This window comes from Cervus canadensis, chromosome 2 (assembly GCF_019320065.1).
Source record: "Cervus canadensis isolate Bull #8, Minnesota chromosome 2, ASM1932006v1, whole genome shotgun sequence".
Classification (NCBI taxonomy): domain Eukaryota; kingdom Metazoa; phylum Chordata; class Mammalia; order Artiodactyla; family Cervidae; genus Cervus; species Cervus canadensis.
This window is the reverse complement of record NC_057387.1, coordinates 108762022-108834110: the sequence shown is the minus strand read 5'-3', so window position 1 is coordinate 108834110 and position 72089 is coordinate 108762022. Positions and strand designations below refer to the sequence as shown.

The 72089-nt window shown below is 44.9% G+C and overlaps 1 long non-coding RNA gene across 1 annotated transcript; it reads left to right on the top strand.

The window, feature by feature from the left end:
* The first annotated feature begins 50130 nt into the window (after nt 1-50130).
* Nucleotides 50131-53447, top strand: LOC122436646. The gene is made up of 3 exons (XR_006268065.1): nt 50131-50264; nt 52651-52784; nt 53245-53447. It is a non-coding gene; the product is annotated as an uncharacterized LOC122436646 (long non-coding RNA).
* The last annotated feature ends 18642 nt before the right edge of the window (nt 53448-72089 follow it).

Below are 72089 nucleotides of genomic sequence, written 5' to 3'. Positions count from 1 at the left end.
TTTCTAATTTGGTCAAACATTCACCTTTGATAAAGCAAATGGATAACACTCAAAACAGCAGCAAAATTTTTAGATCTCTCTGAATCCCACATATAAACAGACATATGGAAAGCAGAACTGAAGTGGATAGACAACATTTACAGCAAAGCTATTTGGCAAGGTGTTCCAATGATCTCCCATACTGATGGGGACACATTGCCAACAGTTACAAGTATCCTCAGTGTCTATGGGAGTGAAGCAGAGTGAAGGAACAGGGTGTCTCATGGACCTTAGCAAAGAAGAGCCCCCTGAATAGCCACTGATGTTCGCTGGAAAGCATGGCGGGGCAGTTTGAGAAGAGGAAGTTGAACTAGAATCTTTCCCCTCCCCAGTGGCTCAATGCGTAAAGAATCTACCTGCAATGCAGCAGACACAGGAGATGCAGGTTCAATCTCTGGGTCAGGAAGATCCCCCGGAGGAGGAAATGGCAACCCACCCCGGTATTCTTGCCTGGAGAGTCACATGGACAGAGGAGCCTGGTGGGCTGCAGCCCATGGGGTCACAAAGAGTCAGACACGACTGAGCACACACCCCCTGCTGTAATAGTGGATAAATGCCTGCGCCCTTGAGGGGGGTCTGATGCGACGATCAGCCTAGTTTCTGTGAGTGCTGGAAATGCAGCAGCCAGAGCCCCCTTTCAGTATAGGAACCCCACTGAGGAGAAACTGACAGTGCAGAATCGAAACCGAGCAAGATAAGGACATACAGATGGAGGGGAAAGATCATTAAGATAAAAATAGGAGAGGGGAACAAAAGCAGACAAATCTCAAAAACCACTCTCTCTCTCTCTCTCTCTCTATATATATATATATATATATACACACACACACAATATGATAAAAATCCTTAAAATTCAAGATAGCCAAAATTCACATAAAGTTGAGGAGTAGAAAAGTATAAGGTCAAATTCCATACAAAATTACTGTAAGAAAAAGAAGAATTTAAGAAACAGAATAACATCCCTGTATATGAAAAAAATGCTCAACATAAACAGGTCAAAATTGTAACACATCTTTTCTAAATGAACTCAGAGATACTAAGAAAATGACACAAGATACAAATGAGAAAATGCAGAAAGAAGCATATGTTAAGTCACTTCAGTCGTGGCCAACTCTGCGACCCCATGGGCTGTAGCCTGCCAGGCTCCTTTGTCCATGGGCTTCTCCAGGCAAGAATGCTAGTGTGGGTTGCCATGCCCTCCTGCAGGGGATCTTCCTGACCCAGGGATCCAACCCGTGTCTCCTGCATTGGCAGCCTGGTTCTTTACCACTAGTGCCATCTGGGAAGCCACAGAATGAGGTGACATAACTTAAAAAACTTAGAAATAAGAAGAAGAATCATTTTATTTTGAAGAAGAAACTGGAAAGAAACCTAGAGCAAATAAATACAACCAGCAGTGCCTTCAGAGAAATGGGAAATGGAAAATATTTTCAATCACAATGAAATGAAGAGAGAGATAGAAAATTTTGGGGAGAAAATGACCAATACTGAAGACAGGGAAAGAGGATCTAAACTAGAGGTCCTACAGAGAAGATGGCAAGCACTTATTAATAGTATCAACAATTCCACTTCAAGAAAGATTTCTTGAAATTAAAAATATATATACTTGAAGTAATGTGTTAGAAAAACTCTCTGTGGGCTGAAACTACCAATACAGAACAATCAACACCAAGACCTGTTACTAAATGACTGGATTTTAAAAAAGGAAAGAAGAAACTCTCCAGGTAATGAGGCAAAGGGAGGAGTTCATATAGAGGGAAAGAAAATTCCATGTTTATTAGAATTTTCTACTTAATTGTGTTGCACTCAGAGAAAAGGGAGTGATGTATTTAATATACTCGAGGAAAGCAACTAGGCTGTCAAGTATAAAGGCCATAGTAAAGTGTTATGAAAAAGGATGATGACTCTCATGAGCCCTTTCCAAAAAGGCCACTAAGTAATGACTTTCAAAGGACCAGAGTCCTGTCCTAAGACTGGTGGTGAGCATGGTTTATCTCCATGCTTCTGGGACTAAGGTTGAGTGAAGCTTAAAAGGGAGAGGATACGGGCTTCCCTGTGGCTCAGTGGGTAAAGAATCTGCCTGCAGTGCAGGAGACCCAGGTTCAACTCCTGGGTCAGGAAGATCCCTCCGAGAAGGAAATGGCAACCCACTGCAGTATTCTTGCCTGGGAAATCCCACGGACAGAGGAGCCTGCTGGGCTAGAGTTCATGGGGTCGCAAGAGTCAGACATTACTTAGCGACTAAACCACCACCACGGTGGGTAGGTCCGTGTGGTCTGGTAACTAAGACCCAGCACGACCATTGAAAAGTGCCGGGAGGTGGGGAGGTATATTTTGTTGTCTCACCCTTTCTTGCTGGTGATGCTCGTGGTAGAGTTCTGAGAAGTATGTATAAAGATAGAGCCTGGGGGTAATTATGGGATATTCTATGATCCCCTGTGCTTTGGAGACTGGATTCTTAATTTTAAAATTTTTATTTATTTTCTTTTTGGCTGCGTTGGGCCTTCATTGCTTTGCATGGGCTTTCTCTGGCTGTGGTGCGTGGGCTGCTCCTTGCGGAGGCTTCTCTCGTCGCGGACCACGGGCTCTAGGTGCTGGAGCTCAGTGGTTGTGGCACATGGGCTTAGCTGCTCCTCGGTATGTGGGATCTTCCGGGACCTGGTATCAAACCCACGCTTCGTGCATTGGCAGGTGTATTCCTACCTACTGAGGCACTAGGGAAGTCCCCAGACTATGGATTCTCCATACAGGAAACAGGATATAAGGGTGTAATATAAAAGTGATTAAGTTAAACCCGTTAGTTCTGATTTTGAATTTAAAATATTAGTATGGCAACTTCTCTGGTGGTCCAGGGGTTAGAACTCCATGCTGCCTCTGCAGGGGGCATAGGTTCGATCCCCGGTTGGGGAATTAAGATCCTGCATGCCATAGAATGTGGCAAAAAAAAATAAATAAAAATTGACGCAAAAAATTCATGATAAACAGCAAAAAAAATAAAGTAAAATATCAGCATGGAAAGAGGCATGTGTGTGTGTGCACACACACACACATACATGTGCACACACACAGGCACACGCACACACGTGCACACACACACACTCTCCAGACTAAAAAACTATAGGTCTAAAAGCCTGAATTATTCTTCAGATATATTGTAAGCAAGAGAAAGATTGGCAGGGAAAACTGTTCCTAAAAGAATTACCAAGTTTTAAAAAATAGGTAAAGCTAAAACTGTAGTGGAAAAGCTGGCTTAAAACTCAACATTCAAAAAACGAACATCCAGTCCCATCACTTCCTGGCAAATAGTTGGGAAAACAATGGAAACAGTGACACACTTCATTTTCTTGGACTCCAAAATCACTGTGGATGGTGACTGTAGCCATGAAATTAAAAGATGCTTGCTCCTTGGAAGATAAGCTATGACAAACCTAGACAGCATATTAAAAAAGTAGAGCCATCACTTTGCCTACAAAGGTCTGTATGGTTGAAGCTATGGTTTTTCCAATAGTCATGTATGGATGTGAGAGCTAGACAATAAAAAAGGCTGAGCCAAAAAAGGCCCAAGAACTGATGCCTTTGAACTGTGGTGTTGGAGAAGACTTTCCAGAGTCCCTTGGACTGCAAGGAGATCAAACCAGTCCATCCTAAAGGAAATCAGTCTTGAATATTTATGGGAAGGACTGATGCTGAAGCTGAAGGTCCAATACTTTGGCCACCTGATGCAAAGAACTGACTCATTGGAAAAGACCCTGATACTGGGAAAGATTGAGGACAGGAGGAGAAAGGGACGACAGAGGATGAGATGGTTGGATGGCATCATGGACCAAATGCACATGAGTTTGAGCAAACTTTGGGAGATAGTGAAGGACAGGGAGGCCTGGCATGCTGCAGTCCATGGGGTTGCAAAGAGTTGGAAATGACTTAGTGACCGAACAACAGCAAAACTGTGGTGACTGAGGCATACACATCTGGATGGTAAAATTATAAAGAAATGCAGAGAAGTTTTTACAACCGAAGCTGGGGTAGCCATCATTTTGGCAGGAGCACTGGGACGTGGGAGGATGCTGTGTGATCCAGGGGTGACTTGAGTGGGGGACGCGGTGGCTACAAAGTTCTATGTCTTGTCCTGCTGGCAATTACAAGGTTCATCATAAAATAATTCACTACATCACACACTGGTTTTGTGGGAGTTCCTGCGTCCTGTGTTTTATTCTACAGTGAAGGTAAAAGGGTGAGTACAAACAATGAATGTTCCTTGAATGGCTAATCCTATTAACACTCATGCATGGGTGAAGTGGTAAATAATCCACCTGCCCATGTTCAATCCCTGGGGTCAGGAAGATCCCCTAGAGAAGGAAATGACAACCCGCTCCATTATTCTTGTCAACAAATCCCATGGACAGAGGCGCCTGGTGGGCTACAGCCCATGGGGTCACAAAGAGTCAGACACAACTGAGTGACTCAGCACAAGTGTGAAGTATTGGCCAAAGAGTTCGTTTGGGTTTTTGATACGATGTTCTGGAAAAATCCAAATGAACTTTTTGGCCCATGTTTCAAGGTAGGAGCACAGCATGGTACAAACAGTTCTGTTAAGATTAGCTTTGACACCTTATCTCCCTTCTGCCAGAGTCTTTGCTCTTTGGGTGACCTTGGGCCTCTCGAAACAGCAGTTCTACCGCAAGTGAAGTGCGTCCAGCCACACTAATCATAATTTACCAGAACCCAGAGAGGCTCCGGTGAGAAAATGAATGCGCAGGTTCTCTATAAACTGCAAACCACACTGCAAACGCTTGTTCTCATTACTGCCCTAAGATCCAGAACAGCGCGTTCCACTCAGCAATTATGTTTCTGGCATTGTGCTCTGGCTGGTACCGTCCTCTCCCCCAGCCCTCTCACGAATATCTGATATATGGGACATGTATATTACCACTCTCAGAAAAGGCCAGCTGGACAGATATTTAATCATGAGGCTCTCTGCCTTCATATAAGCTTTAAGGGAGTGGAAGTTCATGAAAACTAACATTTCCTGGCCTGCTGCCACTCCTATCTATAAATCACCAAATATTTATCAACTTTCCTCTTGGCCCCAGGCCCCGATCAAGTTCTTGAGTCCATCAGTGGGGGAAAAAAATCTTTCCTTGGTCTCGAAGAGCCTATATTTTAGCAATAGCAGAAAGACAACCCATTAAATAGAATATGTGAAGACGGTAAGGACTATTTGTTGTTGTTGAGCTGCTAAGTCGTGTCCGACTCTTTGCGACTCCATAAACTGCAGCCTGTCAGGCTTCCCTATCTTTCACTATCTCCTAGAGTCTGTGCAAATTCATGTTCACTGAGTGGGTGATGCTGTCTAACCATCTCATCCTCTGCCGCCCCCTTTTCTATTTGCCTTCAATCTTTCCTAGTCTTTTCCAATGAGTGAGCTCTTTGCATCAGGTGGCCAAAATATTGGAGCTTCCAGAAGAGAGGAAAAATAGATTAGAGCTAAGTGAAGTGAAGTGAAGTTGCTCAGTTGTGTCTGACTCTGCGACCCCATGGACTGCAGCCCACCAGGCTCCTCTGTCCATGGAATTTTTCAGGCCAGAGTACTGGAGTGGGTTGCCATTTCCTTCTCCAGGGGATCTTCCTAACCCAGGGATCCAACCTGGGTCTCCTGCATTGCAGGCAGAGGCTTTACCATCTGAGCCACCAAAAGGATTAGGAAAGCAGCGGGAGGTGGGGGGGGGGCAGCTGCAGTTTTGTTCTGGGTGGGCAGGTTGGCCTGATTGAGCGGTGACATTTGAGAAGAGACATGAAGAAGGTGAGGGCCTGAGCCATGTGGATATCTTGTCTTGGGGGAGGTGCATTCCAGGCAGAGAAAACAACCAGTGCAAAGGTCCTGTGGCCAGCACCTGTCTGGCTTGTCCAAGAGACAGCAGGGAGGCCAGTGTGGATGGAGTGAAGTGAGTGTGGGTGAGCAGGAGAAGGGGCCAGGGAGAAGGGAGTCAGGGTGGCAAGGGCTTGCGAGAGTGCTGAAAAGCCTTAAGGGCTTGACTTTTCTCTAAGGAAGATGGGGAGTCACGCAGGGTGATGGGCAGAGGAGAGATTTAGATTTTTAAAGGATCTGTCTGGATGCTGTGATGAGAGTACTCTAGGGGGCCAGGGAAGAAGCGGGGGCACAGGTTGTGGGCAAGAGATGAAGATGAGTGGATTAGGATGGGTATCACTGAGGGGGGTGGTAGGGTTGTCTGGGGCTCCCCCTCAAGCCCTAAATACAAGTAAAGGCACCTCAGGGCCACTAGGAGCAGGGATCCAGAAACGGGTGAGCAAAACTGGGGTCTACAAATACACACACACACTTTTGAATGAAGCTCTAGGAAAGCAGAGATGATTTTATTTTATTCTAGAACACACAGCAGAGTACATAGTACATGCTCAAGACATGTTTGTGGAATGATGGGTGTAGTAAATGAAAATCTTGCCCAGTTTTCAAAACAACAAGAGCAAGTAAAGACATCTGGTGACCCTGGGTCTTGCCTCTCTGACGAGGCTGTGGTTTTCTCTCCCATGGGCTGGGGTCTTCTTGGCCCATCACTCAGAAGCAGCAGTCATGGTTTCCCCTCCGGTTCTGATGTGCATAGGAGATTCATTTCTCAATTGGGCATTTCTGGGTGCGTCTGGCTCCCTGAATCATCCCCTCGAAGCAACAGAAGCTCCTTTTCTTTGGGCAGCTTTGTCTTCCCATTCAGCATCTCCCTTCTTTCTTGCTTTCCGGATTTCCCTTTTGTAATCAGAAGGATGGAGCCGGTGGGCTTGGTCAGTTTGCTGATTCTGAATTTCACGTGCACACATGTGTACACACCCATGATAAATTCCTGTGCTATCCTGCACCTCTAATTGTTACAAGCCCCAGCAAGATGGTTAGCTAATTAGAGAAGATCTTAATTATAGCTGCAGACAGTATGATTGTACTGTAATCTCTCCCCAGCCGTAAACCCTTCCAATGGTAAAGGCTAATATTAGTGGATTTACTTGTGTTTTTACATCAAGCTCATGATAAATCCTGCTGTTGTTTTTCAGTCGCTAACTTGTGTCTGACTCTTTGCAACCCCATGGACTGCAGCACACCAGGCTACTTTGTCCTCCATTGTCTCCCAGAGTTTGCTCAAATTCATGTCCACTGAGTTGGTGATGTTACCTAACCATCTCATCCTCTGTTGTCCCCTTCTCCTCCTGTCCTGAATCTTTCCCAGCATCAGGGTCTTTTCCAATAAGTCAGCTCTTCGCATCAGGTGGCCAAAGTATTGGCACTTCAGCTTCAGCATCAGTCCTTCCAGTGAATATTCAGGACTGATTTCCTTTAGGATTGACTGGTTTGATCTCCTTGCAGCCCAAGGGACTCTCAAGAGTCTTAAACACCACAGCTCGAAAGCACCAACTGTTTGGTGCTCAGCCTTCTTTATGGCCCAACTCTCACATCCATACACGACTACTGGAAAAGCCATAGCTTTGACTATATGGACCTTTGTTGGCAAAGTAAGGTCTCTGCTTTTTAATATGCTGTACTGAGCCAATATCTACATGGGCCACAATGAGACTTCTATGAAACATTTTACATTTGCCTGTCTTTCGTTACACATTTTTCGACATGCTCGTTAAGTCTCAGAAGAATACATCATCTTCTTTTTGAGATGCACATTACAATTTGGTACTTTTGCTTCACTTTTTTACTTTCATTGCCTGCCAATTTAGTCATGTAAAATTTTAAAAATTATACATTTACTCAAGTTTGGATAAAGATGAATTATGACGTCTATACTCATGCCTCAAATTAGGGGGTGGCAAAAATTTCTCAAAGTTGTCAGGATTAAGGTTTTTAAATGAAAATATTGTCTTTAGAAACTCTAAGTTTACTGACTTTTAAACAAGCTACGAGATTTTTATGATATAAAATTTCAAAGACAATAAAGGTGTTGTGTAAAGAGGATGTTTCCTTAACAACCCAGCATCTTTTCCCAGGTTTCTGTACGATTTCCAGAGACAGATTAAATATATAAAGGCAAGTGTGTAAGGTAGCTGACACTTCGTGGTGGGTCTGCCCAAGGTGAGAGCAACACTGTTACTAGGTACTCTGTTGTTATTGTGATTGTTTAATGTATAAGTCGTGTGGGACTCTTGTGACCCCATGGACTGTAGCCCACCAGGTTCCTCTGTCCGTGGAATTTTTCAGGCAAGAATACTGGAGCAGGTTGCCATTTCCTCCCCCAGGAGGTCTTCCCATTTCAGGGATCGAACCAATGTCTCCTGCATTGGCAGGCAGATCCTTTACCATTGAGCCACCTGGGAAGCCCTGCTGGGCACTTATTTGATGTCAAATGAAGGCATGAATCATAATTCGTAAAATAAAGAGAGGAAAACCCAAGATGACACAAGGCCAGTTGTATAAGCAGCATCATGAAGGTACATTGATATTCATTTGATTCAGATGCTATTTTAAAAAATGTTTGTCTTAATAATCATTCATAAAACAGCACAATAGTCTGGATGAAAACATTAGTACCACAGATATCTTTTCTTCCCCAAGTGATTTGGGAAAAATAATATGTGTTCCAAGAGAAAAAATATATATGTATGTTATCTATACATATATTACATATGTATACATATTATATACATATGTATGTATATATAAACGTGTTAGCTACTCATTCTGGACCAGGAATTGAACTCGGGTTTTCTGCATTGCAGGCAGATTCTTTACCACTGAGCCACCAGGAAAGCCCCATATGTATGTATGTATATATATATGACTGAATCACTTTGCTATATACCTGAAACTAATCCAATATTGCAGATCAACACTGCATCAATAAAAAGTATCCAAATAACTAAATAAGAATAAAAACAAGTATAGTTTACTGAGTGCTTAATAGTTATCAACACTCTATCTGTACTGCTGTATTTGAGCCCACAGCTAACCTTCTGAGGCCAACTGTGTATAACTAACCCTATTTTCTAAATGAGGAACTGACCTCAGTCAGAGAGGGACCCTGATCATAGGTTTCTCAGCTGAGAATCAGGTGACCAGCCTGGAAGCTCTGGGCTACTTCTCCACCACGCCAGGCTGTCCAGGAAGTGGTAGAAATTCTCTTCTGATGGAGCATATCCAAGGTTTTGGAGTTCATACTGCCCGAGGCTACTTTCCTTTAAAACAAGAAGACTCATTTAGTTTCAGACCTATGACTAAGGAAAGAATAGTAGAGGCACTTTGCAAAGTGAGAGGCCAGGGTGCTTTCATTGTGAAAGATTATTTCCGTCACTCCCAAGTTCTTCACTTTCTCTTCTCACTTATTTCCATATTAGCATGTGCCAAAATCAGTCTTGGGTTGTTTGGAAAGTAAAATTGAATTCTTAACTCTCCAATGAGCATATTCATTGACCTTGGGGAGGGTGCTCATTGTAAGAATGAAATGGAGGTGGAAGAGAACTTCAAGGTGATGGAGTTCTAGAATGGCCAGGAGAGTGTGTCCCTCACTTGGCAGCGGCTGCAGACAAGATGGGTGAGCATCCCTTAAAACCTCAGGATGCTACCTCTGTGCAAGGACACTCCTGCATAAACGATTCAGTGATCCAAGTCAGAAAATTTACATTGGTACATTTATACCAGCACACTGTCCAGATCCTGACTAATGGCCCCAACAAAGTCCTCCATGGGTCAGAAACCACTCCAGGGTCACACATCGCGTTGGGTCGTCATGCCTCTTCAGTTTCTCCATTCCAGTCCATCTTTTCCTGATCTTGACATTCTTAAAGCCCAGGCTTCTTACTTGTACCATTCTCTCAATTTATGTTTGCTTTATGTTACCTTGTGATTTGATTCAGGTGATGCGTTTGGGGCAGAAATCTCGCAGAAGTGATGCTGTGTCCTTCTCAGTGCCTCCAATCAGGAGGCACACGTTGGCAGTTTGTACCATTACTGGGGATGCTAACATTCCTTATAGCCTGATTAAGCTGATGTCTGTCAGGCTTCTCTGAAGAGGCTTCTCTTCTTCTTCTGAAGAGTTAATAAACTGTTGCTGTCATGTCCATCTCTTTTTTGACCCCGTGGACTGTAGCTTGCCATGTTCCTCTGTCCATGGGATTTCCCAGGCAAGAATACTAGAGTGGGTCACCATTTCCTACTCCCGGGGATCTACCTGATCCAAGGATTGAACCACTGTCTCCCGCATTGGTAGGTGAATTCTTTACCACTGAGCCACTGAGGAAGCTACTAGTTCATAAATATGCATGAAGAATGTGTTGATTAATAAATAACCAATAAATATTCTGTGGAAAATATTTTGAGACAATATAAATATCTTATTCCTCGTCAGACTATATTTCTCCAGATTTAGCATCTCTTGATGCTTTTTGCCTGAATCAATTATTATTATCTTGGTTACCAGCGATTTTCTAATTCTATGATTTCTTTTGGATTTGTTAGTTGGCATTCTACTGTAAAAGCTTCTCTTTCTCTTTTACTAATGAAGTGATTAATCACTAAATAACATAATAGATTTCTCTTTTACTCAAAGAGTCTGAATTTATTACTTTTTTTTTTCACTTTTGCTCACACTGTCCCCCAATTGGCCAATGGATGTCCCCTCAAAGTGGCTCTTTTTTTTTTTTTTTTTTGACATGAACCCATCACTCTTTAAGCACTTCCATGTTTTTTGGCACAGTAAGATATTTCATACTTACATTTCCCCAGCCATGGTCCTGGAATTAACACTTTTCAATTGTTTTTCAGTTAATTACTGGGTGTGCTGTGCTTAGTCATTCACTTGTGTCCGACTCTTTTCAAACCCATGGACTGTAGCATGCCAGGCTTCCCTGTCCTTCACTATCTCCTGGAGTTTGCTCAAATCATTGAGTTGATGATGCCATCCAACCGTCTCATCCTCTGTCACCCCTTTCTCCTCCTGCCCTCAATCCGTCTGTTGTCAACTACATTTTCTAGTTAATTTTTCTTTAATATTTTCTTGGAATATCTTTTTTTTTTACATTTTACTTTCAGTCTTTTGGTAGCCATATAATTTAATGTGTCTCTTCCCTGGTGGCTCAGTGGTAAAGAATCGCCTGCCAATGCAGGAGCTGTAGGTTCGATCCCTGGTTTGGGAGGAAGGAATTGGCAACCCACTCTGGTATTCTTGCCTGGGAATTCCCATGTACAGAGGAGCCTGGTGGGCTACAGTCCATGGGTTCACAAGAGTCAGACATGACTTTGTGATGAAACAACAACTTAGAAAAAGAGGTAGCTGGCTTTGAAGAATCTGATCTAAAAATATAATTAGGCATTTTCTTTATATCTGATGTATCCAACCCTCTTCTCAGATTTTAGCAATTGCTGTAACTGGGTTTACTTCTGACATCTTCATTTGTACTTATTTTTGTTCATACATTTCTGTTTTCCCCTTCCTTTCTTGTTTTGAATTTTCACTGAATGGTTTTTCTTATTTCATTTCTACCCCTTTGGGAGTTTGTTAGTTTTACACTTTACGTCTCTTCTATTTGTGTTTACTCTAGAGATTAATTTTAATGTGAATATCTACTATTTCAAAACCTTGACCACTGTAAGGGCATTGTGTGTGCATGCGTGCTGAGTTGCTTCCGTCGTGCCCAGCTCTGCGCAGCCCCATAGACTGCAGCCTTCCAGGCTCCTCGGCCAATGGGATTCTCCAAGCCAGAACACTGGGGTGGGCTGCTGTGCCCTCCTCGAGGGGACCTTCCTGACCCAGGGGTCGCACCAGCATCTCTTATGCCTGCCTGCATTGCCAGCTGGGTTCTTTATCACTGGTGCCACCCGGGAAGCCCTTAACGGCATTAGAACAGTTCAACTCTAGTTATTCCCCTCACAAATGACAAACTATGCATTTCAGTTCTACCTTTGAAAAATTTTTAATACACTAAGAAATTGTTACTCTTTTATCCATCAGTTTTGTTTAGATTCATCCACATATTTATCAGTAACTTTACTTATAAATTTTTTCATTTCACACCATCAGTATGCAATTACTTTCTCTCCGGTTGACGTACATTTGTTATTTTTTTCACCTAGTAAAGTTTTGTTGATAGTAAACTTTCCCAGTTTTTCATTACCTGAAAGTGACCTTTACTGTCCTCCCTCTTGAAAGCTGTCTTTTCCTTTTCACAGGATATAACATTTTATTTACTGTTACTTTTCTCAGTTTATTGAAGATATCATTCTACTGCCTTCTAGCTATTTTTTATTATTATTTCTGTGGGGAAATCAATGGTCACCCCAATTTGTCATCCTTTTGAAGGCACTTGGCTTTTATTTCTTTGTCTTTGGTGAACTGAAAGTACACTATGATTTGTTACGTGTGGATTTCTTATGCATCCTGGTTTGGAACTCACTTCGTTATTATCTTTTCAAATGTGGTAAACCTCTCTTTTTTCTTCTTTATAGAACTGGGATTACCTGCATGTGTAATTTTTTCACTGCATCTTCTTTGTTTCTTAACTTCTCTTTCCCAATTCTTAGTGTTGCTACTCTGGGGATCTCTTCCAGTCCATCTTTTACCTCACTAATTCTCTCTTTAGCTGCATCTAATTGATGTTTCAATTTGAATTATTGTCATTTTATTTACATAAGTTTAACTTTGCTTTCTTAATATCCTTGTTCATATTTTAGCCTCTTGCACCTAATTCATATCTTTAATTTTCTTTCATTTCCTTAAATTTGTTAAACTATTGATTTGTTTGCACTTGTATACCTATAGTTTAATTAAACTCTGCAAAGTCATGGTAGGAAAATTTCTTGTTATGCTCAAGATTTACAAGACTAGAGAAAAGTGCCATGAGCAGTATCAGCTTTTTGCCTGAAGGAAAGAAAAATGTGATGCTCATTTCTTAGTCATATAAATGTAAATCAAATTTGTGAATTTATTCATCTCTTTTCTATTCACATTCATAAACTATTGATTTTATCCACTATGTCAGATGATTCAGTGGCTGAAGTCTTTGCAGGTCTGACTCAGCTGGTTGAGAATTCTGCTTTCTCTGGGTCATGTTTCTTTGTTTCCTTTTGTGTTTTGTGATATTTGAAAGTGAGCTCCTTGGAACTTTATTTTTAGGAGTCCCTTGAGACCTGGCAGATGGTGAATGAACCAGAAGAGACTTGCACATGCTTCTGCAGATGCTGAAGAGGGCTACCAACTTTAAGACACTTTAATCTTACTTCTCAGCTTGAGAGTTTTCAGACTATCCAGGTGGTGCAGTTTAGACTGATCTGCCCGTTTCCTTCTGTAATGGCCATACATCACACAAAACTCCAAAATTTCCCCTGCTCCTCTTTTTCCAGGCGGTAGCAGCCATGCTTTTGTGTGCCCAAACTATACTAAGTGTTTTACATATCTTGTCTCATGTAATCTTCACCAATAGTTCTACAAAATAGGTACTATCGTATACTATGACCTTGATCATGATCTACTACCATCATTATTGCTACTATTTTATTGATAAGGAAACTGAGCCTCAAAGGAGGACAAGTAAATTGCTTATGGCTAGGCATTTAAACCAGGAGTAGAACCCTGCAACCTAACTCCAAGAGAAGGCCTGCATTCTTAATTTATATGTGGTTTCTATTTGGTCAGCCTTCCGCCTCCCTAAGCCTCCACTCCTTCCTGTCCATGCTCTGTTTCCTGAATGAGCTCCCCACCCACCCTGCTAAATCTCTGTTTTCCTCAGTGAGCCATTTATCAACCACCTTTTAGGTGAAAGCCAGTTCTGGTCACCCTTGATTGTAGAACTAGGAAGGGGCATGGTGGTCTACCTCTCCTGACAATTCTTTTTCTTTTTTTTCTTTATTTTTGGCTTTGCTGGGTGTTTGCTGCTGCACAGGTTTTTCTCTAGTTGCAGCAAGTCGGGGTTAACCTCTAGTTGTGGTACACAGGCTTCTCATTGCTGTGGTTTTGATGTTGTGGAGCACAGGCCCCAGGGCATGCAGACTTCAGTAGCTGTGGCTCCCAGGTTCTAAAGCACAGGCTCAATAGATGTGGCACACAGGCTTAGTTGCTATGTGGGGTCCTTCTGGATCAGGTGCCAAACCCGTGTCTCCTGCATGGGCAGGTGGATTCTTAACCACTAGACCACCGGGGAAGCCCTCTCCTGACCATTCTTGTCCACACCCTCTTACATTACTCAGCACCTCCTTCTCCAGTCCACACATACCCGGTTCTCTTACCTCTTCCCACTCCTTGGTGTAATCTCTAAAACCTCAGTGTGCCCCTTACTCTGCTCAAATAATTTAACATCAGCTTTACAGTGCATGAGTGCTCACTTGCTCAGTCGTGTCCAACCCTTTGCAACCTTATGGACTATAGGGTCCTCTGTGGGGTCTGCCAGGCTCCTCTGTCCATGGAATTTTCCAGGCAAAAATGCTGGAGTGGGTTGCCATTTCCTCCTCCAGGGAATCTTCTCAACCCAGGGATCGAACCTGCACCTCTTATGTCTCCTGCATTGGCAGGCGGAGTCCTTACCACTAGCACCATGCAGTATCTCTACACAGTTGAAATTCCTATTATTAAACTGGGTGCATTTTTCATTTTTACAGTGCTTCCATATCTCAGCTGTCTTCTTCATCTTCCTCTTTCTTTTAATTCTTCTCTTCCTTCTCCTGTCTCTTCCTCTCCTCTTTCCCCTCCTCCTCCTCCTCCTTCTTCTTCCTCCTCTTCCGTACCTCTGAGGACCTTGTTTTCAATATTCACAATATCAAATTAAAACTTTTTGTCCTGAATTTAAGTCCATCACATTCTAGACCTCCATTTTTCTGTATCTCTCTGTTTCAGGACAAACTCCAGTTGTACCCTCTGTTGGCCAATCCATGAATATGCTTATATACTTTGCTTCCTTCTTATGATCAGATTGTATGATTGAGCTAATTCACCAGCTTCCATTATAGGTGAAGTCAGGTGTTAAACTCCCACCTATAGCTTAAGATCCTCTGACAAGAGGAGAGTCCTTGGGAAACCTCTTAGAACTCAGTTACAGGGACAGCTTCCTGACTAATAAATACGCTAGAAAACCCCACTGACCATTCTTTAGATTCTATGTTTTCTGCCACGACATATACTCTATGAGCCTCCATCTTCACCAACCTTGTTGTTGACACTCACACATCATTTCTCTCAGGATATACAATATACAAAGAATAAATAACAGGACGGAACAAGAAAGAGAGTGAGGAAACTCAACACTAAGAGTGAGAGGCAAAGAGCAAAGCAGAGTGGCAAAGAAATGAGATAATAATCCTAATTATCAGTTAGCAATGGCTAAGGATTTCATCTGCACTGTTCTCCTAAACAGAGACAGATTCAAAAGCAAGGGCTTATTTGTATAAAACTATTAAATAGCCTTGGAATAAATTGGAAATATGATGCAGTTAACTCAGGTTTGCAGATGTAACTCAACATAGGTATCAGAGGAAAATAGATGTTGCTTTTACAAGAAGCAAATGTCACCTACCTGGAGTAAATAAAACAGAACACGGTGAACATTTTCTCCTTGGCCTTTCCCTATGTTAGTTGAAATCTTCATGCAGTAAGAGGTCTTAGTCTAACTTGAGCCCAATAATCAGAGATTTGCTTGAAGTGAGCTACAGTAGTCTCCAGAAAGCCTGGAACCAAATAACAAGTGGTGTAGTCCTGTTTAGTAAGAATGATCATTTGTGTTATTTTTACATTGAGAACATAATATTTCTATTAAAAGATGAGGTCTGTTTAGGAACATTATAAAATAAATACAGAAGAGAACAAGAACTATTAAAAATTGGGAAGCAATCTGCCAACATAAAATACAGAAAGAATAAAAGGATTTCTGAGCCTACTTTGAACAAATTTTGTTACTGTAGGGCTTCCCGTGTGGCTCAGCTGGTAAAGAATCTGCCTGCAATGCAGGAGACCTGGGTTTGATCCCTGGGGTGGGAAGGTCCCCTGGAGGAGGGAATAGCTACCCACTCCAGTATTCTGGCCTGGAGAATTCCATGAACTGTATAGTCCATGGGATTGCAAAGAGTCGGACATGACTGAGCAACTTTTATTTTCCCTTGTTACTGTAGAGAATCATTTTTAGTCTCAGTAAGTATTACTAATACAATCCAGTTATGAATGATGGGAAAACTGTCAGACACAAAATAATCTCAAATAGTTGAAATGCTATGCCATAACCAGTGTGAACAAATACCTAATTTATAACATAAAGAGGTATAAAATTTTTCATTATCAAAACTCAGCTTTGGTTTATTTCACTAGCAGAGCTGCTATTTTTTTTTCACACAACTTTTGAATCAGCCACACACATTCTCCCTAAAACCTGTTGCTCTCCTGGTTAAGGGTTTATAATGGTATTAGATGGATCTGAGACTGTTGTCAGTCATGACGCCATTATTCCCTCTGTGAGTGTCTTCCAGCAGGGGAACATGGAGATCACAGCAATGGTCAGAGGAGCTGGACCACCCCAAAGCCTTCTGTGTGTGTGCCCAGTTGCTCAGTCATGTCAGACTCTTTGCAACCCCGTGGACTATAGCCTGCCAGGCTCCTCTGTCCATGGAATTTTCTAGGCAAGAGTATTGGAGTGGGTTGTCATTCCCCTCTCCAGGGGATCTTCCTGACCCAGGGATCAAACCCGGGTCTCCTGTATTGGCAGGCAGGTTCTTTACCACTGAGCCACCTGAGAAGCTCCCCAAGCCTTCTGGCCTACACCCACACAGAGCAATGGATGGAATGATCGGTCAGGCACAACGAATCAAACGTCAGTAAAGCCCACCAGAACCATTTCATCACAAAGATCTGTTTGGATATTTTGGGATTCTTCCGTGGAGGAGGTGGTGGTGGTAGTGATGAAAATGGTGGTGATGACACCACTGGTGATGGTGGTGGTGATGGTGGTGGTGATGGTGGTTATGGTGATGGTGGTGATGGTGGTTATGGTGATGGTGGTGGTGATGGCAGTGGTGGTGATGGTGGTTATGGTTATGGTGGTGATGGTGGTGGTGATGGCATCACTGGTGATGGTGGTGATGGTGGTAGTGATGATGGTGGTGATGATGGTTATGGTTATGGTGGTGATGGTGGTGGTGATGGCATCACTGGTGATGGTGGTGATGGTGGTGGTGATGGCCGTGGTGGTGGTGATGGTGGTGATGGTCATGGTGGTGATGATGGTTATGGTTATGGTGGTGGTGGTATGCCAGTGGTACATGTTACTGACACAGGAAGTCAGTGGCTCCAGGTGGAGTACAAAGGAGAGAGCAAGAGCTTCCATCTGGAGGGTCTCTATGTTTATGGAGAAGAAGAAGGATATTGTGAGAGCTACCTCCAAGAGGGTTGTTACCCTCTTGTCATCAGAGTTCTAGCTTACTTTAATAGATCTTTTATGGAACCAACATAACCTCACTGTGCTCAGGGTCATCGATCCAGATTACCCTGCCTCTGCTTATGGCTTAGACAAGAAGGTTGGTATTAAAAGAGTTATCTTGATCTTGGATCCTGGAAGTGCAGTTTTGATGTGCCTGTCCTCCCTTTGATGATGGAATCTTTCCTATCAAATCTTCATCTGGAGAAATCCGTTTGGGTGAAGGAGATTTCCACAACCCAATAATAAATTGTCTCATTGCCAAGACAACATGACTGTCAGTGACTTCCACACTTTCATCACAGGCACTTCAATCATGATGAGATTGAGCCCCTCACGAAGAGACTGATTCTACATAGCCATCTTCAACTTAAGAATTAAATGTTCTTTTGTCCACCAGCCTCAGTTGACCAGACCCTTTGAAATGGCAAGCAAGGCACTCTGTTCCTATATCCAAGAATAAGAAACCTAGGCAGGACTTGTTAATGGAAAGATCATGCTATCACTTAGGTGAAGCTCTTTAGACAGCCCTATTACCTGGGATATATCTGGAAATGTTTAGGGTTGTTTTTCATCTTGAGGATCTACCCCTTGGAAGCGAACTCTCTGGTGGAATCACAACTGTCCTGAACTGATGTGCCACCATGCTCTGAGGATTTTCACCACTTGTCAGAGAAACAGCCCTGTGTGCTCACTCAGGTTTATAATAGTGAGGGCAATGACAAGGAAGCCTGCTTGGCAGTTCATAACACTCCTCACAATGACAGTGATGAGTCCAATGGCAAGCCCAGTGGGTCTGCAGAATTGAGCACAAGCCAAGAGAACAAGCTTATGGTCGCTCAAGATGAAGGGTGTTGTTTGAGAAAGGAGGGTATTGAGTTCATGGTGCAGGAGACTGAGAGCTACAGGTTGAAGTTGAGAAGTCCAGAGACACATCTTTCCAACAACTCATTCAGATCCTTTCAATAAGAAGCCACAATGGAAGATGAGAAACTTCAAGGCAAGTGCAATGGTATCATTAAGATGGGTCAGTCTACTTGAGAACAGGAATTTCCAGAAAGAAAGATACAAAGTGAGGGGCCATGTTCCTTGTGATGGGTCTGAAACCATCATTAAGACCTGTAAACACACATCCCACCCAGCTAATCAAACACATGAATCGAAAACAATATATTGCCAAGTCCGCACAATGGCAGGATTTTCAGTTCAGTTGCTCAGCCGTGTCCGACTCTTTGCAACCCCATGAACCACAGCATGCCAGGCCTCCCTGTCCATCACCAACTCTTGGAGTTTACCCAAACTCATGTCCATTGAGTTGGTGATGCCATCCAACCATCTCACCCTCTGTTGTCCCCTTCTCCTCCTGCCCTCAATCCCTCCCAGCATCAGGGTCTTTTCAAATAAGTCAGCTCTTCACATCAGGTGGCCAGAGTATTAGAGTTTCAGCTTCAACATCAGTTCTTCCAATGAACATCCAGGACTGATCTCCTTTGGGATGGACTGGTTGGATCTCCTTGCAGTCCAAGGGACTCTCAAGAGTCTGACAGAATGTGGTCCACTAGGGAAGGGAATGGCAAACCACTTCAGTATTGTTGCCTTGAGAACCCCATGAACAGTATGAAAATGCAAAAAGATAGGACACTGAAAGATGAACTTCCCAGGCAGGATTTTAGTTGTTACATAAATTCCTGGGCATTCTGATATATGAATGTCCATTCAGGAAAAGAAGTAAAAGCTTTTCCAATATCAGGTCTGTAAAAAAGTGGAAAACAGAATTTGTATGCTTGGGAATAAATATCTATTTAAAATCACCACCTTAGAAAAGGAAGAAAATCCCCTGAATGAGCATTAACAAAGAGTCTCTATTGGCTTGAAGGTGCCCCGAGTTATTAACTATCTGGGGAAGACACAAGACTCACAGCCCTAGGAGCTATGGCAAAAGTATGGTTATATAATTCTCATTGCTAGGTATGGTTTCGTCAGAGGACTGACTGTTTTGAGGGTTTTAAATTCAGAGACGAATTTATCTTGTGAATCCTTCTGAAAGGAACATTAAGCAAGTTAATGACTAATGTCTTTGTGAAGTTTTACAGAAAATTTAGAAATGTTTTTCATGGAGAGGTTTCTTAAAGAAACCCTTGAAAAAAACAATCTAAGGAAACTCAGCTTCAAATAAGATCAGGTCACTTTAATACAAAAGTCACCAACCCTTCCTTGAGAAGTTACTAGATCCCAGGCACTAGGTCAGGCACTAAGACAGAGCAGTGAGTACTATAGATATTTGATTTATGTAAAGACTTCCAACTTGTATTATGATGTCTCAAGATTTCCATAAAAGGAGCAAAACAAATCAATGAAACCTATTCACCAAGATACGTTAGATCAGGGTAGAAACTTCTGTTGTGCTCATTTCCTTGCTCTTGTTGCCCTTAGCTTTGTACTTGGTTTTGTCTTTGAAATTGAGATTTTTTCCCCCCATTTTGGACATGTGCATGGTGATTTCCACTGTGACTTTATATTGCAATTTTAAAATTTTATCCAAGTAATACGTGTGCATGGTTTAAAGGGTCCCATGGTGTCACCAGGCTAAGGGTGAAACCATGGTCCTCTGCTCCTTTCTCTCTCATCCTCGTGTCCACACCCAAGAGGTAATCAGTTTCAGCAATTGCAGCTGTCTTCACTTTTCCAGTTCTTCCATTCCTCTAGATAACAAGAATATGCTGCCCTTGGTTGATTTAAAAATGGTGACATTATAATGGCTTCCCTCCACGAAAGAAGAGGACCTTTGGCTTTCTTACACCGGTTCCTCTGTGCCTCCCCACCCCACACTCTCCCAACATGTAACACTACGATTTTTCAGATTGGCAGTCTTCATTCCTATCTTGGTATATTTTGACAATATTTGTGTTACTCACAGCTGAAACACATTGCATCCTATGATATCATTTCCTTTCTTGTACAGCTTTTTATTTTTCCTGGAGCTTGTGACTACCTGGTCTCTTCTGATTTCTGTGTATCTGTCAGCAGTTTACTCTCAAACTGTTGGAATTCCATGTAGAGAAACATCAATCATCACCGAGGATCATGTTTTTCTTGGAGGGTTCTCTCAACTTCAGTCCTCTTACTGTTAGTCTGCACTGGTTATTTTTCAGTCCCACTGCACAATTGCTGTCCTGTTTTTGTTTTTTTTTTTTTTTTTTACCATAAACTGGGAATACATTCTCCTCTCTTCTCTGTTGGGCCCTTCCTATCTAGAACCCTTCTCTCTCTCTCTCTCTCCGTGTGTGTGTGTGTGTGTGTGTGTGTGATTTACTCCTTTGTTTTGGTGCAGCACATCCTGCAGTATTTTCCTAACAAAGTGCCCTTGGCAATAAAAACTGTTAGGGAAACTTGCGTGTCTGAAAAGGTTTTTTTCTCTCCCCCAACTTGATTGACTTGGTATAGAATTCTAGGTTAGAAATCATTTCTCCTTAAAAGTCTGAAGGCATCACTCTACTTTCTCTTCAATTCTAAAACCGCTCTTTTGAAATTAAATGCTATTTCAGTTCCTGACTTCCTGTTGGCAACCTCTATTTTTCTCTCTGAAAAGTGTTAGAATCCTTTCTTCATTCATAGGCTCTAAATTTCCCAGGGTTGAACTTTAGTGTGGGTATATTTTCATTCATTCCTGCTGAGTACTTGTGAAAAACCTTTCCATCTAGAAACTCAGATGTACCAGTCCTTGGAATATTTAACATCAGTTTTTCAAAAAGTGACATTAATTCTCCTTCATTTCCTGCCTGCTTCCCCCATGGAGCACCTGTTAGACCTCTTAGGCTGTTCGACCTCATAGATTGAGCCTCTGATTTTCTTATTCATTGTCTCCTATATTTATCTTTGTTGCGATCTACTTTTCAGAACTTTACTTCAAGTTTGTATCAACTGCCCATCAAATGGGGCACCTGATGAGAGAGAAAGAGGGGTCATGATGGCTTTGAACATTAGGGAGAAGGGTGCCCTCCCTTTTCTTGACACGGGGGAGAAGCAGCTGGAAGGGCAAGTCCCACCTCCGTCTAGGATCTGTCACACCTGAAATGCTGGTAGACGTGTGCATGGAGATGCAATGAGTCTGGAGTTTCAGGGAAACGGAAGATACTCTGAAAATGGATACATTTAGAAAGTGGGACTGTAGCATATGCTGTTTTGTAACCTGTTTTCTTTTTAAAAAACTTAACAACATATTGTGAGCCTTTTCTCCTCATTATCAGTACTTTTGATTCAGTTGGCTATTATATATTGCCACCTGGGGAAATCTTATAATGTCCCCCCTGCCCCACCCCCAGCCTCTAACCAGGGACTGGTTCACGTGTTCTGTCTGTGGGTTCAGGAAGCTTAGGTGATACTCAGGCCTGAAAAAAGAGCACAAGGTACCAGGGTCTAGACAGGCTGAGGAGTACAGGGTGGGAGCTCGGTAATCGTTCTGGATGGGGACAATTATCCCTGGGGTTCCCAAGGGGCTTGAAGGCATCTGCTATTGATAGAACAGATCGGCTGGCCTCTGATTAGCATTGCAGGGTGTCTAATTGCAGGAAAACCTGTGTGTGTGTGTGTGTGTGTGTGTGTTTGCGTGTGCACATGGGCGTGTGTGCAGCAGGCGTCTCCACTCCCAACCTCTCCACTCTCTCCATCTGAGACTGTGTCACTATTCATTCGGGCTGGGAGAGCTCCTTGGCCAAGCCCAGTGGAACCTTAAGGGCAGCCGGACCCTCACCCTCATCTGCACTCAAGGATGCCTTTCTGGGAAGGCATCAAGGTTCTGGGAAGTTTGACTCAACCTGCCCTCTGTCTGTCTTTCTCTCTCCCTTCAACTCCTACTACCTCCTTTTGGCTCCAGAGAACCATCGTGGGCTGAGGAGAGAGGCTGGAGTCCAGTCCTTGGTGGAGAATAAAAGGAAGAAATACAGACTCTGGGCTGTGGGGAAACATGCGTGGATTGGGGTCTCTGGCTTCAGAACAAAGCAAAGGTCTGCTTGCCCAGATGTTGGCCAGAGAGCAGAGTATCTCACCACCTAAAACGAGTGTTCATCAGGGGAAGGTTGAGTCTGGAAGGAAGGCTGGACCACAGTCTTCACCTCTGTCCCTGTGTGCCGTGACTACAGCGAGATGGCTCAGCTGGGAGTGAACATGCTAGAAAAACAGAAAGTTGTTTTCAGAAATCAAGCCAAAGATGAGCAGATGCCCTGTTTTGCTGTTGCCATTACTATATCTTCTCTGCATAACATATTCCCGAAAGATGTTTAAAATGCTTTAGGAGTCATGTTTCATCAACATCTCTTGATGGTTGGTGGGCGGTAAGGAGGCGGCAAGGCAGCTTGTCCTGTGGACATGCTTTATTTCAAGCGAAGAGTGAAATCTGAACAGCAAGGGGCTTTGTTACCAGGATTTGTTCACGTGGGCTTGGTAGGCATGGAAAAACCAAGGTGAACACAGCAAGCATTTATCAGGGTGTCCCCATGCCAGCGCTGAGTCCTGGGAGAACAATGATGGGGAAAGTCAAGTATTCTTTTGAAAACGGCAATTTGAGAGCAAAAGGAGACATGTCGAAGTAAAGACACAGGTCACATGAGTGGTTCTGATACTGAAAAGAGCCAAGGTGAAAGGTACCATGAACATAAACAGTAACTGTAAAATATCAAGGATACAAATCTGAAAGAAACAACCTTTTATAGCTTAATTGGAAAGCAGGAGAGTTAAAATTTAACTTTTTGGATAGATCATATGTTTAGGTGATTTAAATAACCAAACCATACAAAAAGGTATGGCCTGGAAAGTCCTGCTTCCTGCCCTGGACACTCGCATTTCTTCTTCATTCTGTGGGCAATTATTTTTATAAATTTCCTGTTTATCCTTCTGATGTTTCTTTATAAAAATTTAAACATACATGCATATATATCATTTCTTCCTTTCTTACATAAGCAATTGCAGATTCTGTATAATAGGCATGATAGTTTTTTAGGCTTACAAGAAATTAGCACAAATTTAATGAAGACAATGCATGATTTATTGCCTCATAGCATCTGTGGGTCAGGAGTCTGGGGGGCTTGGCTGGGCTCTTGGCCCAGGGGCTCACAGGGTGACTGTTGACCATTATCTGGGCTGCATTGTTGTCAGAGGGGCTTCTCAGGTGGTGCAGTGGTAAAGAATCCACCTGCCAACGCAGGAGACTCAAGAGACATGGGTTCAATCCTTGGGCCAGGAAGATTCCCCCTGGAGCAGGAAATGGCAACTCACTCCAGTATTCTTGCCTGAAAAGTCCCAAGGACAGAGGGGCCTAGTGAGCAGCCATCCATGTGGTCACAATGAGTCAGACACAACTGAGTGACTGAGCATGCACACTTTGTCATCGGAGACTCAACTGGGGACGGGTCTGCTCCAACCTCCCTCAAGCTGTTGGCTGACCTCATCTCTTTGTAGCCGTGACCTCATGGTGGTTTTCTCTTTCAAAGCCAATGAAGAAACAATGTCTAACTAAGAAGGGCCTCTTTTGAGGGATTTTACTTAATTAGGTTAGGACCTCCTAGGATACTCTCCCCATTTGATTAATTTAGAAACACTGATTTGGAATCTTAATTACATTTGCAAAATCCCTTCACCTTTGTCATATTTCATTGCCTAAGAAGCAAGTCAGACTATGTGCATTCAAGAAAAGTAGGTTATATGGAGGTGTGTCTCACTGAGAGTTCACCTCAGGGAATGTCTTCCTGTGTACTATTGCTCAGTCAGGTCCAGTCTTTTTCAACCCTATGGACCACGGCCCGCCAGCCTCCTCTGTCCATGGGATTCTCCAGGCAGGAGTACAGAGTGGGTTGCCATTTCCTCGTCTAGGTGATCTTCCCAACCCAGGGTTCTGCATTGGCAGGTGGCTTCTTTACCACTGAGCCACCTGAGAATCCCTAGGGAACCTCTGTTACACCAGAAATTGGCAAATAATACCCCATAGGCCAAATCCAGCCTGCTACCTGTGTTTGCAAATAAGGTTTTATTGGAACACGGTCACGGCCGTTGGTTTAGATATTGTCCATGACTGCTTTGTTGCTAACATAGCGGAGTTGAGGGGTTGTAGCAGAAAGTGTGTATGGCCTTGTAGGGCTAAAGTACTTACTACTGGCTCTTTCCAGAAATGCACTAGACCCAGTTCTGCACCCTGTTGCTCTGGCCGCTGAAGCTCGGTGACCCCTCTGTCCGCGCGCGCCAGCCTTACCCCCCTCACAGCTCTGTGGGCGCAGCATCCCCTGTGCACGCAGTTCGTCCAGCTGGGCCCTGACCGCCAGACACAGGGTTTCCAGGCTTTTGCTAGACATGATCTTGGAAGTAAGAATTTTAAAAATCCTGATTAAATGAAGTCAAATATACTTGTTTCTCGCTTTATTATGCTTTAGCCAAAGCTTCTTTTGGTATTAAAATTTTTTCTGATTAAACATGTAATACAGTTTTACACAAACTTTGGGATAAAAACTTCGAGACATTTCTGGCAAGATGGTGGTGAAAAAACTTGCCCCTGATACCTTTTTCGCACAGTCTATTCAACCATCAACTACCTTCGCTGAACTTACAGAGGCAAGGGCCACCGGATGTAAGGGAGCCTTAAAGGCTGTGGGAGCCTTAAAGGCTGTGGGAGCCTGGAGTCTGGTCCTCTCGGGCCACTGAGAGCCTGGCACCTGAGAGCCCAGGAGTGAGCCTTGGGCTCGACAGCGCCAGCTCAAGGAGATCCCTGGGCCGCCCGGAAGGATGGAGCTAGCCAGGAGCCCCCATGATGGAAGACCCGCTCATCTGGCTAGTCCCAGGGAGCCTCAGACAAGCTGATCAGGTGAGCCCAGTGGCCCACCTCTGAGAACAAGAGAGCATCAGCTTTGCAGAGGAGGAAGAAGGTGCTACTTCCCAGCTGCAGGCAGGGACCCAAGCACCTCCAGCTCTCTCATGGGCCCTCGGGAGCAAAGTCTGCTGTGTCCCCGCCACCTATGGGTAACCACCGCTGTGGTCCCTCAGCAGCTAGGTATGGCTCCAAGGGTGAAGGGAGCTGCTGCAAGAAGGCAAGAGGAAAAAGCAAGGTATCTTAGCGATCCCTGGGGGAGGAAGAATGAGGAGTCAACTTGCTCAGAAATGGTCCTCCTGCAGAAGGCATCTTGACTAGAAACCAGAAAGGCACCTAAGAGATTCAATTACAGCACATACCAAAGAATTATTTTTGAATTAAAAAAAAAGTAAGTACATATCTTTAAAGGGATAGCATCCTCCATTTAGATACAAATTAGTGATCTGAAAGGTGAAGTGGAAGATATAGCTCAAAACCCAGGGCAACATATCCAGAGATAAAAATCATAAAGGGGAAAATAACAAATAAAAATCATAAGGGGAAACAAAATAAGAAACTTGCCTGCTAGAGCCATGAAAGCTAATATACAAATGACAGAGTAACAGCATAGAGGAGGCATCAACTATAAACATGCTGGATTCCCCCAGCTAGAGCAGACTCAAGTACAAATGAAAACAGTCGACTGAGTTCCAGTGAAGACTCATGAAATGAGATCTCCATAGGCTTGGGTTGGAAATATCACTGCCCTTCAGGGGCTAGAGAAAATTTTAGAAGCTTCCAAAGAGAAAGTCCTGCGTGCTGTGCGTGCTAAGTCGCCTCAGTTGTTTCCGACTCTGTGCGACCCTATGAACTGTATGTAGCCCACCAGGCTCCTCTATCCATGGGATTCTTCAGGCAGGAATACTGGAGTGGGTTACCATTTCCTCCTTCAGGGGCTCTTCCTGACTCAGGGACTGAACCTGGGTCTCCTGTGGCTCCTGCATTGCAGGCGGATTCTTCACCGCTGAGCCTCCGGGGAAGAAAGCTTTGCTATTTACAAGAATAGAAGAAAATGGGATGCTGTAAGATTTTCCTTTTTTTGATTTTAATTTGGATAATTGCTTTACAATTTGTGATGGTTTCTGCCATACATCAACATGAATCAGCCATAGGTGTACATACATCACCTTCCTCTTGAGCCTCCTTCCCACCTCCCTCCCCAACCCATCCCTCTAGGTTGTCCCAAAGCACGGACTTTGGGTTCTCTGTGTCACAGCAAATTCCCACTGGCTGTCTATTTTACATGTGGTAATGTGTATGTTTCAGTGCCACTCCCTCAAATCACCCCACCCTCTCCTTCCGCACTGTGTCCAAAAGTCCGTTCTCTATGTCTGCATCTCCTTTGCTGCCCTGCAAATAGGACCATCAATATCATCTTTCTAGATTCCATATATATGTGTTAATGTTGCCAGATTTCTCACTCACACCACTGGCAGGAAGAAGGTGCTGGAACAATATTTATGTAGTATTGAAAGGGAGAAAGGTCTATTTAGGTCTTCTACCCATTTTTTGATCCGAAAGAGATGAACGCATGTACGTGGAATCTAGAAAAATGGTACAGATGATTCTATTTGCAAAGCAGAGACACAGACACAGATGTAGAGAGCAAATATATGGATACCAGGAGGGAAAGTGAGGAGAGGGAGGAACTGGGAGGTTGGGATGGACACATATACGCTAATGATACTATAAACTACTTAACTGAGAAGACCCTCCTTTATAGCACAGAGAACTCTCCTTAACGCTCTGTGGTGACCTGAGCAGGAAGGAAGTCCAGAGGAGAGGGGATATATGTTTTTGTGTAACTGATTCACTTTGCTTTGCAGTAACACTAGCACAATATTATAAAGCAACTATACTCCAATAGAAATTAATTTTAAAAAAAGAAAGGGGTAGCAGTCAAGGCTGATGGACCTGCAGAGTCATTTGTCTGTCAGTTTGAAAATATAAACTAGGATGGCATGTGGCTAGGAGTGAGAGGAATCCCTCTTGACCTCAGAAGTGTAAGCAAATTGGGGTTTCAGTCACACACAGGAAGTCTGTGCACAGATGCCCCTGGGCTGATGTGTGGCTCAGTGATAGAGTCTGGAATAGTTTGGGAGATGCTTACACTAACAAGTGATCTTTTTTTTCCTCTTTCCCACTCCCCCTGCCTCCAGCCCACCCTTCTAGGTCATCACAGAGCACTAGGTTGAGTTTTTTGTGTTACACGGCAGTTTCCCAGGAGCTGTCTGTTTCACATGTGGTTGTGTGTGTGGGGGGGGACTTCCCAGGTGGTACTAGTGGTAAAGAACCCACCTGCCAATGCAGGAAGCATGAGAGATGCTGGTTCAGTCCCTGGGTCAGGAAGATCCCTTGGAGGAGGGCATGGCAACCCACTCCAGTATTCTCGCCTGGAGAATCCCATGGACAGAGGAGTCTGGCGGGCTACAGTCTGTGGGGTCATAAAGAATCTGAAACGACTGAAGTGACTTAGCACGCATGCATGGATATGTGTCACTGGTACTTTCTCAATTCATCCCACCCTCTCCTTCCCCTGCTGTGTCCAGTCTCTGTGCCTGCATCTCCATTCCTCCCCCGTAGATAGGTTCATCAGTACCGTTTTTCTAGATTCCATATATATGCTTTAACATACAATGTTTGTTTTTCTCTTTCTAATATACTTTACTCTGTATGACAGGCTCTGGGTTCATCCACACCACTTCAACTGACTCAATTTTGTTCCTTTTTATGGCTAAGTAGTATTCCACTATATATACCACATCTTCTTTATCCATTCCTCTGTTGATGGACGTTTACGTTGCTCCCATATTCTTGACTATTGTAAACAGTTCTGCAGTGAACATTTGGGTACAGGTGTGTTTTTGAGTTATGGTTTCTCAGGATATATTCTCAGTAGTGGGATTACTGGGTCATATGATAGTTCTTTGTTTAGTTTTTAAAGGACCCTCCAATGATTCTTTCTTTACCTGAATTTCAAATTCACCTGGGCATCTTGTATTTATTTTAGAGAACCAATAATTATTATCATTTTCTTTTTGCTAAATCTGGCAAACTCTATCCTTTGATGCCCTAATGGACTTGTTCTACTTCAGAAATGATGTGACTGCCCTAGGCATCACCCACACAGTAGGAAGAGAGAGGAAGAGACGAGTTAGTAGCATATTCCAGCTTATATCTAACTGGCTGAATCGTGTTACGTGGCCACATGTAGCTGCAAAGGACATTGACACACCAGCTGCAGCATTTATGGCGTCAACAGAAAAGGCAAACAAGGGAGAAGAGGCTGGAAATGGGGTCAGACCGGCTAACGCGCCTGCCTTCTCTGCAGGGACCCTTATGTTGTGCAGGTCATGCAGTAAATCATAGGGGACACCATTTTATTGTAGTCTATATGAAACCCTTCCCTGGGGGTTAATCAGTTAACTATTTCAAGTATCAAATTGTTCCACTTAGTATCTTAAAACGACAATTTATTATTGTTCACGAGTCTATGGGCCAGCTGGGTGGTTTTGGTCTGGGTTGAATGTCTGCGTTTGACTCTTCACTTTTGTTCATTAAAGTAGTTATTACTACTTTGACTTCACTGGTGGCTCAGATGGTAAAGCATCTACCTACAATGCGGGAGACCCAGGTTCAATCCCTGGGTCGGGAAGATCTCTTGGAGAAGGAAATGGAAACCCACTCCTGTATTCTTGTCTGGAAAATCCCACGGACAGAGGAGCATGGCAGGCTACAGTCCATAGGGTCTCAAAGAGTCAGACACGACTGAGCACACAGTGTGTATAGGTATAGATATAGGTATGTAGATATAGGTATCAGTTCCGTGAAGTTCAGTTCAGTCACGCAGTCGTGTCCGACTCTTTGTGACCCCATGGGCTGCAGCATGCCAGGCTTCCGTATCCATCACCAACTCCCGGAGCTTGCTCAAACTCATGTCCATTGAGCTGGTGAGATAATAGTTATCAAGTCGGTTAGATATAAGTATAGATATAGATATAGATATATTCCTATGCTCTCCTCCAGATGTGTGTGCACATGTGCATTAAATCTCATTCATTCCCTATTGTGCAAGGCTGGGACACTGGTAACACAGGAGGAAACAGTCTCCAACAGGGTCACTGCCCTCAAGGGGCTTGCATTTTATCAGGTTAAGGCAGACAGTCAACTGCTAAGCACATGGAAGATGATTCAGCTAGAAATCTGTGTCCCAAAGAAAATATGACAAGCAAATGCATTAGAGTCCAGCTGGAGGTGGGATGGGGTTGTACTGTTTCAGAAGAGTTGATCCAGGAAGTCTGCGGTGAGGAGGTGAGGAGGAGAGGTCAGAGGGCACCGCCCAGGCCAAGGCCCTGCAGGGGGACCAGCTCCATCTCTTCCAGAAACAGCAAAGTTTGTGTGGCCAGCGTGCAGAGCCACAGGAGATGAGCTGGAGGGCCAGATCATGGGCAGGGTCCGTGGGGTCTTAGAGGCCGTGGCAAGCTTTGCCTTTTATTTTCAAGGTGTGGGCAGCCTTTGGAGGGCATGCTGTAGTTTGCATTTGGAAATATTTTCTGAAGTGTCCTTGAATGCCTTATTATGTAACTGAGACAAAAGCCAGCAGGCAGAAGGTTGGAGGGCTTCTTTTAGGTCACAAGCTTTTAGGGGCAGGCTTTGACTAAAATAGACATCTCTAAATCCTCCTCCTGTCAAGCAGAAGGCAGAGACCTGCCTTCCTCCTCTCCTGGGATGCTGAGAGGGGAGCTTGGCAATGCATGCAAAGTCTTGTGTGCATTCTGTATACGGCGGGAGGCAAGGTTGTATCATCTAGATTTGTAAAGCTGAAGCTTTCTCAGTGCAAGACAATGAGTTTTCCAATCCAGACTTTCGTTCCCCTCAGCATCCTACGTGGGCTTCCTAGGAAAAAAAAACAAAACAAAACAGGTCACACATAGGAAACAGGCTGGCATCCAACAGAAAATCTGTTTGGTTTCATCAGATGGCCCATGCATCACTTCTGCAGTAGCTGCATCCACAATCTGAAATCTTTGTGACACCATGATATTGGAAAAGAGCACATTTTACCCCAAATCACCCTTCAGCCTGCTCAGCCTGGGTTGTGGGATGGGCGCGCAGGCTTGCTGGCGTCCGGATTTATATGTGGATTTGGAAAACCCGAAGGTTCACAGCCATGTGTCAGTCGGCACTTGCTGCTTCCCCCACCCTGAAAACAGATGCTGATCTTTGATACAATTCTCTCTCTTGTTTTAAGATCTATTTATGTATATTTTAGATGCCGTGGGCCTTCGTTGCTGCCAGCGGGGCCTACTCTCTGTTGCAACGCGCAAGCTTCTCACTGTGGTGGCTTCTCTTGTTGTGAAGCAATCGGCTCTAGGTGTTTATGCTCAGTAGTTTTGGCCCATGGGCTTAGTTGCTCTGTGGCATGTGGGATCCTCTGGGATCAGGGATCAACCTGTGTCCTTGGCGTTGCAAGGCAGATTCTTAACCACTAAACCACCAGGGAAGTTCTAATATGATTCTCTTAAGGGCACGGCTTAGGGATACCAAGCAGGGACTCTGGCTAGAGTTTAAAAAAAAATCATGTCACTGAACCAAACACCCTAATGACAAGCTTGTATAGAAAGAAAGTCAATTCCATCCTACCCTCTGCCTCTGTACACCTAGCACTGACCAGATATTCTGGTCTCAGATGGTCAAGGCAAGGTCCTCAATCTTAGAGGAGCCACCTCTAGTAGGAATAGAATACAAGCTGAATATGTAATTCAGAATTTTTTAATTTCCACATTAAAAAAGTAAAACTTAAAGCCAGGTAAAATTAATTTCAACAATATATTTTATTTAACCGAATATAGCCAAATGATTAACATTGCAATATGCAATCAACAGAAACTATTATTAATGAGATATTTTCATTCACTTCCTACTGTGTCTTGGAAATCAGTGTGTATTTTACAGTCACAGCACACCTCATGCACATTTCAAGGGTTAATAGCCACACGTGGCTTAGTGGCCACCATCTTGGACCACCCAGCTGGCCAGTGAATGGTCACCTTTCCTTTGCCCTTTGTGTCTGCGCTCCTAGAAGAAAGGCTGAAGAATAATTTGCCAGCGTCCTGTAGATGATGTTCTGTCTCCGAGGCAGATCACCCCACCTCTAGAGTCTTCCCTTCTTCCCACTCCAGCCGTGTGGTTCTAGTAGGGGCTGCAATCAGAGCATCCATGCTCCTGGCCTCAGTGATGAGTCCATCGATGGGTCTGTGACCTCAGTTGCCCACCTAGAGTCTTTTCCTGTGATGTAAAATCCTGTAAGTGGGGAGAAGTCATTGCCTTGTCTGATTAGGAGGCATAAGGCTGTTAGGCTTACAGGAGACAGATGCTCTGAGCTGTATAATAGACTTCCTGGACCAGGGAATAAGGACAACTTGCAGACAGAAACAGTGTGTGTGTGAGAGAGAGAGAGACAGAGACAAAGAGAGAGATGGGAAGAGAACTCGAAAGCTGCAGATCTATCTCTGGCCTCACTCTGTCCTATGGGTTTGGGAGCTGTTCATTTTCTTTCTCCACTTAAGTTATTTAGAGTTGGTTTTCATCCCCTGAGAAATTTTGTTTTCTATAGATATTTTTTTGACAAGCACAAGGCTCTTCTCAAAAAATTCCTGCCTTCTTCCCAGAGTAGTGGGGCTTGGAGAAAACAAAGATGATTTGAACCATAGATTGAGAACACAGCATCAGAGCCATTCATATTCAGTTACTGTCTGTGTTAAGAGAGAAAACTAGCCTGCTCTGAGATGACAGATTTGACTATGGAATCCAGTCTGCCCTCCTCCGACACACTCCGTCTTGGTGACAGGGTGTTTTTCGCTAGGACAGTCCCAGCGGCCTCCTGAGCAGTGACTGTCTTTTTAGCCAAATGGTAGAGTGCTTCTGTGAAGTGTTTACTTGCTTAATTAATCAAGCCCTCTCTCGACTCAGCTGTTTTGTGCTCGAGAGAACGTTAGCTTCTAATTTTTACTAACAAAGAAATAAACATGTCACTTTAAGTATAAGTGCAATAAGAGCAAATGACAGGGTTCACGTCCTTCTTTTGGACTCTTTTGAACTTAATCCGGTGAAAGAGTTTCGGGTCAGCTTTGCGTTGATGAGACACTCTTGTTGTAGCATTTCCCTTACCGCAAGGCAGTAAATTTTAAGTCAATATATTTTTTTAATACCCATCTAAGTGAGGCTTAGCTACATAAACCCCATTTTCCCTGTGCAATTGTATCTAAGGATCCAGAAATTTGTATATGGCAGTGTTCTAAATATTGTTACTCAATCTGCTCTTTGGAACTTCCAAATCCTATTTAGTTCTTCAGTTCTTCCTTGTCTTGGGTTGTTTGAGAGCCTGGCTTTACCCTGGAGCATTCGGTTTAGAGAACTTTATGAAGCTTAAATGTTATATAACCCGGTTTTCCAGGCAGAGGGTAGGTGGGTAGGGGGAGGCATGAAGTAAGACCAAGGGTGTTAGCAACACAAAAAGATTAAAGCAAATGGTTTTTAAAAATGGGGTCTTCAGTGATGCTTGGGATCTCTGCTCCAGAGTCTAACTTCTTCTTCAGGCCCAGGTTGAGGGTGCGCTCATGCTGACCATGACTATGAAAACTGCTCCCTGAAATTCAAGTCTCTAGGTGTCTTGTTCCTGGTCTCATGGTGGCCCCTGAGTGGTCACTTGGGGGTGGTGGGACCAGTCTCCCTGTGTGGAGGAAGGTATCAGCACTCTCCTTGTAACTGCCTGACATGGTCTGAGGTCAAAGATTCTGAAGCCACTTCAGAATGGCTTTGATGTACTTGGCTGAGGAAAGATCTTCCCAGCGCCCAGTCGGTCCAGTGTGTGGAGACCCCCACGTGGATCACTCAGGCTTCCTTGGGAATCCCTGAGATCATGAGCAGTTACTCTGTGCAGGGGAGCAACCCCTGTCCCCCCAATTCTCTGCCGTTAAGTCCGTGACTCAGGAAGGGAGACATTCTGCAAGCCTCAACCCTCAGCAGAAGCCACTTGAGAAGGGTCTTTGTGAGACCTTGGTAGGGGTCTTTGTCTGCCCATCTCTGTGTTCACTTGAAGGCATCTGTTCTTACTCTAGAAATAATCTCCGAATGTCTGATGACCACTGCTGCAGGGAGCCATCTCCTGCTCTGTAAGGAGCTCCTTTTCCCATGCGGGGCTCTGGGGCGGGTGTCCACACTGGGATGCTTGGGGAGTTGCAGTAAGGGAGTCTCATGCCAGTTAGCACTTAGCACATGCAAGCGCCTCTCCCCACTTCAGTTTGGATGCTGTACCCTAATTACCCACAAAGCATGGCAGGGCAGGCTCTTACCTCCTCTGTTTTCTCTGCTGTGTGCACAGAAAGTCATTCTTATATCCAGGCTTCACAAATAGCAAGGACGTCCCACTCATATTGGGCCAAGTTATTTCTTCCTGCCCCATCTGTCTTCTGACTCCAATTTCACCTTTCCAAATCATAACAACTGATAACCACATCCCCGTCCTGGTTTTAGAGATGATTATCTCATCCTCCCAGACCTTCTCTTTTTAGTCCAGACATCCCCAGTTCTTCTCATCAGTCCCCATCTGCAGTATTTCCACTCCCGCCCGTCTCTCAGTAATTCATGGACAAGTTCCAGGTTGGAAATGAATCAGGCTCTTGCAAAGCCCCTGCCAGGCTTGAGCTCAGCGGGCGGTCTGTTCTGCAGAGTAGGACACTTTCTGCACGGCGGACAGACCTGTCGTTGGTGGCTTTGGATCAGATGATCTTTCTTGGAACTTCCTTGTAAGTTTCACTAAGTAATCCTGTTGCTCTCTTTGTCCCAAGGCTCCCTGTCGTTTCTGCACATCATGTTTGACCTTTGGCAGAACTGAATCCTCCCTGGACTTTTCCCTCCCACATCCACTTCCTATCCTTTGTTCAGATCCAGGTGTGGGGCTCAGCTCCTCTCCTTCACTTCCAGAACCATCTGTCCCTATGCCTGGCTTAAGTGAGCCCTAAGAATTCTGGTTCCTAAGTCAGTAGTTCAGGCACGTCTCCATGAACTGGGACCCACCAGGCTCCTCAGTCCATGGGATTCTCCAGGCAAAGAATATTGGAGTGGATATTCCCTTCTTCAAGTGATGTTTCTGACCCAGGGGTCGAACCCTTGTCTCTTGCATTACGGGCAGATTCTTTACCTTTTGAGCCACCAGGAAAGTCCCTAGTTCCTGACTATTCTTACCAACCTGGGCTCACATGTCCTCCCACCTGCTCACTCTCTCCTTTCTCCTCAGCTCAGCTGCTCTCCCCAGTTGATCACGGCAAACCCCCAACTCTTTCTCTCTTTTAATGGAAAGAATGGTCATGCTCTCTGTTTTTTTACCCCCAGGCAAGGTTCTGAGCTTTTCTCTGAAAACCAGAGATTGATGAGGGTCCTCTGCTAGGCACTCGGCATCCTTTCCAAGTGCTCCTCCTACCACCTCCCTCGCCAATGTCTTCAAGAAAAAGGTGGTAGAGAGACTTAGCCCCACTGCTGTGCGGGTTATGTCCTTGATCCCCACCCTCTAAGCAGACTGCAGTTGTCAGGGTGTTGCTCAGTCTGTCAGCCGTGTCCGACTCTTTGCGACCCCACGGACTGCAGCACGCCAGGTTACCCTGTCCTTCACTATCTCTTGAGGTTTGCTCAAACTCATGTCCATTGAGTCCATGATGCCATCCAACCATCTCATCCTCTGTCTCCCCCTTTTCCTTTTGCCTTCAATCTTTCCCAGCATCCGGGTCTTTTCCAATGAGTCAGCTCTTTGCGTCAAGTGGCCAAAGTATTGGAGTTTTAGCTTTAGCATCGGTCCTTCCAGTGATATTCAGGGTTAATTTCCTTTAGGACTGACTGGTTTGATCTCCTTGCTGTTCAAAGAGCTGTCAAGAGCCTTCTCCAGCATCACAGTTTGAAGGCATCAATTCTTCGGCGCTCAGCCTTTTTTATTGTGCAGATCTCACGTCTGTATGGTATCCCTATGGGTATCCCTAGTGGCTCACTTGGTAAAGAATCTGCCTGCAATGCAGGAGACCTAGATTCAGTCCCCGAATGCGGAAGGTCCCCTGGAAAAGGAAATGGCAACCCACTCCAGGACCCTTGCCTGGAGAATTCCATGCACAGAGGAGCCAGGCAGGCCACAGTCCATGGGATCGCAAAGAGTCAGACACGACTGTGCAACTATCGTTTCATTTCATTTCACACCCACACATGACTCCTGGAAAAATCATAGCTTTGACAATACAGACCTTTGTAGGCAAAGTAATGTCTCTGGTTTTTAATATGCTGTCTAGGTTGGTCACTGCTTCTCTTCCAAGGAGCAAGTCATTTAATTTCATGGCTGCAGTCACCATCCACCTTTGTCAGGTTAGGTTTCAAATAACAAAGGTTTCTTTCTGTTTCTATTAGCATAATCAACCTTGGAATTCCTGAAGGCATTTCCTATTTTCCAATGAAGTCTCTAGAACATTCCAAAGAGCCTCAATAGCCCCCAGCACTGCTAAGGAATCAGAGCGGGGGGTCTTCTTGGCTTTGTCACTTCACAGGATTATGAGAATGGTCATTTTTGTGGGGAAGCATCCTTTGCCACTTTTACCCAAGGCCAAGAACGCTACCTAGGAGGTTAATATTTATACCCTTGGTCAAGGTTCCGAGAATACCATGTTGGGAAAAATAAATTTCTAATTGTCTAAGAACCACTGTGGTTTGAAGTTGTTCTTTTGGACTCCAGGGCTCAATATTGGATTCTCTGGAGGTTCCTTTAAAACAACATGGATTTGTGGTCATCTCTGTGTCTACTCATTAACCCAGCTAGTATTTATTAAGCAACTGCTATGATCCATGTACGTGTACTAGAACTCAGCAGGGAGTGACACGGATTCTCTGACATCACTGTGTTTACAGCACAGTGGGGAACACAGACGCCAGAACAAATGAACATGAGTGCACAGCACAGAAAATCCAGTACGTATCAGCTGCTCCCTTTAAGGAGTGTGATTTGTCTTCTCCTCCACAAATAAATTTTGAAACATTCCGTTTAGGACTTCAGCACACCTCAAGAGAATCGTTCCTGGGTATTTCATATTTATTGTTATGACTGTGTATGGAATTTTCCTCCCATTACATTTTCTGCCAGGTTATTATTGGTGTAAAACAAAAGCTATTGATTTTTGGAGATTTATTTTGTAAACTGGACACCTTATTAAACTCTTTTATTATGTTTTAAAATTTGGTAATAGCTTTTCTACCGCAAGCAATTTTCGCTGACCTCTGGTTGAAGTTCTCACTCCAGAACTGCCTTGTCTCTTCAATCGCTTTAAGAGTAAAAATTGTGTATTAAAAAGCACTTTGGAGATAATTCTCTTCTGCTCCTTCGAGCAAGTCCACAGTTTAGAGGACATTTATTCTAATTCATCAGAGTCTCCCCCTTCGCTGTCATTCCTTCGTCTCTTTCACAGCTGGTGATGTCTTTGCTTCGAATTCTTATCAGCGAGTGAGTGAGTGCTCACTGTGGGACCCTGAGGGGCGGCTGTCAGAGACCCTGTGTGTGTGTTTTCACCTCTGCTGTCTCAGGTTGAATCAGGTGGAGGAGAGGGTGGGTTTTGATGAACATGGAGGTTAGACCCACAGCACCTGTGTGTGTGTGATTCCTGCCACTTTATTTAAGCAGCCACCTCCCTCATCCTTTCCCTAAGTGCTCCCCGGCCCACCTGCTTCTCTGCTTCCAGCTATTCTATTCCAACTATTCTACCTGCTTCCAGCTATTCATCACCCGACTCAGGACCTACTCTGTTAATGGTCTTTGTGACAATAGAGTTCTCCTCATCAGGGCTTTGTACCCTTGGTTCATTCCTGATTTCCCAGCCATGTGACCAGTGCTTGGCCCTTTCTGGGCTCTTAATAAATTTATGTGACATGAATGAAATCAACAGCCCCTGAGGGACTTCCCTGGTGGTCCAGTGGCTAAGACTCCACCTTCCAATGAAAGGGGTATGGGTTCGATTCCCGGTTGGGGAGCTACAGTCCCACATGTCTTGTAGCTAAAAACCCAAAACATGAAACAGAAGCAGTATTGTAACAAATTCAATAAAGATTTGAAAAATGGTCCACATTAAAACAAACAAACAAACAAAAAACTTTAGAAACAGCCCCTGAGTAGCTGTTAGGTGCCAGTTACCAAGGGTTCTGGAGATGGACCATGAGCAATGAGATGTGTAATTTTCGCCTCTTGGGGAGGCAGGTTCTTGGCCAGGAAGGGCAGTGCTGTGCCCCCCACCCCCCTGCCCTGAGAAGCTTCCTTTCCCTCTGTGGGTGTAGGCTCCACTCCGTGGGGCAGCCCCATTTCTGTCTCAGCGATGCCTATGAGCACCGCTGAGCTGGCTCCAGGTGAGGACCCCAGGGCCCTTACTGCCTTCAGATCACCCCCCCTATCTTGCTCTAGTGGTTGGTCTCTGCCACTCTGCATTTGGAAACCTGAGGGCAATGCCAGCAGAAATAATCAATAAACAATCTATACTAGCAATGGAAAACAGTTTTATTTGAACCTCAATGAGGACTGTCACCTCGGGAGACAGCCTCTCAAACAACTCTGAGAAATTGCTCAGGAGAAGCGTGATTTTCAGCTATAGTTTTATATCTTGTTAGAACAAAAAACATCAAATAAGTCAGGGATACGTTCCTTCAAGGTTTAAAAACAAATCAGCCAGGAGCCAGTCAGTATGGCCTTAGCAGCTGGGAAGGGAATCTTATCATTAAAGCAGGACCTGCATTGATGTCCCAGGAAAGGAGGCATTTAATCTTTATTTTTAACATGGACATAGTTCACTTCTGGTCAATGCATGTTTTCTTTAATGTTAAAACAGATGTACAATGTATTTTTGAGAGGTCATAAACAGACTGCATTATTGATAGCTAGCATAAAATTCAAGCTAACTCAGGTACAAGCCAGAATGACTTCCTCAGACCTCAATATGTGAACATTTTTTCCATTAGCATCCTAGATGTATTGTGCAGATGGGCTTTACCCTCATAGTGTGGAATCACAGGAGCTGGGGGATACCCTCAACCTACTTCTATCTGTAGCATACCTCATATCAATTCCTACTGTATCTATACCACTGTTTAGTCGCTCAGTTGTGTCCAACTCTTTGTGGCCCCATGGACTGTAGCCCACCAGGCTTCTCTGTCCATAGGATTTCCCAGGCAAGAATACTGGAGTAGGTTGCCATTCCCTTCTCCAGGGATCTTCCCGACCCCGGGACTGTGTGTCCTGCATTGGCAGGCAGATTCTTCACCACTGAGCCATCAGTACTTGCTCATGTACTATTCTGTTTGCCAGCCCATATACATTTCATATGTCGAAGTCTTTGGGGGCATTATTATTATTGGGAATTTTGAGAGAAAGTAGAATTCAGAAATTGGCTCCAGTTATCTTAACAATCTCCATTGTGATAATCAGTGGTGATTATTATATAAGTCTTTCTTCAAATTGCTGGTAGAATAATTTCAGTTAATTGCTACCACTGTTTCTTATTTATTTATTTTTTTTGGTGGGATCCAACATTCTCCTGTTGATGGTTGTTCCACAGCTAGTTGCAATTTTGGTGTTCTTGCAAGAGAAGATGAACACACATTCTTCTACAACACCGTCTTTCTGGAATAAGGGCACTGGTATTGTCCATCAGGAGAAAGAAAAAGTGATGTCCTCAGGCTCCGAAAGTGGAGAGGGCCACCAGGCCACTGGGCTCTTCTATGTCTTACGCCCAGTAGTGTTCATTCTGTAGGGGTTTCTCCTTTGCTCTTGGACATGGTGGGATCTTTTTTTGGTGGTATCCAGCATTCTCCTGTTGATAGTTGTTCGGCAGCTAGTTTTGATTTTTGAACCAGTCAATCCTAAGGGAAATCAACCCTGAATATTCATTGAAAGGACTGATGCTGAAGCTGAAGCTCCAATAGTTTGGCCTGATTCAAAGAGCTGACTCACTGGAAGAGACCCTGATGCTGGGAAAGATTGAAGGCAGGAGGAGAAGGGGACGACAGAGGATGAGATGGTTGGATGGCACCACTGACTCAATGGACATGAGTTTGAGCCAGCTCTGGGAGAAGGTGAACGACAGGGAAGCCTGGCATGTTACAGTCTATGGCGTCTTAAAAAGTCGGACATGACTGAGTGACTGAACAACAACTGTTTCTTCACTTCCATTTCTTTAAGGTCAAGATTATTTCAGGTATCATATTTACTTGATCAAAGATGCACATTCCTTTATATTTCACATGTTTGAAATTGAGAGTCATACTGCAGTTGGTGGCTTCCTATAATCTCTGTTGTCCTAACAACAGTTAGGATATCTTTGTCATTTACTGCACAGTTGTGTAGTGAAATTGTACCTATTTCTGATGGCCTGTTTGGATCATGGTGACCTCCCAGTGTTTTAGTCAACAACACATTAGAAGAGCATTTGAAAAAGGAACTTAAGCCCTCGCTGTTGCCTCATAACCTGTCATTGACACCTTCTGGTGAGATCCACAGAGTTCCAATATTAAACCCTGCTGAATTGAAAGGAAAAAGAAAAATGCAGTTCAAATTATGAGATCCATCCTCTGTCAAACTGCAATAGAAGGGGCTTCCCTGGTGGTCCAGTGGTTAAGAATCTGCCCGCCAATGCAGGGGACATGGGTTTGATGCCTGATGCAAGAAGCTCCTACATACTGAGAAGTAACTAAACCCATGCACCATGGCTGTTAAGCCTGTGCTCTGGAGCCCAGGAACCTCAACTACTGAGCCCATGTACTGTAAGTACTGAAGCCTGTGCGCTCTGCAACCCACGCTCCACAATGGGAGAGGCTGCCGCAAGGAGAAGCCCATGCCCCACAATGAAGAATAGCCCCTCACTCGCCACAGCTAGAGAAAGCTCGCGTGCAGCAACAAAGATACGGCACAGCCAAAACTATAATTAAAAAAATAAATAACTAAAATGTTTTTTAAAATTGCAAAACAGGTGAAAGTCTCTGTACCATTTTGCATGTTTTTGTACCCAGATTTATTTGTCCTGCTAGGAAACACAAGGTTATGGGTCCTAGACTTTTCATTACTGACCCGGCCATCTTAAGTGCTGGCTTCCCACACTCATCAGGGAACTGCGTTGAGATCCAGAAAGCTGTGCATGTCCGGGGGTTGGTACCACAGGAGAGGGACTTCAGGACTTTGAATTTTGAAGCTGATATAAGAGCTGTAGTTACAGTTGCTCTTTCTCCCCACAGCCTTGAAGGAAAGAGAGCTTGTGCTATGGGATATAAGCAAACACTCTGCTCTTGGGGAGAGAACAAAGGTGTTCAGGTCCCTTGCCCTTTGGAATGTCAACGTCGGTCTCCAGGGCGAGAATTCTGTCAACCTCTCCAGCCTCTTCATCTTCTAATGCTCATTGCTATTCAAACACCTTTCACTGGGGTAGCCGCCACTCTGCTCAGAAAGTTCTGACCATGTAGAAATGTGAAAATAGTCATTGCTTTTCAACAGCTTTGAGCTGTGGTGTTGGAGAAGACTCTTGAGAGTCCCTTGGACTGCAAGGAGACCCAACCAGTCCGTCCTAAAGGAAATCAGTCCTGAATATTCATTGAAAGGACTGATGCTGAAGCTGAAGCTCCAATACTATGGCCACCTGATGCAAAGAACTGACTCACTAGAAAAGACCCTGATGCTGGGAAAGATTGAAGGCAGGAGGAGAAGGGGGCAACAGAGGATGTGATGGTTGGATGGTATCACCGACTCAATGGACATGAGTTTGAGTAAACTCCAGGAGTTGGTGATGGACAGGGAGGCCTGGTGTGCTGCGGTCCATGGGGTCACAGAATCAGACATGACTGAGCAACTGAACTGAACTCAACAGTCAGACTATTTTTATTTCTACCAGTTTCTAAAGGGGAGTCCTGTGGATGGCGAGAGGTGAACGGTTAGGCTCCACTGCATATTGATTGAAATGAAATGAAGAAACTCAAAATTTCTAAAAGTCCGTGATGAGAGAATGAGGGACAGTGAGCTCTATGTCTGTTCAGAGAAGTGCTGTTAATGCATTGACTGCAGATAGAAGCTAATGCCTTAAAGGGACCAAGGACAGACTGACCATGGGCCTCGAATCAGGTGGGGTGAGTCTTGGCTGGACCGGAAGGAAGGAGGAAGACAGGAGGGAAGCCATGTGGAAGCTCTGGAGATGGTCTCTGTGTGGGGTGTGTGGGACTGTTGCTCTGACAAACAAAATCTTCAGTACACGTCAGACAAAAATCACATGCTTCATGCGAGTGGAGTTTGTGCTGCAAGCTGCGGACGAGGCAGGATGCTGTGTGTGTTAGAGCCTGCCCGTGCGGTCAGAGGGCATGGAGAGAGAAGCACAGAAACCAGGTGAGGGTTCCAGGCAGCTACGGGCTAAGGCGCCGGGATGGTGTGTGTGCGTGTGTGTGTGTGTGTTAGTCATTCAGTAATGTCTGACCCTTTGCAGCCTCTTGGATTGTAGCCAGCAAGGCTCCTCTGTCCATGATTCTCCAGGCAAGAATACTGGAGTGAGTCGCCATGCCCTCCTCTAGGGGATCTTCCTGACCCAGGGATCAAACCCAAGTCTCTTGCATTGCAGGCAGATTCTTTACTGTTAAGTTTCACCAAATCTCCCTGGGATGGAGGGCCCAGATAACATGTGGGTTACACTCAGCGTCGAGCTCTGCAGAATGGTGACGCAGTTGATAATGTTGCCTCGTGCTTTGTGGCACAATTTCCCTGGGTCCTGTTTGTCAGCAGACAGGGCCAGCCAGCCCAGGACTACAGATCTAACCCTGCTCCAGGTCTCTGGTCCTTCTCATAGATACATGTTATACCTCTGTGTCCAGGCATCTTACTTATTGATCCTCCTGCTCTGACATCAGAGCAGGGGTCAGGCAAGCGTCTCCTACTGGAAAAACAACTCAAAGCCCATTTTTTATCGATAACAACGGAAGAAGACATGTGTTGTGGGTAAGGTGTGTATGCATCACATAGTTTTCATTCACTCACTAACTCATCCATCCAACCGGGAGGCACTGGGCATAAAGGATAACGTCCCAGTCCTCAGTCAGCTCACATCTGGAGAAAGGAGATGGATGAAGACACTCAGAATCACAGCCTCCCTCACTGAGGCTGTGAGCGCCAGCGCAGAAGCAGGTGCAAAGCGACTGTTTCTGCCTGGAGCTTCGGTGAGGCTCCACTTAGGAGCGTAGCCATGAAGGGCTGGCTGTGTGATGTCTGCTGGGGGTGGGTTGGGGAGGGAAACACGCAGGTGGGCATTTCAGATGGGAGCAAAACACGGGGAAGGACAGAGCTCCGGGGTGAGGTGGGGCCCTCTGCGAAGGGATGCAAGGAATGGGAGTGAGTTGAATGTCAGAAAACAAGAGTGTCCCCACGGTTACTTCTGCGGGACATTATTATGAAGGCTAACAACAATGGTGTTCCTGCTGGGGACCAGTTCATGCCATTGATAGAGTGTCCAGGGTTCGAGGTGATGGCAGAGACCACACTGGTCTTCCTCGACTACATCGCCCAGGTCCTGGTACAGGGTCTCACACAGACTCAGTGAATATTTACTGAAGGGAACAAACGAATCCTTTCACAGACTGCTTTCACGTATCAGCAGTTCTCACATGCATGCGAGCCAAAGCAGTGTCTGGGTACTGTTTGATATTCTTGAATATGGCATAAGAATTCCTTACTGAGTCTCCTGATACATATAAGTTAGGTGTCCAAGCCGAGAAAACACACATAACTGTACAGATCTCAATAAAAAGGCAGGTGTGAGAGGAATCAATGGAATGGGCTGAGTATGGCGACTTGAAAATCATCCAGTTGTCCCATTTTTTTTGGATTTTGTTTTATAGAGGCAAAAGCTGTCCCTGAATTTCTGGAAGAAATGTACATTTTCTTGCCTAAAAGCTGATAAGGGCTGTGACATTTCTAGCAACTGAGTGTATCCTGGGCTGAATCCCAAAGTTCAGTACATAAAAGACTGGTGGTCAGCTCTGTGCTGTTGCAACGCAGAGCTTTCACCAGATGCCCCGATGGACCTCTCTCTGGGTCAGCGTCCCTGAAGGCTGCCTCCTCTATCTGTAATTCCGCAGAATCTATTCCCACCACTCATGAGACAAATCTTTAGGGGATGATGGAGGAGCTGAGGGCTAAAGCTGCGGGGTTATTTCTAGCAAAAGTATTTCTAAGATATATATTTATATATCATATCACATTTTGTATATATTTCAAATATCATATATATATAAGCATATACCCAGTTAAGTATAAGACAGCCATCCACCTGCTATGATTCCGAGTGGACCAACCTGAACCCTGGAAGAACAACCACTCTTGCTTTGCTTATCAATCCCCTACTGGGCTGAGCCATTTGATTCTGTGATGAGAGCCTGGCTTAAAATTTCCCTGCCCTCTGACCCATTAATTTCACCCCAAGGCAAATAACCACTGTTGACACAGAAAGTCATTCCTGGCAGGACCATGTAAAATGAAAAAACATGCAAAGGACCCAGATGCTCAGTGACAAGAGACGAATCACAGCTTATCAACACACTGGAAGCTGTACAAAAATTCAAAAATGTTCCAAAAATTTAAAATGGAGGAATATTCACAATATGGCAGAAAGCAGCAAATGACAAAAAAATTGTGCTCGTCACAAGACTACAATTATGTAACACACACAGACACACATGTGCCCAGCTTGATTCTGAGCTTACACTGACCTTGACCATGAGACTGGTGAGGACCTTCAGCCACCCTATCCCTGCCCCATTCTATTTGCTTGAATAATTGGCAAGGCTTGCGGGGAGGGAACTTGGGGATGGGGCAGTGCTGTTGAAAACATATGGGGTTACTTTCCTAAAGACAGATGATAAAGTGCAAAAGAATTGGGGAAAAGACATTTTTATCTTTCCTCCCAGGGTATGGAAGAGGTCCATGGCCGAGTGCAGCCTGAGAAGAACACAACTCCATTTGGTCCCTGGAGCATTTGGGGGTATTTTAGGGGCTCCTTGGCCAGGGAGGGGCTTCCTGGGTTCGATCTCTGGGTCGGGAAGATCCCCTGGAGAAGGAAATGGCAACCCACTCCGGTACTCTTGCCTGGAAAATCCCATGGATGGAGAAGACTGGTAGGCTACAGTCCATGGGGTCGCAAAGAGTCGGACACAACTGAGCGACTTCACTTCACTTTTTGGCCAGGGAGGTGGTATCCTCCTGGGTGGCTCAGATGATAAACAGTCTGCCTGCAATGCAAGAAACCTAGGTTCCATCCCTGGGTCAGGAAGATCCCCTGAAGAGGGGAATGGCAACCCACTCCAGTATTCTTGCCTGGAGAATTCCATGGACAGAGGAGCCTGGCGGGCTGCAGTCCATGGGGTCGCAAAGAGTCGGACAGGACTGAGTGAGTAACACACTTGGCGGGGGATGTGGTGTCCTCCTGGGGGGCAATTGACTCCCCTCCGTTCCCCAGGTGAGAAATTTACAACAGCGGGCTGCACTCTTTCTTGAGGCTCTAGGGGAGAATTCATTTCCTTGCCTTTTCCAGCTTCTAAGGCCCCTGCACTCCTGGGCTCATGGACCCTTTGTCCACCCACGGTCGGGGCCAGTAGTGAAGCATCCTTACATCTCCCTCTCTTGGTCTCTGGTCACCCCTGCTTCTGTCCTCTCGTCACTTTCTCGAACTCTCCTGCCTCCCTCTGATGAGGACCCTTGGGAGGACACTGCGACCACCTGTATAATCCAGCATAATCCCCCATCATAAGACCCTTAACTTCATCCCATCTGCAAAGTCCCTTCTGCCCTGTAAGGTAACCTATTCCTAAGGATTATGACGCTGACATCCTGCCCTCCACACACCCTCATGTTGACTGTAGGCTACTGCTGTGCCATTGGAGGAAATATGATGTTTAATGATACACAAGAATAGTTATGGATGCTTTGTCTTCTTAACTGTAGGAAAAAGCACTTCTGACCATTCAAAATTGGAGGATGTGTCAAATTTGTTAGAAACAGATCTATGGCAGAGTGGTGGGGGAGGAAAATCAAACCCATTTGTGATGAGCACAGTAAACAAAATCATTGATTCTGCTAGAAGACTGAATTTCTTGAGAGGTTTCATTAGGAGTGAAAAAAAACCAAGAAACCCAGAGAGTAAAAGACAACTAGTTCTCACTTGGACAATTTTTTTCTTTTCTTTTTGAGATTTCTGTTTAAATCAGAGACAACAAAAATGGGGGTTTTGAGTGAGTCCTAAGCAGATTCTTATAAACAGAGACCATGAAGACAGAATGCAAATGGGCTGTGTGCTGCAGTGTCCAGTCACCTTTCCCTTAAAGAAATACATAGATTTTTGTGCAAACATAGATTGGTTGGTGTTAAGTTGCTAAGTCGTGTCTGACTCTTTTGTAACTCTGTGGACTGTAGCCCTCAGGCTCCTCTGTTCTTGGGATTACCCAGGCAAGAATGCTGGAGTGGGGAGCCATTCCCTTCTCCAGGGGATCTTCCTGGCCCAGGGATCGAACTCAAGTCTCCTGCATTGCAGGTGGATTCTTTATCACTGAGCCACTAGGGGAGTCGAAAACATGGATATTTGAATGCAAATGGATTCATGTGATTGATGAAAACTCTCATGTGTCAAGTGCCATGTTGGGTTTGGAGGATACACACGTGGATAAGACAGTCCCAGCACCACCCCAAGAGGTATGCACTCTGGTGCAATGGAAGGCAATGGAAGCTGTTCAAATAAATATGTTTAATCGCCACTTGCCTCAGTGGGCACTTTTGGATATTAAGTTCCTAAAAGGGAGAGCAAGAGGCAAGGTGAGCCATGGTGGAAATAATTCTAGTTTGCCGGGAACAGGGTCACCTGCGTTGCCATGGAGGACGACAACACAGGGATGCAAGCACAGCGCACATACCCAGGTGCACGGCTCCATCTTGTTCACAGGCATCTGGGTGCTGAGACCTCAGGGGAGCTGCGGGTGGGTGGTCAGTATCTGGTGTCACCTGCTCCACCTGCGCCTCATCATACCTGGGAGCGGGACTGGGGCGGTTTGATGATCTCGTGATGACTCAGTTCCCAGCAGCTCTGCCCCTCTCCCTCCCGCCTCACACTGAACAAGCTGCCCCAGTTTTTCAGGCTGAAATCTAATCGTGGCCAAAGCAATTCGAGATGAAGAAGAGCACTCCCCCTTTTTTCCCTCTGCAGAAACTGGATTCTTCAGTGGCATGTTCTCTCAAAAGGAAGTTCAATCTTTCCTGAATATGAATAAAAATCACATGATTATATTTATGAAGCCTATGTCTACAGCTTACATCAAAGTAGTGAAGACCTAATACTTGACAAGGGAAAAGAGGCCATGGTGTCCTCAGCATCAGTCCATGTTTCAAAAAAACTCACTGGTTTTGGATCTCACTGGATTTGACTAAGAAAATAACTTTAAATCAATGGAAATTCTAGAGAAACAGTTGCAAATAATTAATGTAAACATGGACATACTCCTAATCAGAGTTTCTGTCCTTATTTCTCTGCTCTCTATTTTAAACTAAATCCTCTTGGTAACCCTATGCTACCATGTCATCTACCTTAAAAATTATTATGCTTGATTTGTAAAAATAAATCATTCTAAAATGATTGGACTTAAACTACTGATGAGCTCAAATCACCTGGTGTGCCCTCCTGACTGCATTGAGGCTTTGGCTGTGTCTTTTCTAGACACTTGCTCTCAGTAGAAATGTTTGGGCACCTGGACAACCATTGAGGCTTTGGGTGAAATGACATCAGCTTAGACACCAGTTAGCGGCTTCTCTCCACCCTGAATACACACTAGAAGCACCTGGGAGCTTTTGAAAAGCACACCCGCCCCAGTGCTGAAGAACCAATCCTGAATCTCCAGGGATGAAGCTGGGCACCTGCAAATTTAGATAATTCCCCCAGGGTGCTTCCAACACACTGGGAAGATTGAGGACCACTGGAGTAGAAGTTGCCATCTTTCAGCTAGATGATGGTGGTCTATCGTCCTCAGTCACTTGTAAGATCAAAAGAAGCTAGAGAATCTAGGGTAAAAACAAAGAAGCATTGACACAATAATGAGAAAGTGAAAAAAAAAATACATTCTTTTTACAGAATGTAAAAACAATTTACATTCTTCTGTAAGTTACATTACATTCTTACTTTCCTTTTAAATCAAATTTATTTTAGAGATAGGCTTACCAGATTTGCCAGGAAACACCTGTACTGATTTCCACTAGATGCGATGAAGCAGCATCATCATCTAATGTGTAGGTCCCCCCTGGCTGTTGCAAGCCAGGCTCTTGATCAGCAGTCCCCAGTGCGACTCAGTCCTTCTTTCTCTCCTCCCACTGGCAAGAGATCATCAGTCAAGCCTTCATTAGTGAGCGCAGGGGACTTGCGTGGCAGAGTGCAGACCCTGGAGGCAGAGCAGAGAGGAGCTCCTTCCCCCTCCAGCTCTTCTCCCAGCTCTCCCTCCCGCCCTGGTACTTCCCTGGTACCAGGGCACTTCCCTGGTAGCTTAGATGGAAAAGCGTCTGCCTACAATGCGGGAGACCCGGGTTCAATCCCTGGGTCGGGAAGATCCCCTGGAGAAGGAAATGGCCACCCACTCCAGTATTCATGCCTGGGAAGTCCCATGGACCGAGGAGCCTGGTGGGCTACAGTCCACGGAGTCGCAAAAAGTCGGACACGACTGAGCGACTTCACTTTCACTTTCTCCCTCCCTCCCAGGTGGGCCAACTTGCCCTCCCCCCGGGCAGGTGCCCACCCACATGCAGCCTCAAGTCACTGAGCTGCCTCCCGCCCAGGCACTCACCCACCCTCCCACCCAGAGAACCACCAGTGATCTCCAGATCTGTAGGTAGCACACACGTGTCACCACTTCACACACAGCCTGTGGCCTCCACCCACTGCCCCGGGTTGTTTGTGTGTCCACCTCTCTTCCCTTCAGACCTTTCCCCCGTCCCAGCCTGCCTGGCTTCATCCATCCATCCATCCATCCACCCATCCCCCGTTGATCACGCACCATGTGCCCACACCGTGCCGGGCGCCGGGCCTGAAAGCACGGGGCAGTGGAGGCAGCGTCAGGTTGGCCCTTCTGCGGTCGGCCTTCTGCTCAAGGGCAGGTCGGAAATTCAACCAATGACCCAGACCCAGGGAACAAAGTTGAAACTGTCACTGCGACAAGGGTTCCCAGAAGAGGGACATGGGCCTCCCAGGACTTCTTGGGCAAGTCAGGGGGTCACTGCAGAGCCCTGAAGGAGGGGTGTGTCCACCTGCAGGGCTGTGCCGGGGACAGTCGACTGTGGGTGGACGGAGGATGGGAGTGTCTGTTGAGTGTGTGAGAGAGTGTACGGGTGTGTGTGCAAGCGTGTAAGAGGATGCAGGAGCAAGAGCATGTGAGTGTTCTCCGGTACATGTGGGTGTGTGTTTGAGAGTGTGTGGGTGCATGTGGGTATTTGCACATGGGAGTCACACTTGGCTGGGGCAGGTCAGAGGACAGGGGTGTTAGGGGGATCAGTGTGGGGGAGGCTGGACTTGGTTTCTGCTGGTGATGGGAGCAGGGGTGGGGTCTGGAGGAATCTGTCCACTGGGGACTTACCCAGAGCCCCTCACTTCCTGCCTTAGTGAAGTGTAGCGACCTGGATTTTGTTACCTTCTGAACCTGATTCCAGGCTGCCTCTGCCCCTTTGGGGGTGTGTGTGTGTGTGTGTGTGTGTGTGTGTGTGTGTGTGTGTGTGTGTGTGTGTGTGTGTGTGTGTGAACAATCTTGCGCTCTGGCTTCAGTTTCTTGGGTGGGGGGCAAATGAGTTCCAAGTGCTGGCCTGCCCCCCTTTTCAGCTATCCTTGCCAGCAAGTTCCCGTGGCTGGCAGGGAGTCCTCAGGGCGAATCTCAGCCCCCACTTTGGCCCTTGAGCTTTGTTCTAAGTGTGAGGATCAGGAGGGCAGAGTCCAAGTCCCCGCCCCCACCCCCCACCAGCCTCGTGACAACCCCCCCACCCCCCACCCCCACCTCCTCCTCTGTCTCCCCAGGGGCATCCTGGTCTCCGCTTCTCACCTCCTCAGCTCAGGCCCCTGCAAGCTCATGGTTCCTTATGGTGCATCATCGGCCTGGGCTCAAAGATTCCATGGTGCTTGGGGTCACAGCGATCTCCTGCCCAGGATCACCTGCCTTCTGGTTTCTGAGCAGCTTTGGCTACTCAGAGGTACTGGAGGAAGATTAGAGACCATCAGGGGTGGGGAAATGTCAGGAAGGAGTCCTGTGCCGTACTCAGCTACCCCCGCCGCAGGCTCAGCCCCTCACCCCCCGAGATAAGTCAAGGCCCTCTGCCATCCTTGGACTCTATCCTAAACCTTCTCACCCAGGGATCACTTCTGCTTTTAGTTATACATGAACTTAGGGGTTTGCTTGTTAATGCTTGTCACCCTGGAGACTATCAGGTCCAGGAGGCCAGGGTGCTATAAGGTTTGTTTCCACCACTTTATCCCTCATTGAGGATCTCAGTAATTATTTGTTAAGTAAAGGAACAAATGAATGAATCTTCACACTGCTGACATCATATCAACCCTCTTGTTAAATGCCTTTAAAAGCCTCCAGTTTCCTATGAGGCTCTAACTTGAGCCTGGAACCCACGCTGCTTCCGTCCTGGCCTCCAATCTATTTTTCCAGCTCTTATCACAGGACTTTCACCTCACACCCTCTGGCCAGTTTCACGTCAGCCTAGCCACAATGTCTTTGGCCTCTGCAGCTCCATTTTTCCTATGAAAATCTTTATTGTCCTCTAAAGGTCAGCTCCAACTCCACCTCTCATGGTGACGTCTTTCCTGCTTTTAGAAGTCGGTAATATTTGCTGGTAATGCTCTTCAACTCATGTTTCTTTCTGTCTTCTGGGAAATCAGGGGCTTTCATATCTTGCTTTTCCACCAGATTAAAAGAAGAAAAATCTCTTGATTGTTTTTATATTTGCTGTTTTTATATTCTCTGAAATTTGTAACTCATAAGAGTTGCTAAAGATACATTTGTCAGCTTAATGAAAGTGTTATTTTGTTACAATCTTGTCCTCTGCAGTTAAGATTCTGTCTCACAGATCTTTCAAACTGCCTATATTTCTCAGTTTAAAGCTTTCACAAAGTGATCCACTTTAAACCTTGCTAAGGACTGATTCCCTGGGGGGAGGGCTTGCTATCAATCATTCAGTGATGGGGACCTGGTGTCAACAGCTTTGGGGAAAATCAACGACCATGGAGAAGTAAAACTCTGGCCCCCAGTGCAGAGTGCCCTTTGCACAGACTGGTCATTGCATTGTTTCTGCAAGTGGAAGTGATTGCATGACTTCAGTGCTGAGGAGATAGACCATTCCCCTTTATTTTACCTTAAACTTTAAGACCTAAATATAAATATTCCAGCTATTCATCTCAGCAGGATTTGGTTATGGAAACATAATCAGAATTGTTTAAGAGACAGAGGCGGCTTCTATTTTGGTCCTGGCACAGGAAATTCAGCCTTTGTCCATTTCTACAGTTTGATTTATGTGAGGTTAAAAATTCATAATGCAGGAGCTAACCTCGAGCAAATATTGTTTCTTGCGGTGAGCCAATTCAAACGTCCTCTCGGCCCAGGTTTCCTGTTCAAAAGCTTTAGAGATGGCAGCTTAGCTGTGGCTGACCTCTTTGATCTCCTGCAAGTCATTCGGGACTTTGTTGTGTTCTGGGGTCAGCAGGGCTCGGCCTGGGTGGCCCAGAGAGGGGCCGGGAGCCGCTCCCTGTTCAGGAGCACTTCCTGTGTCAGTTGCCTTATGTGGCTGTCTGACTTAACCCTCTGGTAATCCCGTGATGTATCATCTGGACTGCCCAGAAGCAGGAACTGAGATGGCTGATCACCTGCCCGAGTCTGCGCCGTGGTGAATGGCCAAGCTGCTTGGCATGGCTGCAAGGCTATGCGCTGGCTTTGTAGCTGCAGATGGGCGTGGAGAGGTGATGCCCTCCTGCCACCCAGATGCCAAGATGCGGGGGATACAGGTTGCTGCTGCTAAGTCGCTTCAGTCGTGTCCAACTCTGTGCACAACCCCATAGATGGCAGCCCACCAGGCTCCTCCATCCCTGGGATTCTCTAGGCAAGAATACTGGAGTGGGTTGCCATGTCCTTCTCCAATGCATGCGTGCATGAATGGATACAGGTTAACCTTTCCTATTGACCCAGAGACTCCTAAGTGGGGGTCGTGGTCAAGTCTTCACTTCTTCCTGACAACAACCCGTGGGGGCCCTGTGCTTTGTGAACTGTGGGCACACGGGAGCATCCAGCATCCACAGGGTAGTTATTCCTTCCACTGCGGCCAGGGGACAGGTCACACCCCTTTCCCTGTGGACAGTGCTGTGAATGCTTCTCTTTCCCTTCACCCACCCAAGGCTCTCACGGATCCCAGGCACAGCCTCAGCCCCCAGGACCCTCTGATCATCTGGAAAGAACATTGAGCCTAAAGGAGGCTTAAATGGCCCTGTGATGCCCTTGGTCACTCGGCCCCTGTGACCTAGGGGCTTCCCTCCCCCCACGTTCTGCCCAGAGGGAGCCCAGTGGCACAGCACACCTGCTCCTGCCCTCTGGGCTTGCCAGGGTCCTAGGTGTGTGAGTTCAATCCCAGAGAACAAACACTAATCACATCTGGTCTGAAATCTCTCCTAACTCTGGACCACTGAAGCCATGAGATAAGAAAGATGGACCAAGAGAAACACCAATGTAAACAGGCAGGGAGACCACGGTGGACGGGCACAAGGTGGCAGAAAGACACATGTGAGGTTCTCTGAGTCAGTGCTGGGCTAAGTCAGGAGGGGTCAAGTCCCACTCTGGTGCTGCCATAGCCCAGCAATTTGATGGACCCTCTCCAGCTTCCTCTTCCTTCCCTATAAGCAAGGACACAGACCACTGATGGATGAATGGGCAAATGTGTGGTACATATATACAATGGAACATTACTCAGCCATAAAAAGGAACAAAACTGGGTCATTTGCAGTGATGTGAATGCACATAGATTCTGTCTGCAGAGTAAAGTAAGTCAGAAAGAAGAAACCAAATACAGTATATTAACTCATATATATGGAATCTAGAAAAATGGTGCTGAAAGTGTTAGTCCCTCAGTCATGTCTGACTCTTTGCAACCCCATGGACAGTGGCCTGCTAGGCTCCTCTGTCCATGGAATTCTCCAGGCAAGGATACTCAAGGGAGTTGCCATTTCCTCCTCCAGGTGATCTTCCTGACCCAAGGATCGAACCTGGGTCTCCTGTGTTGCAGGCAGACTCTTTACTATCAGAGCCACCAGGGAAGCCCAGATGGTACTGATGAACCTAATATTTGCAGAACAGGAACAGCGATGCAAAGGTAGACAAGGGACTTGTGGACACAGCGGGGGAAGGAGAGGGTGGGAGAAACTGAGACAGTAGCATTGACATAGATGCACCATCACGTGTAAAATAGTTAATGGGAACGTGCTGCAAAGCACAAGGAGCTCAGCCCAGAGCTACGTGGTGATCTTTAGGGCTGGAATGGGGGTGGGGGATAGGAGGGAGGCTAAAGAGGGAGGGGTATACATAAACTTACAGCCGATTCACGTTGTTGTACTGCAGACACTAACAGCATTGAAAGCAATTATCCTCCAATTAAAAATAGATAAATCAGGACACAGATTTCATTGTTCAGGTAGAGCTACCTGACCAGGCCTGAGAAGTTCTTTTCCACTTCCCATTAAGATATCTTGAAAATAAACGACACTTAAATTCTGAAAATGAGAGCCCCAATTGGACCTGGAGTTTGGCATGACTATTTATTGTCAATTTTACAGAATTGGGTTTGAATGAGAAAGAATGTGAAGGACTACACCTGGTCCACCTTCTTTATGAGAACAGCCTGCTGGGTCCTGGAGAAGACAGGAAGATTTGGACCTCTGGGTGCTCTTTGCTTGAGTCCACACTGCAGAATGTATGGATGTGAGAGTTGGACTATAAAGAAAGCTGAGCGCTGAAGAATTGATGCTTTTGAGCTGTGGTGTTGGAGAAGACTCTTGAGAGTCCCTTGGACTGCAAGGAGATCCAACCAGTCCATCCTCAAGGAAATCAGTCCTGAGCGTTGATTGGAAGGACTGATGCTAAAGCTGAAACTCCAACACTTTGGCCACCTGATGTGAAGAACTGACTCATTGGAAAAGACCCTGATGCTGGGAAAGATTGAAGGCGGGAAGAGAAGGGGCCCACAGAGGATGACATGGTTGGATGGCATCACTGATTCAATGGACATGAGTTTGAGTAAACTCCAGGAGTTGGTGATGGACAGGGAGGCCTGGCATGCTGCAGTCCATGGAGTCGCAAGGAGTCGGACATAACTGACTGACTCAACTGAACTGAAGTGATAAACATGGCTTCTCTGGTGGCTCAGTCAGTAAGGAATCTGCCTGCAATGCAGAAGACACAGGTTCAGTCCCTAGGTCTGGAAGATCCCCTGGAGAAGGAAATGGCAACCCACTCCAGTATTCTTGACTGGAGAATCCCATGGACATAGGAGCCTGGCAGGCTACAGTCCATAGAGTTGCAAGATTCAGACACAATTTAGTGACTAAACTACCACCAAGTGATAAACATCTAAGAGCAAAGAATTTTGTAGCCAGTCAGGTTCTTACAATGCAAAGTCATCTTTAGTTATCAGTCAGCTCAGTTCAGTTGCTCAGTCATGTCTGACTCTTTGTGACCCCATGGACTGCAGCACACCAGGCCTCCCTGTCCATCACCAACTCCCAGAGTTTACTCAAACTCATGTCCATCAAGTCAGTGATGCCATCCAACCATCTCATTCTCTGTCGGCCCCTTCTCCTGCCTTCAATCTTTTCCAGAATCAGGGTCTTTTCCAATGAGTCAGTTCTTCACATCAGGTGGCCAAAGTGTTGGAGTTTCAGCTTCAGCATCAGTCCCTCCAATGAATATTCAGGACTGATTTCCTTTAGGATGGACTGGTTGGATCTCTTTGCAATCCATTACTGGGGATTAAAACTACTGCTCACACTTTCTTCCTGAAATAATTAGTTAAAGGTATATTCCAAGCAACATAAAAATGGTCAATGTCAACGATTATTTTTTAATTGTTACTATTTTTAATTTTTTATTGAAGTATAGTTGGCTTACAATATCATTTGTTTCAAGTATACAGCACTATGATTCAATTATGCATATATATATGAGTGTGCATATATATATGAATATACATGTATATATATTCTTTTTCAGATTCTTTTCCCTTTTAAGTTATTACATAATATTGAGTACAGTTTCCTGTGCTTTGCAGTAAGTTCTGTTGGCTATCTGTTTTATACATAGTAGTGTGTATATGTTAATCCCAGCCTAATTTATCCCTCCTCCCACGTCCCCCTTTGGTAGTCATGTTTGTTTTCTGTATCTGTGAGTCTCTTTATGTTTCAGAAATAAGTTCATTTATATATTTTTTTCTTCAAGATTCCACATAAAAGTGATATCATATGGTATTTGTCTTTATCTGACTTATTTCACTTAATATGATAATCTCTAAATCAATCTATGTTGCTGCAAATGGCATTATTTCATTCTTTTTATGGCAGGGTAACATTCTGTTGCTTACATGTACCACATCTTTATCCATTCATCTCTTGACGAACATTTAGGTTGCTTGACAAATTTTCTAAACTCACACTTCATTTTCTCTGTTAATAAACATGTAATGAATGGCTATAAGATTTCAGGTATTGCAATAATAAGTAAAACTTTGAATGAACCCCAAGTGGTTTATGCCCCCATAGCGCCCAGAGCCCAGGGGGACAGAGAGAAACAGGCAAACACCTAGCAGCAGGACACGTGACTGGCGGCAGGGGGCGTGGCGGCAGGGGGCGTGGCCGCATGGAGGCATGGCGGCAGGGGGCGTGGCCGCATGGAGGCATGGCGGCAGGGGGCGTGGCCGCGTGGGGGCGTGGCAGCACAGTGGCATGGCGACATGGTGTCTCGGTGAGGGACGCGTAAGACCCAAGTGGGAGGCCTGGCCCAGGGTCACCGGACAGCTCTTCTTGGAGAAAGTTGACGTCTGACTTGAACCTGTGAAGGAGGAGGGTTTAGGCTGAAGAAGAGCTGGAAGAAAGAGCAGAGATCCCAGTGAAGGGCAAGCTCAAGCCTGTGGGTCCAGAGAGCACGGTGGTTGCAGTGACTGGAGTACAGGGCAGGCTGAGAGCTGCAAGATACGGAACACAGTGACCGCCCGGCACCGCCGCCCCTGAAGACCAGCGCCTCCTGTGTGGATCCTGACCGTGGTTTATCACCGCTCTTCACTCAGTGCCTGGCACTTAGGAGGTCCTCAGCAGATGTTTGTTGAATGAAAAATGAGTTATTCAAGATGTCCACAAAAGAGAAAAAAATCCGAACAGTTTTTAATTTGAATGACTAAGATTAGCAATGGCAATATAATAATGCAGAATTAATTTAGCAAAGGCTAGGAAATAATTGAGAGCATAGGAAAAGATCAAGGGTAATAAATTTTGTCTTATGTAAGAGGGAGAGATGAAGGTAATTGCTTCACTCTTGACTAGATAATTAGGGGATTATACATTTAAATAAATATTTGAAAAATAATTAGAAGTATCTACCGGTATAATAAAAATTTAAAAAAAAAAAACCCAGAGTATACATAACAAAATGAAAAAGAAGCTGTGATAAAGCAGAAGTCATGACAAAGCAAGATAGGAGACATAGAGTCAGACATTTTCATTACGGTAATAAATGCTGAAAGTTTTAACTCTACTGCATCAAAGAAAACAGTCTTGTGACAGGAAGCAAAAATCAACCACATGATGTAAGAGATAGACATGAAGGAGAGTGCTTTTGCAATTTAAAATAAAGGACAGGGACTTCCCTGGTGGTCCAGTGGTTAAGACAATGCTTCCACTGCAGGGGGCATAGATTTGATCCCTAGTCACCAAACTAAGACTCCACATGCCCCTTGGAGCTGCCAATACACACCTGTATGAAAAGTGAAAGTCACTCAGGCGGGTTCAACTGTTTGCAAGCACATGGACTGTAGCCCATCAGGCTCCTCTGTCCATGGAATTCTCCAGGCAAGAATACTGGAGTGGGTAGCATTCCCTTCTTTAGGAGATCTTCCTGACCCAGGGATCGAACCGGGTCTCCTGCATTGCAGGCAGATTCTTTACCATCTGAGTCGCCAGGGAAGCCACATACATAAAGGACAAGGCAGGGTGAGGCTAGCTCGTATAGCAGAAAGGAAAGATGACAATTTCAGCATCAAGAAAATAAACACAGCAGTCTGAAGAGACATATTCACACCTATGTTCATTGCAGCTTGGTTACAGTAGCCAAGAGGAGCAGCAACCTGTCTCATCAACAGATGAATGGATAAAGAAGATGTGGTATGTATATACCTATATACACCACACACGCACAGTGGAATACTGCTGCTGCTGCTGCTGCTGCGTCGCTTCAGTCGTGTCCGACTCTGTGTGACCCCATAGACGGCAGCCCAGCAGGCTCCCCCGTCCCTAGGATTCTCCAGGCAAGAACACTGGAGTGGGTTGCCATTTCCTTCTCCAATGCATGAAAGTGAAAAGTGAAAGTGAAGTCACTCAGTCACGTCCGACTCTTCGCAATCCCATGGACTGCAGCCTCCCAGGCTCCTCAGTCCATGGGATTCTCCAGGCAAGAGTACTGGAGTGGGGTACCATTGCCTTCTCCACAATAGAATACTACTCAGTTATAAAAAAAGAAAGATATCTTGCCATTTTTTACAACACAAATGGATCTAGGGGGCATTATGCTAAGTTGAATGAGTCAGAGCAAGAAAGACAAATACTGTATGACCTCACTTACATTTGGAATCTAAAAAAACAAGACACATTAACAAACATAACAAAACAGAAACAGACTCATAGGCACAGAAAACAAGCAAGTGGTTGCCAGAGGGGAGGACTGTGGGGGGAGGAATGAAATAGGGAGAGAGATTAAGTTAAAAAATAAGTCACAGGGATATAATGTGTAGCACAAAGAATATAGCCAATAATATAATAGCTGTATAGTGACAGGTGGTAACTAGACATAGTAGTGATCATTAGGAACATATAAAAATATTGAATCACCGTGTTGTATACTTGAAACTACTATGATACTGTAAGTCAACTATACTTCAATTAAAATTTTTTTAAAAACACAGACGTCAATCAAGAAGCCTTGGGCTGCCCAGCTGGGGTTAGTGGTAAAGAACTGGCCTGCCAGTGCCAGAGATAGAAGAGGTGCAAGTTTGATCCCTGGATCAGGAAGATCCCCTGGAAGAGGGCATGGCAACCCACTCCATATTCTTGCCTGGAGAATGCCATGTACAGAAGAGCCTTGCAGGCTACAGTCCATGGGGTCACAAAGAGTTGGACACAACTGAAGCAAATTAGCACCCATGCTCAAGAAGCCTTAGAATTGCAATATGAGTCATGTTAGATTATGAAAAGTAACGATTCTGAAAACAGTCATTAGCTGTCATGCACTGATAAACACTATTGACATTTGTAAGTTAATACTTCAGACGTTAAAAGGAAATCATCAAAATAGAGTCAATGGGGAGAAAGATCGATAACCATCACTCTATGATAGATTAATGAAAAGGAAATTAGTTATTTGATTCTATTAATTGCCTGTGGCAGCTGTAAGAAATTTCCACAAACTTGGTGTTTTAAAAGGGCACACATTTACTCTTTCATGGTTCTGGCTGCCAGAATCTGGAATCAGTTTACTGCTGCCAGCAAGGTGTCAGGAGAACCGCACTCCCTTGGAGACTCCCGGAGACCCATCTGTTTCCTTACCTCTTCCAGTTCTGAAGCTGCTTCCCCTGGCTTGTGGCCCCTTCCTCCAGCCTCAAAGCCAGCATCACAGCATCGTGCTTCAGTTATCACATTGCCTCCCTCTTCTGTTTTGGTTCCCTTCCTGCCTTCTCTTATAACGAAACTGTGATTGCATTTAAGGCATACCTAGATACTTCAGGATAATTTCCCCATCTCAAGATTCTTAATCACACCTGCAGAATCTCTTTTGTCATATAAAAGACCTATCTGTCTTCAGGAGCCATCACTCAACCTATCACAATGATAATGGATGCTCAGTCACTCAGTCGTGTCCGACTCTTTGAGACCCCATGGACTGTGGTCCACCAGGCTCCCCTGGCCATGGAATTTTCCAGGCAAGAATACTGGGGTGGGGTGCCAATTCCTACTCCAGGGGATATTCCAGACCCAGGGATCAAACCTCTCATCTCTTGCATCTCCTGCATTGGCCAGCAGATTCTTTACCACTAGTGCCATCTGGGATAGTAGGACTTAAATCTAAAGATCAAGTTCACAGCACTGGGACCATTAACTTTCAAGTTTTCCATGGAACATTTCCAAAGCTGGCATGCATTTGGCTTTATAAATACCCCAAAGCAAAAGTTATTTGCTGATCATCTTCTAAAATTCAAAATTTACAATACTTGTCGTTAAATCACAAAGTCATGTCTGACTCTTCGCAACCCCGTGAACTGCAGCATGTCAGGTTTCCCTATCCTTCACTATCTCCCTGAGTTTGCTCAGATTCATGTACATTGAGTCAGTGATGCCATCCAACCATTTCATCCTTGGTCACCCCCTTCTCCTCCTGCCCTCAATGTTTCCTAGCATCAGGGTCTTTTCCAGTGAGTTGGCTCTTTGCATCAGGTGGCCAAAGTATTGGAGCTTCAGCTTCAGCACCAGTCCTTCTAGTGAATATTCAGCTTTGATTTCCTTTAGGATTGACTGATTTGATCTCTTTGCTGTCCAAGGGACTCTCAAGAGTCTTCCAGCATCACAGTTTGAAAGTATCAGTTTTGTAATATCTAAGTAATTGTACTTTTTTAGAAAGTATAATTACTTAGATATTACAAATAAAATAAAAGCACTCACAAGTAATGAGTATACCATGAAATAGCATTTCAGATTCTTTAGAAAATCATAAAAACAAGGACACAACTAAGGCTGTCAGACATATCAGAAAAGGTTGATTTTTAAAACTAAACTCTTCATTACCAAATAAAAAAGAAAATAAATATGTAAGTAGTCATTCATGGCAGGGAATTAGAACATGAATTGGGTAAAAGTGGAAATCAATGAATTAGAAAGAGGGTAGGATTAATAAGTAAAACAAAAAGTAATCTATTTGCAGAGATGATAAACATCTCTGTAAAGTGTAATCAAGAAATAACAGGAGAAATCACAGCAAAACCAAATGAGAAATAACTTCTATTATCACCTTTATATTAATATTACAATGTTATTTTGGAGGCTCTGGATAGGGTAGAAATAAATAATATACACTTGATATAAAGAAGATGAAAGCATAATTATTTCCAGGCAATATGATTATATACAAACACTCTCAGATTATGAATCAAAATAGTAAGTAGATTGTTGATACAATGCAGTGGTTAAATAGGAGAGTAGCAAGTAAAGATCAAATCTTTATATTCTCTATAACCACCAAGAAAACATAATAATTATTAATATAAATATTGTTATCACACTTACCAAGAAATGTAAATAGCACTATGTTACATAACATGTCCTGAATGATAAGGCTATTTGGATGACAGAATTTTTCAAAAATTTACATGATTAAACAATTCCAAAGAAAGTCTCTATTATATTTTTGGAGAAACTCACCAAAATAATTCCATGTTAATTTTGAAGAATAAAGGGATCAGAATAACTTTCATATATTTGGAAACGAAAGTATGATAAGGGGAGGGGCTTTTGCAAATATTAAAAGCACAAGGCTATGTTAATTTTAGTCCATTTAGCCCTATTATTAGAGAAGGAATTTGACTATATGAAGTTGGCAAAGGCAAATCATCAGAGAAGTTATGGATTACTTAATGGAGAGTGAGACACTACTTGTCAGATGGAAATGTACTGAGGAAAAGACATTCTCTGGAGTATGTTAAGGGGAATGCAGCAAGGTTATCGATGTTCTGAGAGGTTTACTTAGCACCCCTACCCCCCTCCCATAGCCCTGGTGACCTTTAGATACCCAGGCAAAAATCAGGCAGTCTGATTTCTAAAATAATTGATACAATAACCATATAGACCAGCAACAGAGAGAACCAACACCAGAGACCCCGCCCTTTTTCTCAAACTTAAACAGAGAACCAAGGTTCACAGGGCAGGTAAGGAGCTCTAGACCTTCAACTGAGAAAGGCCAGGGAAAAGGAATAAAAAAAAAAAAAGATTCCAGAAGAAAGAGGGTAATTCAGGTTACAAAATAAAAGCTAAGAACAATACTCCAACTAATAAGGAGATTTAAATTTTTGAGTTCATAAACCAAGAAAAAGATGGTATGAAAAAGAAAAAATTGCAAAACAAGAACACCTTTCAGGGATTAAAAAATAAATAAAAGTAAACCCAGAGAAATTCCTCTGAAAGATTAAAGAGATGGAAAATAATAGAGATGATAAGACGTAAGGGTCATGGAAAGAGAGCAGTGGGATTATTAGATAAAGCGTAGGAGGGACTCGAAACTGATGAAGAATATAATCCACCAGATGGAAGGGCTTGCTCTACAATGAATGATAAACAACTTCACCCTAAGGCAGATCTTGTTATGGTCTCTTTGATCATGGAGTTGATCCTTTCCCCATCGCATGGATTTCTGAACATTGCAAAGGTAAATTTTTAGCCTGTTTCTAGAAAAGTGCTCAGGGATTGAACATTTTGCTTATCATGCCAGATTATCTACTATCGGCTTGTCACCAGAAGCAGCAGCAGCGTCACTACCACTACATCCCCACCACTGCCATGTGTGTCTAAGTCTGGAAATGACATTTCCAACAATTCCTTTCCTTGTGCAGTTTTGGTTCAGAGTGTGCTCATAAGAAGAACTCATACAGGACTGTAAGATTTGGAAATTGGAAGTGATAATAGTCAAGGCTATGGTTTTTCCAGTGGTCAGGTATGGATGCGAGAGTTGGACTCTAAAGAAAGCTGAGCGCCGAAGAATTGATGCTTTTGAACTGTGGTGTTGGAGAAGACTCTTGAGAGTCCCTTGGACTGCAAGGAGATCCAACTAGTCCATCCTAAAGGAAATCAGTCCTGAATGCTCATTGGAAGGACTAATGTTGAAGCTGAAACTCCAATATTTTGACCACCTGATGGGAAGAACTGACTCATTTGAAAAGACCCTGATGCTGGGAAAGATTGAAGGTGGGAGGAGAAGGGGATGACAGAGGATCCGATGGTTGGATGGCATCACCGACTCAATGGACATGAGTTTGAGTAAACTCTTGGAGTTGGTGATGGACGGGGAAACCTGGTGTGCTGCAGTCCATGGGGTCACAAAGAGTTGGACACAACCGAGCGACTGAACTGAACTGAACTGAATTGCCAGTTCTGAGCTTATGCCTTAAAAGATGTTGCCTTAAGAGGCCATTTGCCTTCCTGTGCTTTGGTCATTGCAAGGAGAATAATGTGCCCCAACTGGTCCTGAGTCCCAGAAGGAGGATGGGAGACTCGTGGAGCAGAGCAAGGGAAGCCTAAAGTAAGAGCTACTCTGGTTGATTCACAAGCTGAGCAAGAAAGATGTTTGTAAGTGCCTGCCACTGAGACTCTGTCAGTGTGGTTTACCCAGCATTTCTGCAGCACTGGCTAACTGATACAGGTGCACAGACTGTGTCGTACTTTTTTATCCTTTAACTCATTAGTCTCGCTGTTTACTCCTCTGACTTAGAAGTGTATTGCATGACATGGCTAATAGTGAGATGTCTCAAACCCTTTTTGGAAAAGGGTGAAGTGTAGATAAAATACTAAGGAAATATTTTGGAGAGTGCTGCTTTACCTTCTGATTTCCATGAGTGGTTCGGATAACTTTTAGAATGCCGTTGTGTGACAGTTCTTAATATAGTTTGAAATGTAGCCATTAAGGAGAAGTCTAGGGTAAAAGAGTCAAATGAGAGTAATGTCAAATTACTTCATCCATTCAGAGAGGAAGAATTCTGGAGCAGGAAGCCAGGTTGAATATTACAAGCAAGTGATGTACCTTAAAGTCATGCAAATGAGTTAATGATCAGGTTGACAATAGTCACTGGTGCATAGATTTGTCCTGTTCTTTTTTTTTTTGCCTGAAGGAGGCTGTGGTTATACTTTTTTCATATCAATGATTTTCTTCTGCTTTTATTCTCTGGTTCCTTTTATTGCTTTAAGATTCATTTCAGTTATCAATTTTGAAAGAAGAAATCTCATTCATATCATAATGAAATTTTCAGCAGAATTATGTTATAATTTATTGCAAATATCTTCATTTTTCTAGGTGAAAGTGCTACCATGCTTCAGAATGCTGTTTATGCATTGTCCCTCATTCTCCAAATTTAACTTTTTACAGCTTTCTGTAAGTGGGCTTGGAACATCATTAATGTTCAGTGATCTGAGAACATAGCATCAATTGATAATGATGAAAGAAAAAAAAAATCAATCACCACCAATATGAAACCCAGGGGAAATCAACTGACGTGGAAAACTATATGTTTTGTGCAGAGGCTCAAAAGTAGGAAAAATTATGGCTTTATTGGATCTTCCCTACATTCTGCAAGCATATAGCAGGTCTGTGTAATTTATTTTTTGAGGCTACTCTGTAAGCTTGTGCTGAAATGCAGTGAGTGCTTACCGTGAAATGGGTCATTAATTCTCCTTCATTTTGCTGCATTGAAGCAGATGATAATTATTAACCTAGCAACAGGGGAAAACAACTGAAGCACTCTTGGCCCTTGGGATGAGGAAACACTGCTAACCGTGTGGATGATCCGGTGGCTCCTCCTCTTTTATAAGGGTAATCTTGTTCCCTCGCTGCTCTTGCAGCGCTGTCCTGAAATGTTTGTCCTGCTCCAAGAAATTTTTCCTTAATTTGTGCAACTGGGTTTTTTTGTTTTCTTTTGTGGGCAGGCTGGATTGGAGGATTGACTGAGAAGGGGCAGATGAGGAGAGGGGGCACACATATCTGGAGAGTTAGACAAAGCTGAACTGAGATTAGAAAGCAGTTTGGAGCAGCTGCTCTACGAGCCTGGGCCGAGCGATGGCTCTGTGCATCTGAGTCAGCCAACCAGCTGAGTTACTGCTAAGGAAGCTGAGACTGGGGCTTCCCAGATGGCTCTGCGGTAAAGAATCTGCCTGCCAACACAGGAGATGCAGGTTCAATCTCTGGGTAGGAAGATGCCCTGGAGAAGGAAATGGCAACCCACACCAGTATTACTGCCTGGGAAATCCTATGGACAGAGGAGCCCAATGGGCTACAGTTCATGAGGTCCCAAAAGAGTCAGACATGACTTAGCAATTAAATAGGAACAACAAGAAGAAGCGATTAAATAGGAACAACAAGAGGCTGACCCATAGGGTGTGGCATCAGGGTCCCTGAGCTGCAGTTCTGCAGAACAAGGAAGGGCATGTGGTCTGCCTGGTGTCACAGTTCCAGTGGAAGGTATGTCTGTGCTGAGGGACCAGGCTTGGGAGAGGGGAAGGCTGTTTCTGTCTTACTGAGGTATAAATTCAGCTTGCAGCAAACACATTATAAGGAACAAAGGGGAAAAGACTGGAGGCCAGGAAGCTGGGGCTTTCGGGACCACAGAGCAGGCCAACGGCCACAGCAACCACTGAGGGCTGGGCCATCTAGAGAACAGGACAGCGTTCCCGATTTTCTCTCCACCCTAGTGAACCTCACTAGGGTGTGTGTGACTTGTCCATGGATGCTGAGTGGGCTCTTGGGTTCTGTGACCCCTGAGGGAGAGGGTGAGACTCCCGGAAAAAGGAATAAATGCTCTTATAGCATAAGAAGAAGGCGAGAACCATTTGGTTTTAAGACTTAGAGAAGGAACTTATGGTTGCTGGGGAAATGGGTGGTTAGGCAGTTTGGGGTGGACATGTACACACTGCTGTATTTAAAATGGGTAGCCAGCAAGGACCTGCTGTAAGCACATGGAGCTTTGCTCAGTGTTATGTGGCAGCCTGGATGGGAGGGGGCTTGGGGGAGAATGGAGACATGTATATGTATGGCTGAGTCCCTTTGCTGTTCACCTGAAACTGTCAAACATTGTTCATTGGCTATGCTCCAATACAAAATTAAAAAGTTTAAAAAAGGGAGAACAAAAAATAAGGGTTTGGCCTAATATGTAAGCCAGGCTGAGGCAATGGGATGTATCTGTTAAAGAGATTATATGTTAATGAAGTGCAGCAAAGCCTCCTGACACCTCATACTTCCCTAATGCTGACAAGTTCTGGGAATGGTCCATAAAACACGCCACTGAAAGGTTATGTCAGAAGAACAGGATTTATGTCATGTCCTCAGACAGATAGAACAAGAGTCACATTCAGGGTACAGTGAATGGTAAAGTAAGCTGAGATGTGGTGGGAGTAAGTGAAGTCAGACACTGAACTAGGTAGCTGTTGCCACATAGCAAATTACCACAACTTAGTGGCTTAGACCTACAGTCTATCCTTGTTATTTGCAGATTCAGTGTCTGCTAAAGTTTTTGATACAGATCAAACGAGATTTGTTTGCAACCTTGAAAAATCAATCATCACAGTGCTTTCACGATCATTTGCGAACATCTGCAGAGAAGAAAAACCCCAGATACTGGATGCACCCATTCCCAGTGGAGGTGAAAGGAGATGAGGGATGTGGCCCTGCAAGAGTACTTTCTGTGCCCTATTTAAAGTTCCATGTGTTTTGTATTTTTAGGCTTTTTGTTGGTAACTTTACTGTTTAAAGTGGTCTCCAAGCGGTGTGTGGAAGTGCTGTCTACTGTTCCGAGCACAAGAAGGGTGTGATGTGCCTTATGGTGAAAAATACATGTGTTAAACAAACTTCATTCAGACCTGAGTTATCATGCTGTTGACTGCAGATTCAACGTCAACGTATGTGCGTGTGTGCTCAGTCGTGTCCAACTCTTTGTGCCCCATGGACTACTTTGTCCATGCCAGGCTCCTTTGTCTGTGGAATTTCCCAGGCAAGAATACTGGACTGGATTGTCATTTCTTTCTTCAGGGCATCTTCCTGACCCAGGGATCAAACCCATGTCTCTTGGACCTCCTGCTTCGGCAAGCAGATTCTTTACTACTGCACCAGTTGGGAAGCCCTATATATAATTAAACAGAAACACACATAAAAACCAGGTTATGTGTTGATTGGTTGATGAGAATGTTATGACCAGAGTCTGGCAGGAATCCGGCCCTGTGTTTCTTTAGGAACAAAGGCACAAGTTCATTTCTCACCAAGATGTCACAGAACGCAGCTATCATGCATAAAGAGAATCAACTGTATGCTTATTTTCTCCTAGTTCCTATAGGTCAGGCATCGGGTGGGGTTTAACTGGGTCCTCTACTCGGGACTCAAAGGCCACATCCCTCTAGGAGCTGGGGGTGCTCTTCAAGTTCATGTGGTTGTTGGCAGAATGCAGTCCTTGTGGCTGCAGGACTGATGTCCTGTTTTCTAGCTGGCCCTCAACTGGGCTGCTCTCATGCCAGAGCTGGGAGGCCACAGCAGTTCCTCACCACTTGGCCGTCTCACGGCCTGGTGGCTCACTTCTTTAGACAAGCAGGAGAATCTTTCACTCTAGTTGCCCGTGAAGGAGTCTCATATATTGTGACGTAACCATGGAAGTGATTATCTCATATAACACAACCTACTGCAGTAAAGGACATCCCAGAAGCAAGTCACGGGTTTCATACACACTCAGGAGGAGGGGATTGCACAGGTCATAACCCATTGGGGGTCACACAAAGGTGCACCTGCTGTAGAGTCATGTCAAAATCTTCCAGAAGATCCCATACAAACACAAGGAAGATGAGATGCCATTGTTTAGTCAGGAAAGACCTAATAATTCTGAAATTAACACTGATAGAAGATGCATCATTGAGAGTGCATGGTGATGGAGAAGGATGAAGGTTGGACACCTGGGTCATGTCCAACTCTGATGCTACCTTCCTGCAGTCAGATCACTGGGCCTCAATTTTGTCAATTCTGCACAATAGGCCCCATGGTTAGAAATCCATGGATGAGTGAGACATGCAGACACTTTTAAAAAACTGAAGTGGTGAAGTCAAAGGATTTTAGTCAGCCCACCGGCCATTCAAGCTCTGAGAGGCCCTACTCCATCCTATTTCACTTTGTTAAGAATTCTTCAAGGGCCCCTGGGTCAGGGTGTAATTTCAGTGGAAAGGAAGTGTAAAGGCCCCAAATTATGGGAATAATTATATTCCCCTTTTCAGCTAGGTCTCTATCAGTCCACACTGAGCCCACACCCTGTATGCTGCAGCCTGACAGCTCCATGGATGAGAGGGTCAGAAAGGTCTCTGCTAGGAATTTTTTCGGTGGTCTAGTGGTTAGGGCTCTTGGTTTCACTGCTGAGGGCCTGGGTTCAATCCCTGGTCGGGGAACTAAGATCCTGTGAGTGCCCAGTGCAGCCAAAAAAAAAAAAAGTAAAAGTATAAAAGAAAAATGTGCCCCAGGCCTAGAGCCTGTGATTCAACTGAAATTGGGGGGAAGGGTGAGCACAGGGCACAGGGATTAGAGTTGTTCAGTCTAGGGTTTAACTGTCATTGCAGATAGTCCAGGGCACCATCATGACTGTCCCAGTGTCTGTGGGTCCATGTAGTGCCAGTGCTGTTTAGTCGCTCAGTCGTGACCGACTCTTTGTGACCCCATTGAAAGGTCGGGGCATGCCCCCGGGAAAGTGCTGCAAGGCAAATTCCGGAGGCTGGCTAAACTTCCAGGGGCTGGCCCCCTGCAGCCTGGTCCAATCAGGTACCAACATAGAGCCCTCGGACACTGACCACTGACCACCGCTGTAGCCCGCGCTTTCTTCCTTATATGAAAAGACCTGGCCTGGACGCCCGGCCCGGACTATAAAACCCCTCCCCACCCCTCATACCTTGCAGACTCCCTTTGTCTCCTCACTCACCAGTCCCCGGGAGTTCTGCCCGAGAGCGATGCTTAATAAAAGGCCTTTACCACCGGTCCTTAGAGGCGGCTTTTTTTTTTTTTCTCCCGCTGCATTTTCTAACACCCATGGACTGTAGCCCTCCAGGCTCCTCTGTCAACGGGATTTCCCAGGAAGAATACTGGAGTGGGTTGCCATTTCCTCCTCCAGGGGATCTTCCCAACCCGGGGATTGAACCCATCTCTCTGGCGTCTCCTGCATTGGCAGGTAGATTCTTTACCACTGTGCCACCTCGGAAGCCTGTAGTGCCAATGAGGCAGCCTTAAATTACTCAGACTTCCTCCTCAATCTAGAAATAAAGACAGGAGTTGGATTGTAGGTGCCCCCTCCCCTCTCCCTTGACCCCCAGGTACATTAGTGTGTGTGGTCTGATTAAGCTCCATTTGGGAGGAATACACAATAGGGCTCTTTCTCTTTAAGAATTGCTTTCAGACTCCTTGGCCCTTTTGTTTTGTTTCTCTTTTATTTGGAGTCCAAAATCCATTAGCCGTCTAGCTCCTGCTTCTTCAAGGGGCCTTCAGACACAGACTGCAGATGGAGGGACAAAGACAGGTCCTTGTGTGCCCGGCCGGATTTGCCCCGGGCCTTCCTCTGATAGAGCCTCTTTCACTAACATTTGTTTTTTCAAAGCCATCTTTCCTGAACAAAGGCTTCTTTCTATATAGATGACTCCTAATAACCTCTTTTTTTTTTTTTTCCTGTAAGGATATTTGTTTCTAAGCCTTTACAGAAACATCGTCCTGATTCTAAATTCAGTCCAGAGGAAAGATTCTCTGCAGAGACGCTGAGCGTGAACACTGCCGCAGCTTTGCCTGATCAAGCCAGGTTTTATCTCTCAGATTCACTGTTATTTCTCTGTAGAACAAAGAGGCTGAGTTAGATGATCTTCAGGTTCTTTTTTTTTTTTCTTTTCTAGTCTAGGGTGCTGATGTAAGGAAGGGCTTCCCAGGTGTCTCAGTGGAAAAGAATCCACCTGCCAATGCAGGAGACCCATCTGGGTCGGGAAGATCCCCTGGTGAAGGAAATGGCAACCCGCTGCAGTATTCTTGCCTGAGAAATCCTATGGACAGAGCCTGGCAGGCTATATAATCCACGGGGTTGCAAAAGAGTCAGACATGACTTAGCGACTAAAGAACAGTGAACTTTGCTAGAATGTTAGTTGCTCCATCGTGTTTAACTCTTTGCGACCCCATGGACTACATGTAGCCCTCTAGGCTCCTCTGTCCATGGAAATCTTCAAGCAAGAATACTGGCGTGGGCTGCCATTTCCTTCTTCAGGGGATCTTCTCGACCCAGAGATCAAACCTGGGTCTCCTGCATTGCAGGCAGATGCTTTCCCACCTGAGCTCCAGTACTTCAGGTCACCAGACGTGCTTACTCAGCATTCAGATTCCTGGGCACCAGGGAGACCAACTGGACCAGAATCTCAGGTGGGGTGGCCTAGAAGCTTTATTTATATACATAGTAAGCCCGCCAGGTATTTCCACATGCAGTCACGTTTAGGATCAACATCGACTTGGGTAGCATTTGTTTAGAAAGCAAACTGGAGCGTCATGTTTCTGCTTGCAAGAATAAGCCATCCATTGAGAGCAGCAGGAGGAAAACCTGCTTATTCTGCTGGTTACACAGTCCCTGCCTTTTCTTGGGGACACAGGTGTGTTGATATTTGGCCCAGGAAGAAAACACAGGAAATAGCTATAGGCAACGATGAGCTCTTACTGAAGCAGGTGGCTTCCCCTCCCCACCAGCTTTTCTCCAGACTTCAGTCCCAGTGATGAGCAAATTCAAGTTCAAAAGGTGTTGACCACTGTGAATAGGACAACGACAAAAAGCAGAATAATTTACAAACACATGCTGTCCTTCTTCATTTTGACAATTCCATCCTTTTTGCCAATATATCTGAAGGTGATTGAACCACGCTCTTGTTTAGCCTTACATTATTGGGGAATTGGAAGGCAGCCTTTCTGTTTATTTACCTGGTTTTCACCCATGAGGACAAAATCAAAACTCTTTCAGGAAAGTAATAGGTGTCACTTATCCCTGTTTTGAGGACTGATGGGGGCTTGGTGATGATCCCGCCATGGGGAATTGAAGGAAGTCAATCTTAGTTTCATTGTCCTGAAGCTATTTCTCATGGAACTTGCTAGTTTTGTACCTACTTGGATTACTGCAAGAAGCTTCAAGTTCTGGAATATTTTTTTTTACAGGAAAGACAAATAATGGAAGCATTCACCTGCAACCTGAGCCAATGATGACATCACAAATGGCCAGTGCTTGGAGGTGTTGGGGCTGCTCCCTTCTTTTGGCTTGTTTGGACGTGGGGTACCTCACTTCCAGGAGGTCTCAGGTGTTCATAAGCACATCAAGCTCTCCCAGGGGGATTGTGTTGAGCCCTCAGCATGGGTCGTGCTGTGTTCTGGGGACGGGGGCCCTTCTGAGGTTGTCCGCTCTCCCAGGGAACCACTGGGGACATGCTCTGGGCATCGTCCTTGTCTGGTGCAGACCGATGCTGCCTTGTGCATGACAGCATGTTCGGTTTGCTTCCTGGTTTGTTTTCGCTTGTTTTGTCCTCCTGAGCATTGCTCAGAAAGGTGATGAGTGAACAGAAAACACTCTAGTAATTTGGATTAGATCAGCCTGATGACACAGAAAGCTCCTACAAAGCTTCTCAGAAAGGATTTTACAGTCTCAGAAAATGAGCTTGAAATGTATTTTGGCATCACTCAAATGCAATTCTCATTTCTGCATCTCTTTTTATGACAAAATCTTTGAGTTGCTAAAAGAAAGAACCCTCACAGCTTTAGAGCAGGACCTCCCTTGGGCACCATCTTCATCCTGTGCTTAGAAAGGAGTGGACAGTGAGTTGAGGTCTGCTCTGGGCTGTGGATGGAGCATTCTTGTCTGAGGTAGGGTTGGTATTTGTGGGGAGGGAGGTGAGAGTATGAGATTATGGGCCCGTGGACCCAGAACTACCCTAACTCTACCTCTCCCCTGCCCATGAGGTCTCTGGGGGCATATACACAGAGGACAATCTCAGGAGATCATTATATCATTAGCTGTAGTTCTGATCCCACATGCTAAGCTCCAGCAGAGTCTTTTGGCTGAGAAAGTTTAAACCAGTTGGTGAACCAACTTTAGCCTGAAAGATTAGGCCAGAGAAACCATCTCATTCTGAAGCTAAGATGTTGTTGGCCTTGGATGTCCATCCTAGGCCACCCAAAGATCAGGTATGCTCACATGTGAATTTATTTTTTTGTTGTTTAGTCACTAAGTCACGTCTGACTCTTTGTGACTCCTTGGACTGCAGCACGCCAGGCTTCCCTGTCCTTCACTGTCTCCCAGAACTTGCTCAGACTTATGTCCATTGAGTTGGTGATGCCATCCAACTATCTCATCCTCTGCCATCCTCTTCCCCTCCTGCTCTCAATTTTTCCCAGCATTGGGGTCTTTTCCAATGAGTCAGCACTTCACATCAGGTGGCCAAAATATTGAAGCTTTAGCATCAGTCCCTCCAATGAATATTCAGGGTTGATTTCCGTTAGGATTGTCTGGCTTGATCCCCTTGCAGTCCAAAGGACTCTCAAGAGTCTTCTCCAGCACCACAGTTCAAAATCATCAGTTCTTTCATGCTCAACCTTCTTTATGGTTCAACTCTTACATCTATACATGACTACTGGAACATGTGAACTTCTAAGCTCAGTCATATGGGGAAAAGACAAAGAGAGCTTAGAAAAGCCAAGGAGAGGCGGTCTGGGAATTCAGCCAAGTTGGTAAAAGAAAAATATCCAAAGAGAAAGTCCATACCCTCGGCTTGGCCTTTAACTTCTTGACCTTAGGGCTATGGTCTGGGAGATGATTTCATTGACTTTACCTACCTCTCCCTGTGTAAACTGGAAAAGGGGGATAGGGAGTGATGGGGAGGAAGAAAGGCTTGGGTCAACAGTCTAACCATCCTTGTTTTCTTTTTGAGAGGCCAAGGGACACTTTGAGCGGCCAAAGGACTTAATATTAGTCTTGGGCTCATCAGGGATGCTGCCTTTCCTGTACTCTGGGATGTGTAGCAGTGTCAGGGGACACCTGCCCACACCTTCATGGAAAGTCCCTCCCCCTATCCTCACTCTGGTCCTTAATGAGGTGCCTCATATCCTTAAAGGACCGGTGAATGCCTTTTGATAGTTTCCAAAAGCTTCCAAGTTGGCCAGGACACATACCTTCAGATGAGGCTGCCTGTTTTACATCTATGCACAAAGTGAAAACAAGGACTCTCTGTTCATTGCACTCAGTTCCGGGCTCCACAGAGGTTCTCCAGGGTGAGTCCCAGCGTGGGGCACCCAGCTCATGACAGCACAAGTTAGATAGTATAATTCTGCCACGGAAAATGACACAGAATCACAATATACCTATAATATTGGGATGGCTAAAATCTGGAACATGACAACACCAAGTGTTACCAAGACTGTGGAGCAAAAGGAACTCTTATGCTTTGCTGGTGGACATGCAAAATGGTACAGCTACTCTGAAAGACGGTCTAAAGATTTCTTAAAAAACTAAATATATTCTTATCATATGATCCAACAGCTGTACTCCTGGATATTTAATGATGTTGAAAACTTGTATCCAGCAAAAACCTACAAG